The sequence below is a fragment of the Agelaius tricolor genome, unplaced genomic scaffold (assembly GCF_023055355.1).
Source record: "Agelaius tricolor isolate 1412-34295 unplaced genomic scaffold, bAgeTri1.0.p SCAF_18, whole genome shotgun sequence".
Lineage (NCBI taxonomy): Eukaryota > Metazoa > Chordata > Aves > Passeriformes > Icteridae > Agelaius > Agelaius tricolor.
In genome coordinates, this window is record NW_027269278.1 from 13,346,648 (window position 1) to 13,399,945 (window position 53,298).

Here is a 53,298-nt window from a genome sequence, read left to right on the forward strand (position 1 = left end):
GGCAGGGCAGGCAGGGTTGATCACCAGCCCAGCTTCCCCCATCCTGCCCATGGTGGGCACAGATCCCTCCAGTACAGGCTGGAACACTCACCTTTCCTCAACAGCCAAAGTCCACAGCTAAGCTGGAGAGGTTGGAGGCTATTTTGTATTTTTCCTCACACAAGCATGATAAAACCTTCCCATTTTTGTCTACTTTGAGCTTAGCTTAGTTTGCAGTTGGGGGATTTTCAGAATTATGAGTGCTTATGAAGAGAGGTGAGGGCCCAGCTGGATGTAAGGTTTGTGCCCAAGGTTCCAAGGTTTTTAGCCAGAGTTTAGCAAAACTTCTGCTGTTTCCCAGGCTTATTTTCATTGATCCCAGATGATGTTCCATGCCTGTACTGATTTCTGTGCATCCTGGTTTTAATCTGTTTACCTATATATTGCCCACCAAGTTTTCTATCCAGAGAAATTCCTGTGAAGAAAAAGTAGATAGATTAGTGGATCTGAACTCAAACTCCTGAGGCAAACACTCCTGCTTTGCTGAATATTTTGGCATGTCATGGCATCCCACGAGGTGCTGGACATTGAATCCATGGCCCCAGGTGCATTGCCAGACAGTGGGACAGCCCAGGCAGTATCCTGCACTGGGCAGCAATGTCCCTGCTGCTCTTGTCCCCACTGTGAACACGCAGCAGCCACAACTTCACATGGACCCAGGGATTTTCCATCCACACTCACCTCCAGCACTGCACATAGGTAGAAACCATCCACCAATTCCTGAGCTTTTCTGAGTCCCCTCTGCTTGCCACAGCAGCAGAGACACTATAATAGGCACTTCCCTAAAAGAACCTGATTTTGAAAACAAGCACAGGATGGACTTTTTGCAGCCTATGAAATGGGCTTGCAAGGGAGGCCTTGTGTTGTTGAAATGTAATGACAAGGTAGACTCTAAATTTTGTGGCAGATGGATATGATCCCTGAGGCTTTTGCAAGGCATTGGGAGAAAGGAAGGTTTTTCCTAGACCAGGATGGAAAGCTGCTTTCAGGGACACCCAGGCGTGTCATGCAATTAAAAGACCTTTATCAAAGACACACATTTCCCAACCCTCTCCTCAGTGCAAGAATTTCAGTTTTGTTAAAATAAAAACAAAACAAAACAAAACAAAAAACAAAAACCAAACAAACAAACAAAACAAAAACAAAAACACAAAAAAAACCACCCCAAAAATGGAACAAATTCTGCTAGTGCCTTGCCCTGGCTTGCAGGAAATTGGCAGATTTTCAAATCAAAGGTGTTTTATGCTGAGCAGCCCCATCCCCAGCCATCCATGTGCTCCTGCACATCCCTGGCAGCACTCTGAGGCAATGGCCAGTGCTGTCCTTCATTGCTGAGCTTCAGGCCTCACCCCACCAAAGTCTGCCCAGCTTTTGGGGTAAAAGCTCAGCTTCTGGAGCTGCCTCCTTCTCTAAGGACAATTCATCTTTTGGAGACTGCAACAACTCAAGGTGCCATCACCCTGTGCTGCCAATGGGCTCTGCTCACACTGGGTGACAGAAGGGACCAGCCCTGCTGGGAAACAGCAAATTTGGCCTGATGCCTTTCAGCCAAGGAGGATTAAATAATGAGAAAGGGGGTGATGGACACAGTGCCACATTTGAGAGTAACAGACAGGAAGGTGCCTGGTTGCTGCAGCAACAAGGCTGGGAAGATGGGTTTTTCTTTGGGGAAGATGGGTTTTTCCTTCTCTTTTCACCTGCCAATCTTCCCCCCACGTCAGGGCTCTGCTGCTGCGGGAGACGAGCAGTGACATTTACACTCCCACTAACAAGCTGGTTCAGTGATGGGCAGCTCTGCAGGAGAGCATCTGGAGTCACAGAGCCTGAGCAGAGAGGAGGGGAGTGTCCTCTCAAGCACATAGAATAATTTGGGGCTTTTTGTTATTATGAGCATTACTGGGACAGGATCATGCATGGAAACAGCAAGCAGAGCCTCAGTGGGGCACTCAGGGCCTTTGACCCTTCATGTGGGTCAGGTCCTGCAGCTGATGGGAGCAAGGAGATGTCACTGCTGCCCAAAGAACATCCTGCATGTCCTGCTGGGAGAGGGAAGGAAGAAAAAGGATATTAAAAGGAGGATTTGCAAGAAGTCAAGCATCACCACAGGAGCAGTTTCACTTCTCAGCCTGTTCATAGCAGCAGGCTGTGCCATCAGCCATGCTCCTGCAGTTCAGCATTCCTCAGTGCCCCAGGAATCTGCCTTTGGCTCCTTGGGAGAAACCTTACTAAGGAAGCAGGAGTGAAACTCAGGCTGCTTTTTCTTTCCCTGTATCTTTGCCCACCACTGTGTCTCTCAATGCTTTTCTTTGCCTTCTGGATAAGATAATGTTCAGTTCACCCAGAGTGTCAGAGTAATAATAGGAACAGCAGTAATAAGAGTAATAACAATAACAATAATAATGCTACTGCAAAGTAAATGTAAGAAAAACATAACAGCTCCAAAATTAATTGTAGTAGTGGTGCAGGAAACTGCTTTGGGTCATCTCCTCTCTCTTACTGGTTGTTTTGCTGCTGGCATGAGGAGGAGAGTGGGAATTAAGAACCAGCAGCCTTTCCTGGCTGCCAGACTGCTCTGCCACTGCAGCCAGCTGAGGAGGTGCCTCATTGGACCATGAACCCCAAACTGGGGGAGGAAATAAATATCATGGCAAATAAACCCTGGAATTTGTGTATTCCCATGCCCAACAGAGCCAAGGAAGGCAGATTTCCTAAGGATCTTTGGCTGCAAGTCAAAGATTATAGTATGGATTGCACTGATCCATTTATTAGAAGGAGAGCATCAATGGGTTTTCTCTTGTCTAGAGTATCATCCTTTTGCACAAAGCTTGGACATTCCTGATATTGTGGAGATTTCCACCCTACTGTTAAATCAAGATTAGGCTGACAATCATTAGTAATACACAGATAAACAGGCTGCTCCACCTGCATCCCTGTCCCCATTCTTCCCTCTGAGCAGAGAGCATGTGCTAATCAGCCACATTTCATTAAGAAGCCAGGCTAAAAGATTAGGATGCTGAGAAGGGGAGCCCCCATTTAGTCTCTTTACCCCTCCCTGAAGCTGGGGCAGCTCCTTCAGACTGAATTTTAAAGGGCAAAGTACCTGATATGTTGTAACACAGTTTCCTCTGAGTAATTGCTCTGCTTTTCTACATCTCCACTAAAAAACTCCCAGCATTTCCCAATTGGTGCTTAAAAGTACACCCAACAATCTGCAGAGAAGAGATGACTGAACAAATATACAGCCAAGCCTGGGGGAAAAACTGCATGGAGGCAGATTAGAAAATGACCAGAGAAATAATCTTTCAAATATTGAAACTGCAGAAATTAAGAGGATATTTGCAGAGATCTCTCATTACAGAGAGCACACAGGAAGCATCAAGCTCAAAACCTGACCAGTGCATGAAGGTTCTACAAGAGAGAAACCCAATCTTTCCACCAGCACATGGTGACCCAACGAGTCCCTTGTCAAAGTGATCAATCAGCAAAGCACAGAAAATGAGGCCACTCGTGGAGTTTTTTCCAGCAACTGAAACTCAGCAGGGATGGCCCCATAACAACCTTTGCATCTTTCAGCAGAGGGTTCAGGATGGAAAGTTGCTCCCCATGATACCAGAGCCCACAGTGGGAGCTCCAGCTGGGAAGAAGCTTGGCAGCTTGCATGGGCAGTGGGTCCATGTAATGACCCACTTGAAGATGTGTAGATGAAGGAGAAATAGAAGAGAAAGTATCTTTTTACCATTCTTGACTGGAACCCACTTTTCTTGTAATTAAAAAAGAAAAAAATAATATTCTCTTCTGTTACAGGAGGGTTTTTTAATTGTGAAAATGGACATGTTTTCATGCCTTGAGGGTTGACTTTTTTGCTATCAAACCCTAATACAGAAAAAGATACAGTCCTTTGCAAAAACATACTTGCCTGAAAGAGTATCCCAGTGTCAGGCAGACTGCCCTGCAGTGAAACCTTCCATGCTCATGTTGAAGTTCCAGTTTGGACCCTTTCGACATCACTCCAATATCCTTTTCTGATTCCTGAATCCCCTCCCTTCCCCAAAACTGTGGGTTGCTTCTTGTAAAACCTGCCAAGAATCAACTGTCCTACAAGGGCAAGGAACAGGCTGTGCCACCCACGTGTCCACGTGTCCATGGAGCAGGAGAGAGGAGCACCAAGAGCTGTGCAGAGGCTTCCTTGCCAGCTGCAGACACTTCCACAGGCACCAGCGCCCTCCTTTAAATGTGCAGCTACATCTCAAACGAGCCCCGTGCAATTTCCCTCCCACGTCCACAGAGCAGGGCTGTCAATGCTGCTCAGACTCTGGTGGCCCCAGCAGATCTGCACTGAGCTGTTGGGCTGGCCCTGGGGGATCTGTGCTGTCAAATAGGTATGGAGTGAAAACTGCAGAGCAGCAGCAAGCATGGAGCAGGGGACTCTGTCTGGTTCGCTGCAGAGAAAGCCTGTCCTAGAAACAGGAGCTGAGCCAAGTTTGGGATCCTGTTGCTGCCCAGATTATCCTCACACCCCAACTCGACCTGGTCATCGTGGAGGAGAAGGTTTTGAAAGCTGCAGGGGGTGACATCAGGGTTAGATGTGGGAACTTGGTTTCCCTCGCAGTGAAATGAGTCTTTCTGATCTCTGTCTCTTCCCCAGAGAGCCGTGACGATTCATTAGGCAATTGTAAAATCAGAATGTGGCTGCTGACTAAAAGTTGTGGCTCATTAATAGCCCTATTTATTGCCAACCAAATAATTAGCTTAGACATGCATCAACAGGCCTTGATTGCATATGAAATAACTGCCTTATTACATAGAAATCAAATGAGTTTCTGAGGACAGCTCAGGTGTCACCTCAACCCCAGAATCGAAAAGGAAGAGAAAAAAAAAGGAAAAAAAGCCCATCCACTTCAATGTGTTGCTCAGCAACAGAATTTGCGGGGGAAACAATCTAGGAATGAAGGAATGAGCATTTCCAAGAGAACAGGTTATTTCAGGCAAGACATCAGGGACGAGCAAATGTCACAGAGGAGGAAAACTTCAATTTTTTTTTCCTCCTTTAATCAATAATTCAAACTAGACATTTTGGATAAAACAAGCATTTAAGTTAGCTGATTGAAAAACAGAGATCCCAAACCTTTACCGAGAGTCACATTGCTGAGGAAATGTTTATTTGTTTGTGTGAGGGAAACCTTAGATTTACTAGACACCGAATTAAAAATTGAAAAAACGCTCTTAGAAATGTCACTTGTTCTTTTAAAGAGGAAGATGATGTAATGCCAGTACTGCTATGTTGTGCAGCATCCTTCCCAGAGCAATCCCATATTAATTTCGCTGTTCTCCTTTCCCGTGTGCCCCCCTTTCCCTCCCTTCTCCTGTTTCTTCCAGGACAAGACAAGCGCGCTGAGCCTCAGCAATGTGGCGGGGGTTTTCTATATCCTCATCGGTGGGCTCGGACTCGCCATGCTGGTTGCCTTAATCGAGTTTTGTTACAAGTCCAGAAGTGAATCAAAGCGGATGAAGGTGGCACCCCATTCCACGGCCTTTCACACCTCCTCTCTGATCCTCCCCGGGCTCCAAAGCTGCCTTCAGAGACGGATGCAGACCATGGGTGGAAAGCCAAGACATAGGGATAATGAAGTGACTGTGTCACTCAGCTTGCTAGAAAGGAATAGGACCATCTGAGGAAGCTGAGAGAGGGTCAAATGGGCTGTCATGGGGAGCTGATGCAAGATCAGACATGTGGCAGAATGCTAATTCAAAATCCAGACACAGAGCAAAACCACAGCACAAGCAGCAATAGAAACACACTGAAATTCCTTTAAATTGATGAAGGCAGGCTATGGCAATGTGTGTGCAGCATGGATGAAGTGTGCTGGGGCTGGTGTGATACAGCCAGTGCTGCAATATGGAAAAATCCCCAAACCCAGGCTCCTAACAGCAAGATAAAACTGGGAGAGTGCAGTAATGATTCACATCCTGTTGTTCCCTTTGCTGGCACCCTGCTGGCACCATTTCCAGGCTGACAACACCAATACATGCTCAGAGCATTGTTGCCCTGGAATGGATGATGTGGGCCTCCAAATCCCAGAATTATGGATCCTCTTTGAGAGAAATTAGCCTCCAATGTCTCCCGTAATGGTTTTTTAAACTCCACCCTGTCATGGTCTTGCAGAAGCATATTTCCTACAGCCCAGGAGATCTGTTTCAGCCCTAAATTCTGGTGTGCCTGAATTTCTGAGTGTTGTGTCAGGAGTGGATTAGATTTGAGAGCCTTGGAGATAGACATTTAAGGTAGCACCTGTGGAGCAAGTATATCTGGGCAATCCCTTACACAGATACCGTGGTGTTAGGGGAGGCAGAGGGATGTGTGATACATCCCTTGTGTTCTTGACGTCTCCCATGAGCATGGAATTTTTTATGGAACTATGAAGCACACAGTGAGTTTTAAAAAATCCAAATAGGTTTTTATTTCACTGAAACTCACCCAGAATCAAAAGGAAAATAAGCAACTGCTTCTTTGGGTTTTATGTTGCCATTTCACAGCACACTCAGTGTTTTGTCAGCAATAATAACATTTCTAATGCACTGAAAATGTGCTACAGCTCTTTTCCCATTGAGGTCCAGGAAATTCCACAGGCAATTAGACCTACCTTGAGCACAGGGGTAAAATAATATGAACAAATAGTGTCCATGGAACTACAAACATTAGATTATAATTTGTGCCCACTGTAAAGCTAGGTATGGTACAAATGCACTGCAAGAGAAGTGTCAGAATGCAATAGCTCAATAGCTATTCCAGATTTATCTGTTAGGGATATTTCTTCACCTGAATATCACAGTCCAGAAAGAACGGTGGTGCCCTTGGAGATAGCTTGAATGCAAATAAACCAAATTTGCTTTATCTTTTAGTTAAATTGTTCTAAGCAGGTTGTTTCCTTAGATCTCTGAAAGCAAATGTTTTGGATGTATCTGGAACAGGAAGATGAAATTTGGTTTCCTGAATTAGGCTTGCATTTCCTAGTTACCTCAGTCATCACTGTAGACAAAAACACAGGCACATGCTGAAGTTGTCACATGAGGAAAGTTAAACATATGTTTGCAGTGAATCAGAGTCCACCGTGCATAACAGTCCTGGAGTAGCAATAGCATCTCTATGGGGGAAGTGTGTAAAATACCTCTGCTCAGATCCAGGATGACTGTTCTTATGTTGTAGAGTTTGAAGAGGTTTTTGGCATATGGCACTGATGCTTTATACCCCAAAATACTGCTGAAACATTTAATTTTGCATGTAGAAGAGGTGTGAATGAACAGAGCAGATGCAGTGGGGACATGCAGAAAGTGAGAGTCTGAATGGAGACAAGGAAGGGGAGAACAGTTACAGAAAGACAACACTGGTTAATATTGTAATTTCTTCAACATTGCAAAGGACAGGGGGAGACCCCCCCGTCTTTCCTAAAAAGGGTTTTTGTTTAATCCCACAGCAATCAATCAACGAAGCCATACGGACATCAACCCTTCCCAGGCCGGCTGCAGCAGGAGGCAGTGGAGAAAATGGACGTGTGGTCAGCCACGATTTCCCCAAATCCATGCAGACAATCCCATGCATGAGCCACAGCACTGGCATGTCCCTGGGAGCTACGGGATTATAATTGGCCTTTTGACCCATTTCCTGGGTGGGAGCAGGGGCAGCCCAACTCCACCTCTCCAGAGCCAAAAAACATACCCAACACCAACAAGACAAAAGATGATGACAGAAGGGACAATTGGAAGGATCTTCTCAAGGAAATCGAATAAATTTCCCTTTTTATTTGCAAACAGATCCACTGGCAGGAGAACAGAAACAGGTCTGTACTGCAATAAGGAGAGTGTAATGGGATTTTACAGACTCGTGAACCATCCCTGATCAAAGAACCACTGGAACACTAATGAGGACTATGCCATTTTGTTTTAACTTGGTTGTTAATAAGTCTTAGTGTGTGCAATATATATATTTTTTCTTACTAATTCCTGTGGTGTCAGGGTAACATCAGCCCTTTCCCCCTTCCCTGCTCAGTCCTTCAATCTGGCTTAGTTTGGGATGCAAACCACAACGTCTGAGCTGCTAAAGGCAAAAAAGGAAAGACCAATCTGTGGCAAGCTGAACTCAATGCAGGCCGTCAGCATTGACCTCTTTTGTCCATTGTGGTTCTGCCTTTGTTGTTCTGTGGTGAACTTGGGCTGTGGAGTTATCTCAGCAAGGCAGACAGAGCTGCCCCCAGCTCTCCCTGCAGCACGAAGGACTCGATGCAGGAAGAAACCTGAACACAAACACGAGGCTGTTTTACAGGGGGAGAAGTGATGGGTGAGTTTGGAAAGCCCAGGTAGCGTGAGGACAAAACAGTAATTCTTCCAGAGATGATGAGTGGTGATTCAAGAGGAAAATCACATGCCTGGAGTGGAGAGTGGCAGACTGGAGCAGAGGGTTGGTCTAAGATCACGGTCGGCTGCTGAAGAGGGAAAGTAAATGTGGTATTTATTCCCCTCACATGTGACTCTCCTGCCCGGGTTATTGGGGGCTAATAAGCAATTGTGAACCATTTCTTCATTGCTTAGCTTCTGTGTGTGCTCCCTTTCTGGTGGTCACATAAGGGAACCACCTTGGGCCAGGAACAGGCCATCTCCAGTTCTAGACAGCTGCCAATCAACCAGCGCAACGTGCTACAAGTCATGGGCTGCAACAGGGACCACCCTGCCCTCCTGCTCTGAAATCCCTTTATGGCCATTCTTTCCTAACTCAGAGGGACATTTCGTAGGTAGCTGGCCAGAATGGATTCCTGGAAGGAGCTGCTGAAGCAAACCAAGGAGGAGATCATACAAGAGCTTAATTCAAGCAACCGTGACATTCAGCAGCATCAGTGCTGGTCACACTCAATCTCCCCACCAAGCTGGGGCCTGTCTGGGTACAAAGCCAACCGTAGCAGATTCCCACTCTGCTCAGAGAGGGGGAAGCATCCACAAGTCAGGAAAGAAAGCTGCTGACCCCAAACTTGGTGTTGCACAAACCCACTGTGCCAGGGGGTCCAGCCACAGGCCTGGAGGTCAAGGGAGCAAGGATGGTTTTCCAGAACCACACAAAAGGTTCATTCTGTGAATCTCTGGCATGGACAGACAAATGCTTCCCACCCTGGTGGGCCTGAGAGACCTCAGGGGTGTGACATTCTCAAGTGAAGGATTCCCAGGAGAACATCTGGTGAGGGAGAGGATCTGTGGGGCAGGGGCTACAGTGAGCCCACTTGGCCTGGTCCCATCTCACTTATGGCAAATAAAGTTCAAAGGTTCTCACAGAATCCAACAAATATCTGTCCTGGGACTGAGCTGCTGCTGGAGCATTCTGAGCTGCTTTTTCTCATTTTCTTTACTCTTTTCTGTTTTTTGCAACATAGCAAGAAAGGAGCCAGGAAAGAAGGGAAGGTGAAGAGAAAATGATGCAATGATGCAGGCAAATAACTGGCATGGGTCTATGAGAAGAATCTGGAAACTGTGTGAATTCCAGTTCCCATTAGTGTATGACTGTGCAGAGCAATACATTTACCACTTCTAACACCAGCCTGGTCTGAAGCATCAGCTCCACTTATCCACTTGTCATGCAACAACTTGGAGACCAGCAAGTCAGAGTCAAGGTCCTAAGCATGGCACAGCATGTCTTGTGCCAATGTTTTCCTCTGTCCAAAACTGGGAACATTGTGATCTTCATCTCTCATCACTGAACATGAACTCTGTTAACAGCCACTCCAAGCACCACTTCAGGGCGCTTTCTGTTGTTTATCATTCTTTTTAACCTGCTTTTCTTAATTTTAATGTCAGTTCTGTGCAACGCTAGCACAAGTGGAGGCATCCTTATCAGCACAAGCTCTTTTTTCCATGTCCAGAGCCCTCAGATGAGTCTCCTGTCCCAGCTCTTGTCGTGTTCTGGGCCAGTGTGGTGGGAACAGGCTACTGGCACCCACCAGAGCCCCATCCTCCTCCAGGAGCAGGGCCCATGGCAGCAGGTCACAGCAGTCTCGTGAGCAGCAGCTCTGCTAGAACTGGCCACCTGTGACATGAAGATGTGAGATGCAGCTGTGAAAGGCTTTTGATCAGTGGAGGGGTTACAAAAGGAAAAAAAAAAAAAAAAAAAGAAAAAAAAAGGTGAATAGGACAAAAGCGTGGAAAATGTAAACTTGTAATATGTATTTTTACTACACTTTTCTTAAAAATAGAGTAATGGTAAAACTCTTGAAGACATTGACATTTTTTCTCAACAGGATTCCATATTTAACAGTTTTGGCTTTCATTAAATTTTGCTCTTTGGTACCTGGATCTTTTATTTAACAGCTATATTTGTTTTAACTCTCTTTTGGTTTCTCTTTCTTTCTTTTATTTTCTTTTCTTTTGGCAGTACTGCAAAGGATTTTGCTTTATCAAATGCAATGGTGTTTTTCTTTTCACATTCTCTTTTTTTGAAGCAACATTTTTATTGGTAATTATTATTTACACAAAAAATAAGCAAACTATCAGCTGGAATTTTAGAACCAAGGATCCATGATCCATTTCTCATACCTGTCCATGCCGTTTTGTGCCAGTGCTGGATGTGTGGAAATGAAAATGATGTTACCCCTCAGGCAATATTACCCAACCTGAATCAAAAGAGATTTCTTTGATTTTTGCTGTGTCTGACTTGTGAACAGCAGCCGAATAAACTGCTTCAGGTTGAAATTGGGAATCTATCTAATATTTACCCAAGAGTCAGGAAACTAAATAATCATTGGGTTCAAAATTAATGATTTTGCTTTGTTTGGAGTCTTGTGGGGTTATTTTTTGAGGAGGGCTATTAGAGGATTTTAGCTTGTTTTTATAGAGAGGGAAGACATGGCCAGCTCAGAGAAAAATCAGAACCAGCACTGGTCCAAAAATCCCTGCCAGGATCAGCTTTCCTAGGAGCTCCCATGCTGTTTCAGAGGCTTGGACATTTAAGATGCTTCTCACTCAGTTTTCACACAACTGACCTGCTAAGTTCCTCATCCAAAAGCCTGTTGACAGGGGAAAAGAGAAAGATTTAAAGGGTGTTGGACATTTATGCAAATACTGACAGCTCCTGAGGTAAACTGCACTCATTAATGTCATGGTGTTGTGGAGCACTTGGTGTCACAGGTGTGGAAGGAATTCTCTTCCCATCTCCTCCCTCCCAGTTATCATCTGGGAAAGCTGAGACACACAAGTGCCTTGGGACCAGGCATCCCACAGGCCAAGGTTAGAGAACCAGGATCTCCAGCACCCACAGGTGGTGTCTTCCCCACTGGTAAGTTTCAAATACAGAATCAGCAAGGGACAGAATTAATAAATTTTGGAAGGGCCAGTGAACCCTGAGGCTTCAAAGAGCAAGGGATTCCCAAGCACTGGGGCCTGAAAGAGAGGTTTCCCAAGGGCAGGCTATCCTGGATCAGCCCAGTTTGTTCTTCCACAATTCCCAAGGGATCCAGTGCTGTGGGCTTGGATTCTGCCACAAAATGCCCTTCTTGCTCAGTGGTTCAGTCTTGGTTCCCAGTGAGATCGGAAAAATGCACAAGAAACATTCCTTTATATCTCAGCATGAACAGGACAAAATTTCCTCCTAGTGGCAAACTCAAATATTCCTTCTAAAGTCTCCAGCAAGAATCCTTCTTCAGCAGTTGTTGAAGCAAAAAAAAGAAACCTCTCTGAACCCTGTAGTGCATCAGGAGAGCATCAGATGCATCACCCAATCCATTGCTTTGCTGTGAGGTCAGGACCCAGAGCTGGGATGCACCAAAAAGATTTGGCTGGGTTTGTTTGTCCCACCTGCCACCAAGTGCAAGGAGAACTTAAATCATCTAAATTCAGGGAAGGGACAGGGGGTGCATCAGAGTGTTCTGCAAACCACTGGGTACCCCTGGCTCCACTGTTCAGCTCCAGCAACTCAGTGCTGTGTGCCCATCAAAAGTTTTGGGAGACTTGGGGAAGTTTTCACTGTGAACACGGGCTCCTGCTCAGTTTCCAATGACATGGTCAGACACCCAGGTCTCACATGTGGCTCTGGGTCCCTGGGGAACATTTCTGTGCACGTTTCTAAGCCATGTCAGAGCTTAGGCACCACCTTGAGGATGGGAACACACAGGTTCCTACCAGCAAAGGTACCAGCTAAACCCCAAATCCCTTTTGGGGACCTGTGTGGCCTGTTCTCTGATGGCTTTTGTGGCTGCTGGCCCCTCCTAAACACAGATACCCCAGTTACCTTCATGTTAGCTGTGAGCATAAATCAGTTTGTCATCCACCAATGCTGGTTTTGTGGCTTGGTACCCCACTGCTGGCTGAAGTCCCCGTGCTGTCATCTCTGAAACTCAGTTCATTAATTAAATAGCAGAGATATCAGGATATCACAGTGCCATGCACTGCTGCCCAGCAGCCTGCAGGAGGGCAGGGCTTTTGGGGCAAAACCCCCCCATGCAAGCCCCAAATCACTGTTGCTCCATCTTCATACAAAGATGACACCCTCCCCACCTTCCTTCTTACAGAGCTGCTTTCTTTTTCCCACACACTTGGTGCTGATGGTTTGAGTCCACAAGAGGAATGAGTTTAGTGTGCAAGAACCTAGAACAGGCTCTCCTAGGAGCAGAGGGGTAGCTTGGGACTGATCACTCCATCAAAATCCTGACAATTTCCACCCTGGGATTCTACACTCAGCATCAGTTTCCATTTCCCTTCTGTCCATCCCCATGTCTCCTCCATTTGTACATCAATATTACCCTCAAAACTGCCAGCTTTAGGAAGCAAATTAACTTTGGGATGGGGCAGAGGTGTGAATCCAGCTCCACCCTGGGCTGGATGATCCCATAACCTCTCCCTCTGTCCTTGGGCAGCAAGGAGCCCTTCTGTGGAGCCACAACCCTGCAAAGTGCTGGGTTATGGCTGCTCCCAGAGCACCTGGGCTAATCTCCCTTTTTCTGGAATGCACTTCTCCCAGAGAGGCATTTCTGTCTGGCTGCCAGGAGAAAATCTGGGAATCTGGGAATCCCCTCCGTGGAGTGAACTCACCTGCTGAGCTGTGCCAAGGGAGAGCTGTCTCTAGAGCAGTGAAACTGCAGCCCTCAGCCCCAGAAGGGTGATCACCCCCTTCCTCATGCACTAACATGCATACACAGATATTGAGATAGCCCAAATTACCTGTCAAAGTACCTTCCTCCTCCTAAGGATCAATGGGGTCTAAAGTAACAGCCTCAAAGTGTGTTCATTACTCTCCAGGGCTGGTTTAACATGCTCTCTGGATCCCTTCAGCAGTAATTCCTTCCCTGTTCGAGCTGGCATCAAAATTAATGGCATGTTGTGTTCTATAAGTCCTGACTTTTCAGATGAAAGGTACAGGGTGTTGTTCCCATCAGTGTTACAGTGTAATAAATCAATGTTCTCCCATTGGAAGGATTTCAGAGGATTTCACAGCTCGGTCTCAGGAGCTCTAAACACAACCTGTCTGCCAGGCCATTGCCCCATAGAAAAAAAAAAAAAAGTTTATATAAAAACAGGAAAAAGAGGGGAAAGCCCAACATTCCATTGTTGCCTGCTCCATGAAGGATGCTGGGGCCAGGGCAGCAATGGCAAGGTTTCCCCAGGCCCCTTCTCCAGAGGGGGGCACGGCCAGGGAGAGCACATTCCCTGTGCCAAGGAAGCCATGGACAAGGCCAGCAGAGGCTGGGAGGGTCTCACGGGATCACACAGGATCAGAGACAAAGTCAGTTTGCCTTCTTACTGCCACACCCTAGAACAAACTGCTCCCAATTTCCAGAAAAGCAGCAGGAAAAGGGAAGAGGAGCAAGGACAGCACAGAGCACCCAGCAAGCCCCCAAAAGGTGCCCACACAGTTCCAGCTTCTCTGAAAGCTGCTGCCCATACTTAACAACATCTTTACCAAGTAAAACTTAAATTCCTCTGCTCCCAGGAGCACATGTGAAAGACAGGAAGAGGCTGAACTTGAAAGGGAAGCCGGTTTATTGCCTCAGATTAGCTCAAACTGCGTGACCAGCTTTCCTCACTTCAAAACCAATGATGGTAACCTTGAAATCTGCATTATTAATATTTCAACATGAGTCCCATCAGGAGCTGCTGCAAGAGCTCTCCTGGACTCGTGACAGCTCGTCTTGTTTGATTCTAATCATATATGAATGCATGAGTTAAGAAGACATCATTAAAAGTACATTAAGTTTAATTATGCTAGCAGCCACAGACAGTGGGAGCATGGGCTTAATGCAGAATGCATAATTAGATCAGACCTAATCCATTAGATCCATATTTGTTAAAGAAAATGCTCCTTGTCTATAAGTGTCACTGCAAAGTGATCCACAGGGTTTGGAGGGGCAGCACCATTTTCTGGGGGTTATTCCCCCCACCCTCTGCCCTCCTCCCTGCCCAACATCCCTGTGCACGCAGCTGAGCCCTCACTCAGCTCCTTGCCTGTTCACTTTAACAAAAGCACACAAAAAACAAAGAAAGAGATCCCCAGCCCTGGCACCTGGAGGGGTGCTGCAGGGGTTTAAGGTGTTATGGCCCAGATCTCCTTTGAAAGGACCTGGCCCCACAGAGGGTCTGTAGATGCAGGAATGCACCAGTCCCAGGCGGGTGTGTGGCCTCACAACCCAGCTGGATCAGGGATGGAAGGGGATGATGCCTTTACACCAACTCCAGGAGTATTGGCTGCAGAGTGGCTCAGGACAAACACCCAAAGAGAACCAAAAAAGACAAAAATAAACCAAAATATGAGTGCAGAAGTGTTTCAGCTCCTCCTAGGGTTGATCCATCTCTCTCCACACACACCAGGAGGGTGCTGGCACGGGCCTGCAGCTGTGGCAGCAGGGAAGGTGACACATCCCCTTTCCCAGCAGCACAGCCCTAAATCCACCCACTGCACCACTCTGCAAAGCCACAGAATTCACAGGAAACCACCATCACCAGTGGGAGCTCTAGGTTTTCTCCCCAGTCTTCATCCCACTGCAGGGATAACTGGTACCAGTAACCCCACACACCCCCAGTCAGCCTCCCCATGGCAGGGACATCAAATCTGCCCCTGCCCGAGCCCACAGGTGCTCAGGTTGCTGTGATTTGGTGATCCTCAGCTGGAGGATGGTGGATCCTGCAGCCAAGTGCTTGTCCCATGGAGTGATTGCAGCAGCACCTCTGATGCCTTGAGGAGGCTGACCTAGAACAGAGACTAGATGGAGTTAAAGAATAAAGTAGGGATTTATTAGGAGGCCCCAAGAGATCCACCTTGAGCAGCACAAGAGCCCAGCCAGGGCTACATCCAAGATGAGCCCAAAATGGTAACAAAATGGTCACAAAATGGACAACAGGTCACGAGGTCTCACACTTTTCCCATTTGTGTGCTGAAGTCCTGGCTCAGCTGAATGAGAAGATACAAGGTGAAGGCTTGGGAAAACTTTCTTTCTCTAAGGAAGCAGTTGAATTATAGTGAGTTGTGTATACTCCTAGCTGCTGAGGGACTTTTTGAGTGGGGGACATTAGGGGGAATATTGGAAGCAATCTAACCTCACAAAGTCTTTTAGAAAAAGGATTGATCTCTCCAAATGGGCAGCAATTGATATGTTCAAAGAGAGCATTATGTGCATTCCTTGCTTGCACTGTGTGCATCCATGTGCCATTTAAAAGTGCAGAAGAAACCTGGCAAAAAATAATCAAATATGAGCACAAAGATCAGGTCTTTGCAGAAATGAACCAGAGGACCTTTATGTCCTCATCAATGCCCTTTGGTGTGATAATCCATATGGCAAGATAAAAGGATAACCCTTGGTGCTGTTAATTGTCCTTTCCAAAGGAAAGCAATTAAACTACTGCATTCACTGAGCAATCAAAGGGAAATCTAAGTTAACCCCTCTGTGGCCAGCTTGCCCCAGCCAGAGCTCTGCCATTCCTGATGGGTTATAGCTGCAGTCACAAGCCACACACTTGCAGAGACTCGTAAGCAAATTTTAGGCTGTAACAGCCCCCTCTGAGATCCCACCAGACATCTGGCAGAATTCAGCAAGATGTCACATATCTCCATCTCTGCTGCAATATATTTTGACAGGATCCTGACACAGCCACATGACCATAGTGTGATCAGCTTTTAGGTTTCATATGAAGAAGTGTTTTCATTCTGGAGTAAGAGAAATCTCCCCACCCCTCACAGACCATATGCCACACTTTTAGTACATTTGCTGATTAACCAGAAAGCAGGAAGGGAGCTTGAACACTGCTCCAGTAATTCCTGGATCCTCTTTTAGAACAATTGGCACAGAAGGGGTTGCATCTCCTGTACATTTTTTTTTTTTAAATGCAAACAGAAAGATTCCCATGGGGTCAGTGGTGCTCCTTGAGAAGTCCAGGTGGAAGGACAGGTCACTTCCCAGGGTCCTGGCTCCCAGAGGGCTCCCCTCTTCTACAGTCAGCACATCACCCCACACCCCTCTGTGTTTCTTTATCCAAGAAGATAATTCAGGAAGGCATTTTCCAGCTTAGGAAATGCAAAGCCCAGAGGTGTGGTTTTGCAGCAAAATGCTCTGAGTCCAGCCTGCTAGGTCCTGTAATTGGCTGGGACTTCAGGACAGCAGCCCTGCCTCCCTCCACAGGGCCCAGGGATGGTTTCCAAGGCAGGGCTCTCATCCCTGCTGTTCCCAGAGTTGCCTGATGCCACACACAGGCCCACAGGTGCAAGGTCTGTGTCTGGAGCTTGGTGGAGAGAGGATGAACACCCCACCATGAGCTGCAGAGCTGGGCTGGACTGGGAGGAACTGGGAGACTGCAAAGAGCAATGAGAGAGCAGTGAAAGTTCGGGAGGGTTTTGGTGGAGAGCTGGGGCAGGAGGCATGGCCGGGCTGGGATTTTGGAATCTGTCCCTGCCTGCATCCCATCACTGCCTGCAGCCCCTCCTGCAGCTGTGGGGAGGGTGGGGACAAGGACACTCCCTTGCTTTTGATACCACGGGTGGGAGGGGAAACTCTCAGTGCCTTCCTCCTTCTGGTTCTGAGCTGTACCCCAGGCAGGGGTGTAGGAAGGAAAAGCTTCCTCATCCCAGCCCGTGGGGCTGGTGCTTCATCCCCTCAAGAGCACAGAGCAGCTCTTCAGCTGCTGACAGAGACAGGAGCTGCTGGGCAGGCATAATGGGAGGGAGATTAAAAGGGGTCAGAAGAGAGGCTGAAAACTGCTGAATTATGTGTCTGGGGCTTCATAAGAGATTGGTGAAAAGGGGAGGGGTTTGACATTAAGAGGAATTAGGACATTGCAAAGGAGACTTTCTGTCAAAACTCCAAAATGCATGCCCTGAAATGAGCAAAGCCAATTACTTTGCAGGCCAGGAAATACTTTTTGCTAACTGTAGTGCATCAGGTAGTGTTGTGTGGCAGGAAGAAAATATAGAGCCTAATTCCAGGCCAGGAAGAAACAACCAAACCTGTGCAAGTAGGCTGCAAACCAGAGAAAAAACCCTGTGTGCTTCCCCAAAGATAGATCCTGACAGACTGCTGAGATTTGTTTTGTTGGACTGTTTTTCTTCTGAAGCTCCCTGTGTTTCTAAGGGAGGGAGGTGTGGTAGGTTTAATGTAAATGAGCTTCATAAAAACATTTGATTTTTGTGGGGGAGCTCATTAGCTAAAATGAAGACTATAAAAGAAAAGTTGTCAAAGTGAGACATCTAAAGAGAAGATAATGAGTTGTACTGCAAAGCATAACTGAGTGGAAGGAATGTACATGTAGAGCTTCTCTGAAAGATTTATCTTGCAACCACTGTTAAATCACATGAAGAATTGAAAGACTTTAAATTTGGGGAATAGACAGGATGAAAGGCTGTGGTTTGACATCATGATTGAGGGACTGACTGCAAGACTCCCTACTGCTGGAAAGAGCAGATGAAGATCTGGGTGTGCTTGCTGATCACAATGAGGATATTTGCCCCTAATGGGACAATAGGGGCTGTGCAGTCATTAAAAAAGGAAAGTTTAGAAAAACCCAAGCATATTCAAGGGTCACAGCAAGAATTCCACACAGAAAAAAAAACCTCTGATGCCAAAAATATTATGCACAATCCTGGCCAGCCATCATGGGGAAAGCTGACCTGAAACTGGAACAACTGGGAATGCAATATTGCAGGAAATACTTTTCAGCCTCACTTCTGTGTATTTTGTATCAGGGACGGTCAGTTAGGTGCCTGGCTCCCTCCAGAGCTCCCAGCTCTGGAACTGGGACGTGGCTCCAGCAGCTCCTGAAGGTGAGAGGAGATCATGGGAGCCCCAGGTGTGCTTGGAAATCCTCTCAGGCTGACACAGGGGGCTCCTCCCACGCCTGGCAGGGAGGGAAAGCCTGAAAGCATCATTTGTCCAGGAATAAGAAAGCTCCATCTTTGTGCCAGTTGGCCTGGAGGCAGCAAGGTGCAGCAAGGAAAATGTGATGTGGGTTTGTCAGCTCTCCAGGGGAGGCTGGCCTGTAATTGCTGCTTTGGAGTGGGGCGTGTTCTACAGTGCCCTGGTATGTAAATTGTGGAGCAGTGAGTTGTCTCTGAAAAGCTGTGGGGTGTGACAGGCCAGGGATGCCCCCGTGGGGTGAGGGGATGTCTCCTCACTGCTCAGATCCATGCCCAGGTGCTGCACACTCCCACTGCACCCCTCAGGACAGCCATGCAGCTCTGAGCATCCTTTGAAGGAGAGATGTCCAAAGTGCAAGTTACCCTGGAAGTATTTGGAGACCTGGGGGCTCCTCCATGGCTTATATCAATGCTTGGTCAGTTCCTGAAGTTTTTCATTTTAAGAAAGAAAACATTCCAAGGTTTTTTTCCCTGTATTCTGGTCCCTAGACACTCTAAGGCAGCTGAGAGGTGTCCCTCAGGGGATGGGAGGGAACAAGCCCAGCTCCTGAGGCACCTGGTGGTACAGAGGCCACAATGGCTCCCTCAGCAGGACCAAAAGCATTTGGGCATCAAAAGTCATGGAAGATCTTTCTTAGGATGGAATATTTCTTTCATTGGCTGATTGCTTTGCCCTCCTTCCCTCTGCTGTTTGCCATGTGTAAACACAGTTCAGGGAACAGTGAGGTCCCAAGGTCTCAGCTCCCACCACGTGCCCTTAAGTGATTGTGCTGGTAAATGCTAAAAAGGGCAGGGAATCCTTTCAGCTGGTGGATATTACACAGGATCCATTTTCACACACAGCACAAGCCCTCCCTAAGGAGGAGAGGAGTGAGCAGGAAGATCTCATCGTGTCTGACTGATGTTTAGAGAGCAACTTTGCATCCCACCAGCACCACAGTCCCAGGACACATCCTCTTGCTCCAATTTCCAGTCAGAGCCATGGAGAACTTTCTCCTGCAAGCTGGAAGTGGGCTAAAAGCAGCTGAGGGAGGAACTTCAGGAGACAGGAGGGCAAACATGAGCTCCTCCTGCTCCCAGAGCTCAGCCCAGCCCAGCTGCCTGCGTGGCAGGGGCCAAACGAGGGATAATTGCTCTCCCTGCAATACTCTGTGTACATTTAGATTTCAATTAATTTGCTGGGTCTAAACGAACTGCCTCCTATTGCTTTCAGCAATCAAGTCTTGTTAATTGAAAATAGCGTTTATCTTATCTCTAGGAGAAGGCTGGACAAAAGTAGGGCAGCAGAATCCCGTGTGAAGGTAGCAGAAAGTGAAAGGAGGAGGGGGAAAATGAGAAGAGGGAGGGGAGCAGCCAGAGTGGCCACAGCAAATAATTCAGCTCTTCAGTGTTGTTTTTTTTTTTTGCTTTATTCTCAAAGGCTTCAATTTTTTTAGTGTGTCCCAGTTTGGAAGAGGTTTTCCTTTTACCCAGATTCATGTGGCCCCACTTACAGCTGGTTTGGGCTGTCAGTGGAGTTATGTGTTCTGCTGGGGCACTGGCTCATGCTGCAAGGGCTCATGAACACAGGGTTTGGGCTTACAAACACAGGGTTTGGGCCAGTGAAAACAGGGTTTGGACCAGTGAAAACAGGGTTTGGGCTCATGAACACAGGGTTTGGGCTTACAAACACAGGGTTTGGGCTCATGAACACAGGGTTTGGGCTGGTGAACACAGGGTTTGGGCTCACAAACACAGGGTTTGGGCTGGTGAACACAGGGTTTCAGCCCATGAACACAAGGTTTGGGCTCACAAACACAGGATTTGGGCTGGTGAACACAGGGTCTGGGGCTCACAAACACAGGGTTTGGGCTGGTGAACACAGGGTCTGGGGCTCACAAACACAGGGTTTGGGTTTGTGAACACAGGGTTTGGGCTCACAAACACAGGGTTTGGGCTCATGAACACAGGGTTTAGCTCCCTGCTGCCTCTGACACTTCAGTGCTGCCCAGGGCTGCTGGAGCACAGGATAAGTCTCTCACACCTCAGTGACACTGAGCACAAGGAATTGTATTTAAAGCATTTCCTCAGGCGCTGGGTGAGCCCCAAGTCGTTGATCACCCCATCTTTGTTTCCACAGGAGAATCAGTGACTGAAAAGTCAAAAGTGTCTCAAAAATCAAATAATACCCAAAGCCCAACCCCTGCTCCCTTTCCCAAGGAAAGCCCTTTACAAAAGAAGACTGCCAGCCTTGCTGTACTGTTTGAAGAATGATCCCAGTTTTGTACCTTTAAATTAAGTTGCAGAATAAGTCCTTAAGACATGAGATCTAGCACAGGTTTGGGCTTTATTTTTTCTTTTTCCTGGTCTGATTACTTAAACCCTCTCTGAGTTTGCCACCATTTGAACCTAATGTTATCTCATACACACAGTCGTCATCTCATTAAAGGGAAATCAGAGGAACTGACTTTAATAAATTTTAACACCCTGCGTGAAAAATCTGGCAATTAAAGCTTCCTGCCCCTGGACCTTTGAAAGTGGCATGTGGCAAATCCCCTTCAGTCTTTAATAAGAGAGGATCATCAAAGGATGGTGGCACATGGGCGTAGGAGAGGAGGCAGAAGAAGGGGAAAAACATCAAAACTGAAAGGGACTGCTAGACAAAAGCTCACCCTCCTGCCAGAAACTGAGAAAAAGCATAATTAGAGGAGGCTGATAAGCCCAGCTTTTTCTGGAGCAAGGAAGGCAGGATGAAGATGGGCCCAACCAGGAATGCATCATTTCACAGAGACCCCCCCAGTACAGTCCTGACAGGGCTTTTGTGCTTGATGCTGATCTCACAAGGCAAAACGTTCTGGAGAGCAGCAAGCAGGGCCATGGAGCAGGCTGGCAGCTCTTCTGGAGAGCTTCTGGGAAAACATCCTCGAGATAAATGCATCATCAGGGTAAATTCACCCTCTCTGCCAGCTTTTGATAACAACTGTCCAGGGATAATCACTTCTAATACTGTTTTTCTGGAGAAAAGGTTTGGGGGTTTTATTTATGGATGGGGATAAGCAGGTGGATTTTACCACTGTTGAAACTTCACCAGTGAGAAGGAGATGTACTAACCAGGTGTTCAACTTCCCTGTAATCAGATGGAACCTCTCAAGATTTCTTGGTCCTTCCAGTTCCCTCTGAAACCTTGAACCTGTTTTCTGAGCTATCTATCACCTGATATTTGAGCAAATTGAAATTATGATCTTCATTCCCATTCCCTTATGACTCATCTCAAAAGCACATAAAATAGTAGAAGTGTCTTGGAAAAAAAGTACAAAGTGTATATTGCACAGGTTTTTATGACCTAGACTCTGACATCTCTTAATCTGGGGCTAAAATCTTTCTTTTTGCTTTTTCTCTACTTCTTTATTATCTAGTTCTTCCAGGATGGCAAGAGATGAAAGAGATCTTACGACAGAAATCACTGATTTTGTGCCCAGGCAGGTGAAACTCAAGCAGTGAGGAACTGATGATGGACTGGAACTCATTAGCATGAAAATCCTCAGGTGCCTTATAAAGCTTCTCCTCTGAGTCTGCTGAAGTGATAACTTCACTGGAAGAGAGTTTTCTGAATAGCAATGGCCAGCCAGGGACTATTGGTTTGATTGGATTGCAGTGAAGCTTCACATCACACCTGAAACACAATCTGTGGAGCCAAAATAAAGTTTGTTAGGAGACCAAGACAGGAGGTTGTGGTGCAGCTTGGCGTTTGCCTGGCATGAGAGGCAGGTGAAGGGAGCCACAAGCTGAAAATGGGCAGTGCAGCAGCTAGGAGGGAGAGGGAGACTTGATTTGGGCAGGCTGGGGAACCCCAAATGATGCAGAGCAACTGAAAAAAAGGAAAGCTCCAGGTCTTGGATAACTAACTGGGATAGCATTGCCTCTTCCCCCTCAGAGGGAAGGAAAGCTGGTAGAGCTCCATCCACAAAGCTTGGGAGCCATGTGAAGAGGGGTTACTGCCTTTGTTTGCCTCCATGGACACAGAAATGCTACAGGAAGGCTTTTATATTGAGGGCTGTTGATCCATTCTTGGACCCCCCAGACTTCACCTCCTCCTGTCATTATATAATTCCTGTGACCATTTCTTCCCTCCTCATCTCTCCTGTTACACATTTTCCTGTCTGGTTTCGCTGGGATAGGTGTCCTTTTTGGCAAAGGGAGGTGTCTCCTGACCATTTTCTGGTGCAATGGGCACACAGCCAGTTGGCAGCTCGTCCCATCTCCCCTTGGTGTTTCCTTCCAGACCTCTAGTTCCCTCCTTGACATCCAATATCCACTCAGGCTCAGGATTCTGCTAAGATTGAAGCACTGTTTGTGCCTCTTGGTCTTTAGGGAAGATCTATCTCTGTTATTCAGTCGGCCCTTGCTGACACTGAGGTCAGAGCACAGACAGTTTTTGGTGACACTGTGCAGAAGCACAGGGCTGTGCATGTGTGAAGGAGGTGAGAGGCCCCATTTCTTTAGCAGGATCCTTGAGACCTTGTAAAAGCAGAGGACAACACATCTGCCCTGCGCCCAGACTCACCCAAAACTTGCATAAAACCAGCTCTGGACTGGGGACAAAGCCCAGGGAGGGGCCCAGGCAGGGCAGCACAAGGCACTCCCCTCTCTCACCTAACCCCAGCTCCAAGTGCCCCACTTGTGACCCCAAATCCCAGCACTCCCCAAAAGATGCTGTTCTGCAGCAGCTGCTCACACAAGGAGTGTGACAGTGTTCACAGGGGTCTCAGGATGAGGGAAGAGAAGAGGATCTGACTCCAGGTTTCAGAAGGCTTGATTTATTATTTTATGATATATATTATATTAAAACTATACTAAAAGAATAGAAGAAAGGATTTCATCAGAAGGCTGGCTAAGAATAGAGAAAGAAAGAATGATAACAAAGGCTTGTGGCTCAGACTCTCTGTCCGAGCCAGCTGGGCTGTGATTGGCCATTAATTAGAAACAACCACATGAGACCAATCCCAGATGCACCTGTTGCATTCCACAGCAGCAGATAACCATTGGTTACATTTTGTTCCTGAGGCCTCTCAGCTTCTCAGGAGGAACAATCCTAAGGAAAGGATTTTCCATGAAAGATGCCTGTGACACAAGGAGGACTGAGCCAGGAGGGTCCCTGCCTGCTGGGTGGCCCAGACCCCTCCTGTGCCATTTTACAGAAGGCTTTTGTTCTGGCTTTGCTATTCCAGGAATTGTCAGACCACATGAACAGGCATGAGGGGACTCAGCACTGCTCACACCCTGGCAGCACCCTGAGTGCCTTTGGCTTCACACCCAAGCACCTCCACCCTCCTGTCCTCCAGACTTTTCTTGGCACAAGCCTTCCCTTTCCAGGGAAAAATAGTCCATGGGCTTTTTATCACACGGACAGGCCTTGCTCCAGCCCCCATGGCTCTGGTTCTTCTGTGACTGCAGCAGCATTTAATCTCCAAGGCAATTTAGTTTTAGGCAAAAAGCAATCTCAGCACCCCTGCCTGCTGCCACTTGCCTGCAGCATCCCCCATCACTACTGGAGGGAAAACGCAGCTGGGACCCCTGGGGAAGGCACACGGGCCAGGAACTGCAGGCAGTCGAGGTGTTTGATGTTTGCTTTATTTATTTATGCAGCAGCCCCCGGCTCCTGGAGCCTCCGTGTCTGCCGAGGAGCGATAAGCTGCTCCCGGCTCCTGCCTGCCCTCCCCTGCTGGCTCCATCCTCTGCCAGGCTCCACCTCGTTAGCACGCACCAAAAAACCCTCCCTGCTCAGATCCCTGCCGGGCTGCCCTCCCTGCCCTGCCGGCATGCCATGGAAACCCGAGCTGCAGGGCTGGGCACAGGGAGAGGGGTGAGGGATGGGGGATGAGGGATGGGGGATGAGGGATGGCTCCAGAGATGCCCTGGGTAGCCACAAGGCAGAGATGCAGCCTCAGAATTAAATTCCCCACCGTCCTTCTCACAGCTGAGCTGAGTACGGTGCGGTGTACAAAGCAATTTAAATATGTTTAATTAAATCAACTTGCTTGTATGGTGCTGGTTTGCAGCTGAAGGTCAGTGATTCACATCTGAGGCTGCAGGGCTGAGTCCAATAGGCCCCAGCCTTGGATCTCCTTCTTCTGCACCATGGCTGGGAGCAAACCCTTGCTGGGCTCTGCCCTGTCCTTGTGTGCGCAGCTCATCCCCAGGTGTGCCCAGCCCACTGCAGCTCACAGCGCCCTTGGTGCCTCCATGGCTCCAATCCACACTAAAGCCTCTCACTCTGCCAGGCTCTGGAGTCACCAGTGCTGTGCAGACCTCTGCCAGGTGCTGCTCCTGCATCCCACATCTCCCTGTGCTCCACACTGCTGTGTGTCCATCCAGGCAGAGCTCTGCTCCTGCATCCCACATCTCCCTGTGCTCCACACTGCTGTGTTCCATCCAGGCAGAGCTCTGCTCCTGCATCCCACATCTCCCTGTGCTCCACACTGCTGTGTTCCATCCAGGCAGAGCTCTGCTCCTGCATCCCACATCTCCCTGTGCTCCACACTGCTGTGTGTCCATCCAGGCAGAGCTCTGCTCCTGCATCCCACATCTCCCTTTGCTCCACACTGCTGTGTGTCTATCTAGGCAGAGCTCTGCTCCTGCATCCCACATCTCCCTGTGCTCCACACTGCTGTGTCTATCCAGGCAGAGCTCTGCTCCTGCATCCCACCCCTGTGGTCACTGCCCTGGCCCTGCTGCTCCTGTCCCTCTCCCAGCAGGCTGCAGCTGAGCAGCCAGGGGAGAGGGGCTCAGTGCTGAGGTGGAGAATTTCTGGAAGGGGTTTGGGAGAGCTTCCCATCACAGCAGCAGGCTCAGTGTGAGCTGAAGAGCAGGGAGAGCAGTTTCTCCAGCAGTACCTAGCAGGCAGGAGGATGCCATCACCCAGGCAACAGCTTTGTGTGCCTCCAAATACCAAGCAGGCAAGTCATGGCAGAGCCTTTCCCATGGGCCAGGCCAGCACCAAGGGGGTGTTTGTTGTCATGCACAGACTGGTCTCTGGAGGGGATGCTGGATCTCCAGAAACACCTCTCTGGTGACTGAATTAACAGCAGCCCTCTTGTGCAAGCAGGAGCTGCTGGCTGCAGACACAAGCCCTGCTCAGGCAGCAGCTGGGCTTCCACCCCAGCCTGACCCTGGCAAGCAGCCCCAGTTTCACAGTGCCTGGGAGCAGTGTTGGACAGGGCTGGAGAGGCCACAGCTCCTCCACAGGGAGCTGTAATTAATATCTGGGAGCTGCTGGCTGCTCTGGCAATGCCAAGCTCCCCACGTTGTGCCTGTGCCATTCACATCCCTCCTGCTTTGTGAAGCATGTTTATTATTATCTTTATTAATTACATACTGCAGTGCAGTTAAAAAGGGAGGAGGGGAAGGAATGGCCAGTACTCTCCCCCACCATGGGAAAGCAAAATGCTACATTTTGTACTTGTTGAAAGTAAAAAAATCTTTCATTTCATGGGGTGTGAGATGCATTACTAATTGCACAATTATTTTGTTCCGTGGCACTCGCAAAACAGAACTTGGAGTGCTTTCAGCAAATTCTGGTGTTGAGGAAATAATGACTTGGGTTTTTCAAAAATGTACTAAATTTACATGCTCTTCCTTTATGACAGTTATTTCTTGGGTTTCTAGGATATTTCTGCCCTAACCCTTCTAAAGATGTCAGAAGCAAAGCTTTGCTGCATTAGCAGTGTGCCAGAGTCAGTGTGGTGCTGAGCTAAGGAAGGGGCTGAGCAGGGACTGCCCCCTGCCCACCTCCCACCACCCCAGGCAGCAGCTGAGCCCCTCTCTGATGGGGGTCAGGCTGCAGGGGTCACTTGCTTCCCCTTGAAGGATGGTCCCACCAAGGCTGGATGATGCCTTACCTGCAAAATCCATCCTGTGCCCTACAGAGGTGCCAACAAACGTCAGGAATGCAAAGAGCTGGAGCAGCTCCTGCTCCCTGGGGGCAGAGAGGGTGATGCAGGTGCTCCAGCTGTCCATACAAAGCTTGAGAAGGACAATGTGTGCTTGCACTCAGTGAGAGGGACAGGGCAGAGCTGGAATAGGGCAGATGAGTTCCCTTTCACAAGGTGTGCACAGACTGCAAGTGATCCCAGAGAGCTGGATTGTGCAGATCTTTAAATTTAGAGGCCCTAAAAGTTCTCCTGAGGTGAGAGGTGTGCTAGCCCCACCTCTGCAATGCTGGGCTGTCCTTCCTTCCATGGCTGCTCTGCCTGCACGATCTCCCACCACATCTTGTCGAGAAAAACTCAATTTAATAAACTGTAAAACTAATGACATTGAAAATAGTTCTATGGACTTCTTTCCTCTGTGTGTTCCTCCCTCACCATTCTCCCACCACACACCTAAAAATCCACCTGCTGGCCAGCCTCAGGTCTCTCTTGCAGCCCTGCCCTGGGTGAGGATGTGCCTTTGAGCATGCAAGAGCAGCGCAGAGGAGAGAGAGCAATCTCACTCAGCTCAGCAGGTTAGCACAGATGTTTGGAAAACGAACCTCTTCAAGATGAGAAGAAAAATAAGTCTATTTCAGTGAGATTGATCTGCTGGCACCAACAGAGCAATCAGCTGGACTTCTAGGAGAGCAGCAACAAACAGCAAATTAGAAGGTGCCAGCCCGCTGAGAGTTCAGGCAAATTAGAGAGCAGAATGTGCATCTCAGCAGTGCCTGGCTGGGCTGAGGCAGCTCCTTGTGGCCCTGCAAGCCAGCCCCAGCCCCTGCCCCTGCTCTGCTGTGTGGCCAGTGGTCCTGAGCCAAGGGGAGGGAGCCAGTGGCCCTGGTGCTCTCTGTGGGGACATTGCACCCACAGCAGCCACCAGGTCCCTTCAGGCCAAGCTGTTCCTCCAGCCAGCCAGAGCTGTGACCTGCTGCCAATTAGGTTTATTCTTGAGCAATTTCTGCTTCCCTTAGAAAACTTGAAAGTACAGCCATAACTGCAAACACCAAAATGACATTGGTGTTTGCAACCCCTGGTGTCCAGCAGGAGCCCTGGGCAGGCTCTGCAGGGCACAAGCAGTGGATCACCCTCCTGCTAGAGCTGCAGCCTGTATATCTGCACTTTCATAAACGCCCTCCAATTCCTCCTGAATGTGCTGTTTGTGACAGGGAGCAGCTCCTCTCTGGGCAGCTGAGGAGGAGTGAGCTGTGCTCAGAGTCAATCATTCCCCAGGGCCAGGGAGGTCAATCAGCTCAGGCTGCCTTCACAGACCATGAGGCTCTGATGACAGATGCTTGCACCGAGGCACAATGCTTCAGGAACTGTTGTTTGGCTGCACTAAGGAGGATCTGAGCACCCCACAGAAACTCTGGCTTTATCCCTAAATGCTGACCTAATGTGTATTTTAAATTCCCATCCCATGGGAATGATGGTGCTGATGTTTTCCTCCACCAAACCTGAAATGGCTCCAAATGAGATGGATCATTAAACATCTCTGCTAAAGGCTTCAGAGTAAAAATTCTCAGATTATAACAGTACAGAAGCACATCACCAAGGAGTACAGATTGACAGTCAAATTCTGCTCAGGTAAAGGCAAATACAGCTGTGGTTTTGTCTTCCTCTGAAGTCACAGAAATTTTAAGAAATGTTTGTCCTTAGTTCTAAGGAGAAAAAACTTCACCTGACATTTTTTAATTAAGTTTAATGAAGTTTTCTTTCATTCCTTCCCCCATTCCTGTTAAATAAAGGCAAATACTTTCCATTTTCTCATGCCACTTTGACCACAGAAATTAATGCTCCTTTTTGGCTGAAATGCCTGGAATGAGTTAAGCTATCCCAGAAAATTACTGCAATGCTGGGTGTGCAAGACAGGCAAAGTGAAGAGTCTGCTAACAAAGTGGAGGAGGGAGAATGCTTTCAAGTGCTTTATAATTGCTAAGATTTTTTTTTAATCCTGTTTACATTTAACTTTGCACATTAAGTTCATAACCGTGGTGTGTAACCAGGTGCAGTAGCAATATACAAAATCTTATTAAGAGGAGCAAATGAAGAAGATGGAAGGATCTGGGATGGGAGAGGAGGGGCATTGAGATGGAATTAGCACCTGCTGATTCTCATCCCTCCTAACAATATATTGCTTGACAAGAAATTTGAAGGGGACCAACTTCTGTCAGTTAACAGTGCACTTGAGAGAAATAATTGGAATGGAAAATGCAATGGCTGCCAGCAATCTCCAGAATCTCCTGGCTCCTTGGCTTTCCACCCATGAGCACTGCCTTGCTGCAGCTTGGCATCATTCAAGGTCCCTCCTGCTGTTCTCCTCCCCTTGTTTTGCTAATTGCAGTGGTTTTTTTTTTTACAAACCTTAAATACAAAAGGGTCTTGAGCAGTTCTAGCTGGATTGAACTATTGTGTCAGCCCTGCCAGGAATGCTCAAAATAAAAGATTTATGTTTTAACCAGGTTGCTATTAGAATGGAAACAAGGATCAACTGATTTCTGGTCTCCCTTTAGGGAGTCTCTCACACTGGTGCTCAATATTATCAACCCCTTCATATTATTGGATGTAGAAATGAAAGTTAAGTGTAATCATCCTTAAACAGAGACACAAGTCCTGGACGCAGTGAGAAGTGACTTGTTAAAATAGCTCAGAAAGAAAAATAAGCGCAAAATCAGAAATTTAATCTTCACCCTGGAATTATTAAAATTCTTATTGCTGCCAGAGGAATAGAAGGGCCTGTACAGTGAAAAAACAATGGAGATGTGGGCATACTTCAGGGTTTCTATTTCTGTGACTTTTCTGTGGTTAACAGGTATCTGCTCCCATGGGCTGGGCTGCATCCTGCACCCTCCCTTGAGGAGTGGGTGATGAGAGCCCTCCCTGCACCCCAGCACCTTTGAAAAGGGAGGCCAGGTGCCAAATCAAGGGCTGAATCTGGGCTAAAATCTCCTGTCAGGCATGCAGTGAAACCCCAGCCTCAGGCAGCTGGAGGCAGCAGCGTTGGGCAGGTGAGTTACCCCCAGTCAGCTGAAGGATCCCACAATCCTGAGCGTCCCTGGGGCAGCCTGGATGCATCATCCTGCTCCCAGCAAAACCCTGCAGCCCCTCAGACTGGGAAAAGACACTGGGAAATCAGCTGGACCCCATTCCCCTGCAAACCCAGCCCTGCAGGCCCAGACCTGAGGCAGCCCAGGCTCCCCATGAGCACCTGTAAAATCAAAATTCAGTTCAGCACAAGCCCAGCAGCCCAGCCAGCCTGAGCCTGCTCAGCAGTGGGATCTTTTCCTTAACATAAGAAAACATCTTCTGCAGGAAACAGGGGAATGAGAGCTTTTTTTCCTGAGATATGTCACCTCCCTCTGCCATCTTTAGCTCAGTGGAACTGCCAGGGGGACTCTGACCTTTGTGGGAAATGTAAAAATCATTGAGGCTTTCATATTGTTTAATATTGCTCATTGATTAGTTTCCATCTCCCTGAAGGCAAGAGATTTGACTTAGAGCCAGAGCTCAGCAGTACCCAGTGCTGTGGGTGGTACTGAGCTTTCAGCAGAGAGAGAAAGCTGACAAAATAAAACACAGAGAATGACTTTCAAAAATAAGGACAAGAAAATTAATAACTTTCAGAGTGGATGTCTCTTTTCCTGACCTGGACTAAAATCTCACTACCGTTTGCATAAAGCTTTAACTCCCAGAGACAGTCAAACATTGACAGCTTATTTCAGCTCCAAACCATGGAACTCATTTGTTGCAGCTACAGAAACATTATGTGGGCCTGGTTTTAAATTTTTTATGCCAGAAATTGGCTCTATTTGCTTTGCCCACCCCAGAGCAGGCTGGTGGGTGCACCAGCCCTGTGTCCTTGATGATGATCTGGGATGCTGGTGGCACAAATCTCCCACCCCAGCCCCTCCTGGCAGGACTTTCAAATCCAGCTCAAGGAGGGGGAAGAGCTGCCTGTTCAGGTGGCCCAGGCAGAGCAGCTGCCAGGGAAAAGCCCAGGAGAAGCAGGGCACAGAGCTTGGGCTGGGGCAGTTTGCACTGACTGGGGGCCAGTGCAGCCCCACGAGGATTTCCTGCTCCTGCAGAGCCAGAGCATCCAACCTCACATAAATCCCTGCCCGTGCCAGACAGGCTGAATGAGGCAGAGCTGCTGAGTAAGGAAGGAACCCGCTGAAAAGCCTGTTTAATTGCCTTGAAACTTGTTTTGAGGAACCATAGGCACTAATCTCCCTTCTAATAAAACAGCCAAGAATAGCCATGTCTGGGCAGCTCTTGCCTCTTGATTAATCTCATCTCAGCTCTGGCTTCTTTCTCCCAAAGCTTCTTCCACAAAGCCCTGACTTGCCTCATCCCACTGAGTCATCCAGAGCACAGATCCCTCTGCTCCCAGGCTGCCTCTTCAGGCTCATTGTATTTTTAAAGCCTGGGCTGGTTTTCTCCCTCCCTCTGTGTCCAGCCCAGGAAAGGCTGGGATCTGCTGTGTGAGTCCAGGTTTCACACAGCCTGCCAGGAGTCCCAGTAAGATCCTGCAGCAGGGACTGGTGCTGTGCACATCCCATGCCCTGCTGGCCCTGCCACAGCTTTGGCACCAGCAGAGGAGCAGTCAGTGGGGGGAACACACTGCTCTCTCCTGCCCAGTCATCCCCTCCCTGGTCCCAAGCTTTTGGGATCTCTGGCATTTCCAAATGCTCCTTACAATTCTCCCCTGTTTGCTTTAAGGGGTCTGTGCTATCCTGTATCAGCTTGGGTGAGGTCACTGTAACAAGAGCAGTAGATAATGAAGAAATAATGAGCATTAAGAACTACCTTCAAATTAATCACAGCTTTATTTATCCATTTCCAGGTACAACAGGGCACCTCCAGGCTCCCTTATCTTTTTGGGTGCAGCTGGAACTGTGAAAGCTTTAAACTTGCAAATCCAAAGCTTTAACAGGGTAAATAGTTTTGCTTCAAACACTCCAGGATGGCAATTAAAAAAAAATGAAGAAGAAAAATCATGTTCTATATTTGGATTTGTTGGGTGTGCAGGAGAGGAAGATTTGGGGGAGCTTATAGGTTTGTACAGGAGCTGAAAAGCTTCTGCCTCCTTAGCATCCTTCACTGCACTGTGTGCAGGAAGGAGGGAGCTGCTCCTGTTCCTGCCAGTGGGAGCCCCAGCTGAATGGTTCTGAATGGTTCTCCTGGACAATGGGCATGGATTTCCCCCAGTTCTACTCAATGCCTTTAAAAATTGCCTTTTAAGCATCCCTTTTGCCATCTGAGGATAAAACTTGCCTTCCTCCTACTGCAGTTAGTTGAGGGAGCTTTATAAATTGTCCAGGAAGGAGAATAATTTTCCCCCATCACTCCTGGACCCTTCAAAATTCTTTAAAAAAATAGATTTAATCACCTTCCTAGAAAAACAATAGTGATGTCATTGTGTCTGAGTTACAATGGGCTGATGTAACCCCTCTGACTGAGCTGGGACCAGGAACCAAGAATGGGATTTTCACAGCATTTGGGATATGCCACACCTGACTCCTGAAGGTTTAACTTTTGACCAGGGTCTTGCAGGCTCTTCCAAGCTTGTAAAAAGGATTTGTGCTACACAGTCCATCCTTTAGCTACTTGCAGCAAATCTGGGCATTGCACATGAGAAAAAGAAAAACCACAATTCACTGTGAAGAAAAGCAGCAATTCACTGACCCATGAATAAAATTTAATGAGGAGATGCCTCCATTCAGTCCTGACCACTTTTTCCATGTCCACCACACTCCCCAAAGTAGCTGGTGGCTGAGTGTGAGCAGTGAGTAAATCTGTGCAGAGGACAGAACTCAGGTGAACATACATTTAATGTGAGGGGTTAAACCCTCTGGTTTGCAATATCTTCTGGAATTCAGAGCAGGTAAATGTACCAGTGAAGTCAGATCCATTTCCCATCTCTTTTTTGGCGGGGGGGGGAAGAAAAGACAAAGCATCCATGTGCTTTCTGCAGCCTCAAAAAGCCAGGAGCCAGGGAGAAGTTCCAATCTGGTCATATTTATCCTCTTTCCAGCCTTGGCTTTCACAGCACTCCCCAGTTTGAGCTCATTTTTCAGTGTTTGGGGCTGGCTGGCAGGTTTTCAGTTTCCATCAGAGGAGTAAAGGAGGATGATAACCCCCAAGTGCCCAGGAGTGCTCAGAAGAGCCAGGGGAAGCCTGGAGGAGGCGGTGAGACAGCAGCAGAGACAATGAGCAGGGACAGCTGTGCCACAATCCAGCCCTACCTGCTGCTTTTCAGTAATCACCCAACTGGGCTGCTTTTCCCCCCCCTCTCCTTTCTTGCTATTGAGATTTATGGGCAGGAAGGTGCCCAGCTGTGTCTGAGCACAATAAACCTCTCGTGGCTGCTACAAACCGACGAGAAGCTCTCCCCGCTTGTTAGCGGTAAGGAAGATGGAAGGAAGTGGGAGGAATCCAGAGGGTGAGGTTTTCTAATGCCTCACTCTTCACTGCCGAAGCCAGAGCTATTTATGGTGCAATTATTACCACAGACAGACTCCTTTATCATCCAGCCAATATTCTGGGTGGAAATCCTATTGCAGCCCAGCCACTCCATACATCATCAGGGCTCAGGAGATGGCCAGGTGAAGAGGTTTGCTTGCAGCAAACATATCTGCCAGACACTGCTGGGCCCTGGCATCCCTGCTCACCCTCTATTTATGGCCAGGCTTTGTCCTCCTGCCCTCCCAGCAGAGCCCAGAGCAGTGGGAGCAGGGGGGAACAGTGTAGGGTTGTTCAGCACAGCGATGCCAATGGGAATTCTCATGGGAATCTGCTCCTGTTGGGGCTGGAATCCCTCATGAAGTTTGGCTGCCTTTCTCCATGGGGCTGGAGGGTCTTGGAGCAAGCTCACACTCAGCCTGCTCCCGTGGCTGCTCTGGGACAAGACCAGATAAGATTGGGTCATGGATGAGACCAGTGAAGCAGGGTTTCCTCTTTAACACTCATCCTGAAAAAAAACTGTGCTGTAAATTCTCTGCTGGCTGAGCATCCCCTTCCCCTCCCCATTAGGAAGATGCAATTTTTTATCCATTTAATTTCTCATTTCCACAGACCTTGCCAGGACCTGGGTATATCTGGAAGCCTCTTCCCCTGTGTCAGACGTGGGTGGTACTGGGCAGCTGCTGGTGGGAACGAGCAGGAACACACGCAAGGCTGCTGAGTCACAGAGCCTGATTTTCCTGGAGAATTGGACTAAACTCCCACCCACATCACTGTTCCACTGCCAGGGCAGAGCTGGGATGAGCCCTGGTCTCTGCTCCACCATCTCCCCTTCATCTTTCATAGCACAAGAGCTGGTGATCTGTTTATTACAGAATGAGCCTCAATTCTTTCAAAGAGTGAAATTCTTGAGGCACAGGAGCTAAAATAACCATCACTCACACTGCCTGTTTACCCTTTAATTGTCACTGACTTCTGCCTTTTCACGTTCATGGTGCTTGAAAAGGGAAGAATAGATCTGGGCAATGTAATTTAATACACCAAACATACCAGCTTAATTGCAATCCCCATAAGCCAGACACACAAAACTCTAAACAAATTCGATTAATTTATTTCAATTTGCACAAGTCTTCCTCTCAGACTGTAATTAATGGAGGGAAACAATTAAGGTAAACACAGCCCAGCTGAGAGAGCTGTCCTTGCTAAAAGTCACATTTTATCTCAATAATGCCGTATTTATATAAGTTCCACACTTTTAACAAGTTTCCCCATTTCCTTGATATTTAATCAGTCCTGTAAATATTTTGCCTGGGCTCAAAGGGGTATGTGAAATCAGGAATCAGCAAGGAGAGCCCAAATCACCAGTGGGATGTGGCTGTGGGCAGAGACTCAGGGTCAATCCCTCCTCCAGGTGCTCCCAGGGGCTGAGAGGTGGCCCTGAATCAGGGGGTGTGGGAGGGCTGGGAGGCAGCCCCTTGTTACTGTCCCAAATCCAGAGCTTCTCAGTTGCAGGTTGGTAGCACTGCTGGTGTGAGGGAGCTAAATGGGTCTGGAAAAGCCTTTGGAAAAAGGCTGTCACTGTAAATCAGTTTATTAATGGAGAGAATTACCAGCCGTCATGCTAAGGCAGCTCCACCTGATGCATCATCCCAGATCAGGGCTTGGCTCTGCACAGTTCCCACGTGCAGCACAGCCAGGAAATGCCAGTGCAGCACCTCCAAAGTGCCACTGCACAGGAGACAAAGGCATTTGTCCAGCTGCCATTGATCTCTGCCCTGGGGCACCTTCAGTGGGATCACCATGCTCTGCTTTGTACAGGACAGGGGTGAATTCCACCCCCTCGTGCAGCCTGGCCAGAGGAAGGGACAGCACCATCGTGAGATCCCAACCATTGTCATGGTGTGATTTCTGGGGCTGTGCAGGGCCAGGAGTTTGACTCGATGTCCTAGTGGGTCCCTTCTAACTAAGGATATTCAATGTTTCTCCAGGTGAAAAGGCAGGGTGAGCACTTCAACTTCTTCAGCAGTGACTTTGAGTCACTTTTTTTTCATCACTTGTCATTTTCCAGCTTTGAATACATCCTGTGGGTGAGTTTCTTGAAAGAGACGGCACATCTGTCTTCAGTGCTTTCCTCTGCTTTTTTTTTTTTCCTTCTGAAAAAGCAGGAACAATACAACCCCTCTTTCATTGCACCAACTGGTATTGCTACAGGGTGGAAAAAAATTAGGTGCTGTTTTTTTCCTTTTTCTTCCCACCTTCATTAACTTTAACATGTACTTCCATTGCTAGAGAAGAGAATCTTAGCTTGAACAATCTTGTGTTGATTTTCCGTTCTCTCAAGTACCGGCTGGTCTAATTAGCTTGGAAATGCACCATTTGTTAAAGAAAGATGAGGCACAGTCTGACACCTGCTGTATTAATTATTTACCTCTTTATCTAATTGCCTGCCTACACTGTTAGGTGAGGGAAGTTGTCACCCATGTCTAGATTTGAAGGTGTGGAACAGGAAGGGAGGACATGGTGCTCTTGGGGAGGCCTCATTTTGGGGTGATGGAAGTGGGGACCTCAACTAAACCCTGGCACCCAGTGCCACATGCAGTCTCTTTTTAAACACACCCAGGCATGGTGACTCCACCACCAGGCCATTCCAGAACTTTATCACTCTTTCCATAAAAAACTTTTTCCTAATATCCAACCTGTATTTCCCTTGGTGCAGCTTGAGGCTGTGTCCTCTGGTTCTGTCAGTGCTGCCTGGAGAAAGAGCCCAGCCCCAGCTGAGCACAGGCCCCTTTCAGGAGCTGTGAGAGTGATGAGGGCAGCCCTGAGTCTCCTTTTCTCCAGGCTGAGCACCCCCAGCTCCCTCAGGGCTTCCTCACAGGGTTTGTGTTCCCAGCCCCTCCTCTGGATGTGCTCAGTGTCCCAAGGTCCTTCCCAAGCTGAGGGCCCAGAGCTGGGCACAGCACTCAGGGTGTGCCCTCAGCAGTGCCAGGTACAGGGGCAGAATGAGCTCCCTGCTCCTGCTGGCCACACCATTGCTGACCCCGGCCAGGAGCCCTTGTCCTTCCAGGCCACCAGGGCACTCTGCTGGCTCATGGCCAGGGGGCTGGCACCAGTGCCCCCAGGTCCCTTTCTGCCCGGGCACTGATGATGGGGACACCCCAAATGCCTCAGTGCCGAGAGAACAAACTGGCAGGAGTGGGGAGAGGAGCCTGCAGCACAGACCTTGCGTGCCTGGGGAGCTGGAGACGGACTCCCGGTGACCTGCACCTGATGGAGGGCTCAGGGCAGCCCAGCTGGGCCAGGGCTGGGAGAGAAAAGCCAAGGCTGTGGCGGGAGGCGATGCTGCACATCCCCTGCGCTGTGCCTCGCTGCTGGCCCGCACTCAGCCTCCTCCTGACATCTAGTGGGAGCAGGGACACACGGCACAGGGTCCCTGTCAGCTCCAGCTCCGGGCACACAGCGGCCACAGGCCTGGGCTGCCACAGCCACCGCTGGGCTTCAGCAGGGCACAGCTGCTTCTTGGAGCGTTCCTGGCGGGAATTCAAGGTGTAATTCCTCACGGAGGCAGTTATTAATGGCATAGCAGGGACACTGCTCTGAGGGGTGGGACCTGTTTAGGATTATTATCTGCCATCTCAGCCCACCTGAGCCCTCTCCCCCTCTGCTGCAGCTATTCCCAGGGAAGGAGCACAGCACAGCTGGGCAGTTCCCTTCTTGTCCTTGCTCTGGATGGCACCTTGGGAAGCAGAGGGAAGGGGCAAGATGGGAGCAGGAGACAGGTGAGAGCTGTCCCAGCAGGACCTCACCTCCCATCCAGGACCACCCTCTCATTTCAGACCCCATGCACATCTCCCTGGATCACCTCTCATCCCTAATGCCAGCTGCCAGGAGCTAACCTGCTCCCAGCCCTCTGCCCATGGCTGCAGGGCAGGACAGGGACAGATGCTGGCCACAGCATTTGGGGACACTGCCTCCAGGCTCATCCCACGCTGGCCAGCACCTGCACTGGGCTCATCTCCCATCCCATCCTTCCCCAGAGCCCTCAGCTGCAGTGACAGGCAGGAGCTCATTCCTCATGTCTTGTTTCACACACATTCTGTGAGCAAAACCATTTTCCTTCCCCTTGTTGCCACCTGCCCTTGCTGGACCGTGGTAACTGGGCCTACCTTGCTGTCTGAAGGCCAAGGTGTGACCCCTCCATCTGTCCCCAAATCTCCCTGGGGATCCCCAAGCACTTTTATTAATGAGCAGCCAAAAGTTAAACACCAGCAACAAAACAACAATAACAACAACAAAGGTCTTTATTTCAACGACCTGAAAGAAAATGTAACTCCAAGAGCAAAGACAGTAATAAAAACCACAAAGGTGCTCCAAGCAAACTGGAGCAATTTGCACAGATCCCTTCCCAAAGCAGAGGTGGCTCTGGGCCCTGGCTCCTCCCCAGTGTGACAGGGCATCTCCTGCATCCCCCCATGCCAACCCCTTGCTGGAGGGACCCACAGGGACCTCCCAGCCCTGGGGAAAGAGCAGCTCACGGGGCAGGTGAGTGGCTTGGGGTGGGGATGTCACAAGGGTGAGCTCACATTGACCCTGGGGGTAAGAAAGGCACTTCCTGAACTTCAGTGTCATCCTGCCACCTGCCCTGGCAGAGCAAAGCATCCCTTCATCCCCTGCCAGGCTGACATCCCAGGGAAATGGCTCCTTGGCAGTCATGGTGCTCCTGGGCCAGCACCGTGGCTCAAAGGTGAGGAGCCAATCCAGCTCTGAGCTGTCCTCAGGTGCCCTGTGCTCACAGAGGCTCTGGGGAGCCAGCCCTGTTCCTGACTGTCACTCCAGGGAGGCACTTGGATGGACAGGAGGGACAGGGACTGCCCACTCCTGGAGACAGGGCAGGGGAAGGTGGTGGCCCTGAGCAGGGACCTCTCTGGAGCCCGTGTCCCACCCAGGCTCAGCCCAGAAACACCTGCAGTAAGGATCAGTGCCCTGATCTTCTCTCCCACACACATCCAACAGCTCTCTGAGGGGCTGTGGTGCCTTTGAGAAATGCAGGGATAAAATTCCAGAAGCAGTGTTAATCCAACAACTAGGTGGATGTCACTCCTACAACTGACCCCAAAGCCACTGAAATTATGGATGAAAGACAAAAATCCCAAATCTTCAGGATTTCCATGGAGGCCTGGTCGGGCCAGAGAGTCTTTGGCCTGTGTCTAGAGACAAGCAGCAGCCAAGCACTCACTCTCCTGCCATGTGGCTCCTGCCCTGGGTCACTGATCCTGCCCCTTCCCTCCAACCCAGAGATTTGGATCCCTTTGACCTCTCTGTGCTCTTTTGGGGGATCCTGAACTATTCTGGGTCCCAAGTGCAAGGGTCCAGCCTCGGCTGAGATCCTGATTTTCTCCTGAGGAAGCAGAAAGTTCACAACAAACACAGAACAGGGGGAAATTGCATTAGTCAAGGAACAGAAAGTCTCACAACAAAACTTCCAGACTTAACTCCCTTGTGCTATCAGCTCCTCCCAGCCCCCAGGTCCAGCCCTGTAACCTGAACCCAGCCCGGGTGGGGAACAGCAGCCTTTGGGTAGGGGAAAAGCACCAAAGCTGACAGAATTCCCCTTCCCACGGCATTTCACAGCACTGGAGCTGGCAGGGAGGGGAGTGGCTGGCAGTGTCCCGGGAAGGGTCTGGCCAGCAAACAGCACAGCACCGAGCAGAGCAGTGGGAAGGGGGGGTCTGGACCTGAGAGCATCCAAAGAGGACCATCTCCTCACCATGTGGCCATGGAGGTGGTTGGGAGCAAGACCACGAGTTTGAGATTGTTTAATTTAACCTTTCTTCTTGTTGAAACACAAAGCTGTAAGCAGCGGCAGAGCCGTCAGCGTCCTCCAAAGGAAGCCTTTGGAACTTCTCTGCTTCCCCAGTGCCACCTCTCCCCAGCCTCCAAATTTCCTGTGTGAATCAGGATCATCTACCAGATGATCCTAAGTTGTCCTTCAAAGTGGAAGAACCCAAACTGAGGCAATCCCAGCACTCAGTCCTCCCCCTAAGGAGAATCCTCCTCAGTGCAGAAGCCACTCAGCAATTGATTTTGGCTTTGGAGACCAACCCAGCATCCCCTGGGGTGGCACAGCAAGCAGCAGTGGCACCAAGCAGCTCCAGAGGTGGCACGGACGGCACAGTGTCGCTGCCAGCCGGGCAGAGCACCCAGCTCATCGCTGAGGTCACTTTTTGGGGGATGGAAGAGGGGGCTCAAACCACGCTCAAACCACACAGAGAGAAAGCCGAGGGCGGAGGTGAGTCCGGGGAGGGCAGGGCGGCTCAGAGGCGGCGGCGGGGGCTGCGCTCGGGCAGGAGGTGGCGGGGCGGGGGCTGCTGCAGCAGCGCCGTCAGGATGCGCTGCAGCTGCGACAGCCGGGCCCGCAGCGACGTGCAGGAGAACAGGCTCAGCTGGTAGGACGGGTCCAGGGGCAGGATGGAGATCAGCCACCAGCACCACGTCGGGCCGTCTGCTGAAGCCTGGGGAGGAGAGAGGGAGAGACCCCCGCGTCAGAGCTGCGAGGGGGTGCAGCATCGCTGCATCCATCGCTGGTGGCAAAGAGTTGCTCTTGTCAGGATAGCCACGCCAGCTTTGGCCAGGTATTCATCTGAACAGCCCTTCTGTTGTCCAAGCTCAAAACTGCTGGACAAACAAATTCAATTTCCAGACAAGCATTCCCCAGGGAGCCTCCTGGCTCATCTGCATCTGCATCTCATCTGTAACTGGGAGAAAGTCTATCCTAAAGAGACAATGAAATATCTTGTGCATTTCCTTGTTGCAGCCAGTGCTTTTTGCAAACACAGGCCAAATCCTGCATGGCCAGTGTTTTTGGGACATTGGCTCTCACTTGAAGAGGTGAGGCGCAGGCCAGGCAGGCAGAGCTGTTGGGCACTGCTTTCTTTTCTACAACCTGAGCCAAACTAAGAGGGAAAAGCTCAATGTAGCTGAAGGAGGGTGAGTTGTTTTGTAATTCCTGAGCACATCATTAATGTGACTCCTGGCCAGGACAGCCTTAGCTGGGACAAGCCAGCAAGAGTATATTTGTAACGATCCAGAGAGGAAACGCTTTCTTAAAGGAGTGAAAATTAAATTTTGGGATTTCTTTTCTCCTACAGAATCTGAATTTGTCAGAACAGTATAATAAGCAAATTGGATCCTGTCCTCTTAGCTCTTTACCACTGGCCAGCTATGGCTGTCTCAAAGGACCACTGTGAGAAAGGAGACTGCAGACTCAACAAGCTGCAGAGTTCGCCTCTTTGCCAATTTGTTTGGTTTCTTTTTCCCAAGAAGTTTTCAAACACACAGAGTTCAGTTTCTCAGGTCTCATTTAAGAAAAGACTCTGGGAAAGATTTTAGAACTCAGTGCTCAGTTTCCAAGAGCAGTTTAAAACCATAAAGAAACATCAAGCAGTTTTACAAAACAAGCCCCCACCAACTGTCTGGATAAGAGATGCTGTAACAGGGGCGAAAAACTGGATTTTTTTTGTTCATCCTGGGGGGAAGCCGAGTAGGGAAGCAGGATGGTTAGTGCAGGAACAGCACTGCTTCAGAGGCTCTCTTGGTGCTCTGTTTGGTGCATCCCTTCCCTCTGGGGATTACCTGGATGTCCTCCTCCTTCTCTGGCAGTGGTCCATGCTGCATCAGGATGTGCCTGGAGGTGAGGTCCCCGTGCTCACAGAACCGCTGGGCCAGGCGATAGGTGCTCTCGTGCAGGCACTGCAGGTCCTGCAGCTCCTCCCCGGACACCTGGACAGAGCCAAGAGGGACACGGGTGTCCGTGGGGAGGATCTGTCCTGCTGCAGCCCAGGGTTTTGCCCAGCCCTGCCCTCACCTTCCTGTCCTCCAGGAACTCGATGTCAGCGGTGTGGTAGCCGTCCCTGTGGCCGCGGCTCAGCACGCGGAACCGCTGCCGGCCGATGGTGTCCACCAAGGACCTCCCGTCGGCCAGCAGCTCCACCTGACGGATCTCCAGCATGCAGCCATAGTCAGCAAAGCTGCAGGGACACAGGGACAGAAAACAGGGGCTGAGCTGGGGTAATAGGAGGCAAGGGAGCTGCTTCTCCTAAAGACATCGTCTCCAAAAGGATCAAGAACAAGATGGCAGGGCAGGGGCAAATTCAGAGATTCAATCAAGTCTCCTCCCAGTGCTCACTAAGAGGAGCTGGAGGTCACAGCCAGAGAACCATGGAGCTCAGAGACATCCTGAGTCAGAAGCTGTTCCAAGAATTGTATTGAATTGTATTTGACAGCTACCACTGGCTCTGTCCAGCTCCAGTGCTGGCCTCATTCCTTGATCCCATTTCACTCTGCACTGTGGGGAACACTCCCCCTTCCCTGCCAATTTTATCTGTGAGATGGCACTGATAGGGGAAACCTTTCAGAACTACTCAGTATTTTAGACATTTGGGGCTGGAGCAGAGAGAGGCAAACCAGCTGGGGCAGGGGGCAGCTTGCCCAGGAGCTCACCTTTTCCCATTCTCATATATGCACATGCCAAACCTCCTGGTGCCGCTCTCCTGGCACCGCCGGATCATCAGGCGGTACCGAGGCTCGAAGACGTGCAGAGGGCAGGGGATGCCAGGGAAGGACATCGTGCACACAAAGATGGGGATGTTCTTGGTCAGGCTGAGGGACAGAAGGAGAAACCACAGAAGTGAGACCTCCCTAAGCAAAGCCCGTCCCTGCATCAGCTGCTCCCCCAAACCAGGTGTGTCCTTATGCACAAGAAGTGATGCTCCAGCACAGAGCAGCACTAAAGCTTCCACTTGGCTCGCCAAGAGACCAAGGACAGATTCTGCCCACAAAACAGCTCCTTGCAAAGATGGTCCCTCACCCCCAGGTGCCTCATGGGGCATGTCCACATCCACACAGCAATGCTGCAATGTGGTCCTGGAGGTGGTACAGTCATCACTTGAACAGAACCAAGCCACAGCAGTGGTATGGGGTGTGGACATCCCTCTCAGAGCCCCTTCCAGTCCCCTCACACACACACACACACACAGACACACACAGGAGCAGTCCCTGCTTACTTGGAGAGCTCTGCCATCTCTGCCTGGTGCAGCTCCCGGCGCTCAGCCAGCTGTGTGGGGAAGGTGGCCAGCATGATGTCCTGCAGCAGCACTGTGGGGCTGTACCTCCCAGCCTTCAGGTACTGAAAGGAATTAGACCCAAAAATAGGTTGGAGAAGAGCAGGGAGGAAGCCCTGAGGCCCTGCTGAACTCTGAATCACGCTCACTTTTATTGGAACTGAAGGTAATTTTAGACCAGAGAAAGTCAAGGATAAAACCTCATGGGGGATGTTGAGCCATTGAGCAGGATGGGATGTCAGCTCCACCGAGAGCTCCAGACACAGCTCAGAGCCAGGGCCCGTCCAGCACAGCGTCCTGTCTCTGACAGTGATGCAGTCCTTGTATGACAACCTAATTTCCCTGATGGTCTCATCCAAATCCCTTTTCATTAAAGATTAAATCAAATCTCCAGGCTAGCAGGTTTTCCATCCATTTCCATTTTTTAAAGTCATTAGCATTTTCTTCTGTCTCTCTCTCTCTCCCCTCTCCTGTTTACAATCTCACTAAATCACTGTGGCATCTTGTGGAAATGAATCTCTTGGTCTTAATTATCAACTGTCTGGTCATTCCCATGTGAGTGGAGCTGACACTGCCATGCCTGGGAGCTGCTAATGGAAGAGCACTGCACCTTCCCAGCCCAGCCCTGGGCAGGCAGCCAGCAGCTGGAGCTGGCTCCCAGCTCTCCCCTGGGCTCCATCCCATGGCACTCGTGCCCTCACCTCTCTCAGGCTCTGTTTGCAGAGGGGGCAGTTGGGCCTGTGGTCCAGGCAGCGTTCCAGGCACTCCTTGCAGAAGGTGTGACCACAGGGCGTCGTCACTGGCTCGAAGAACATCCTGCAAAAGGTGATCAGAGTCAATGGATTGCAGGGAGCAACGAAGGGAAAGGAGCACAGATAAGTCTGGCAGAGAGAGACCTTAATTAGCACTTTAATTGGAAAGTCTGGGCTCAGACTGCTGGGCTTGCACAATGATGTAAGATGAGAACTGTTCCAGGCCTGAGCTCTGCTCCCCCTCTCTGCAGGGTCTCCATGGAGTCCCAGCAAATCCCACCAGTACACACATGACACCCCTTGGTCCTGCCAGGTCTGTGCTTCCCCAGACACCCACAGTGGTGTGTAATCCAAAGGGCAGTGACAGGAAAGTTCCTCCTTCTCCCCTGCTCCAGGAGCAGAGCCAGCAGCAAGTGCTCAAGTTGCTCACAGGTAGCTCCATGGTCAGAAATTAAATTAAAGTCTCAGGAAAGCCCTGACTCCTCCTAAACACTGTTTTCTTCTTTCAGAAGAGACCCAAATTCACATAATTCAGGCCAGATGCAGTCTCAGTCTCTCTCCCCCATGCACAGACCTGGAAAAAGCTGCCAGAAGGACCTTGACCAACTTGCACATCTGGCAGTGCAACACCCACCCAGCTCTCTGCCAGCAGCCCTTGCACAACTGCTCTATCCTGGGACACACCAGGAATAACAGCCTGGTTTCAGCGTGCCCTGTGGCAGTGCAACACCAGCTCTGAGCCAGCAGACAAACACAGGCTCTATCCCATTCCCTGTTCCACCTGTACCAGGCAAAGAGCTCCGAAATGCTCCCCTCTAGGTCTGCAATATCCCCATCATGGAGGGAATTTCCCTGGGCAACACCTTCCTGTCCCAGCCTGCAGGTACAAAGGGCAACCACTGCTTTTGGTCTTTGACCCCACTGAACATCCCCAGCTCCACATCTCTGTCCCAGGGGATACAGCCCCAGTGATGCTGCACCCTGAGACAGGGTGATCTGAGCTCCTGCAGCCTGGCAGGGTGTCCCATAGCCCTGCCTTCCCCTCTTATCTCTATCAGCAGTTCTCAGGACTGAGCTTGCTATTAACATGTGAAGAAAGATGCACATCAGTAAAGGAAACCCAGCAGGTGCCAATTCTTCATCCTAAAAGCTCTCCTGGAGGGGAACTCACCGTATGCAGAGGGAGCACTCCAAGTCAGATATGCTCAGTGACTCCCCAAGGCATGGCTGGGTACACTTTGCTGCTGCTGTCTCCTCCTTGTTATCTAGTGGTAAAAGAGAAGAAAATCCCCCATTTCAATATAGGAAATTAATATTTGCTTTCTATTTGCTTTCTGACCTCGTTCTGAGGCATAACTGCCCCACAAAGTGCTTTGAAAGTGTCACTAGGAAATTCAACATAAACCCCTCTATTAACCCATCTGTGTTCAAACATAGCTGGTGTGTCAGTATGTCTCGTGGTACTTGGTAGGGGTAGGTGGTTTCTCCTCCTTTTGCAGGCAGGGAAACTGAGGCACTGGGCAGCAAAGGGGCCCAAAAAGCTCCAGCATGGAAGTCTCTGGAGACCTGCCATGAGCCATCACTGCTATATGTCCACCTGGCTGGACACTGATGGCAAGTCAATGCTGATGGAGGTGCTGCTTGCCCAGCTCAAGGCATGTCCTGTCCCCCACAGGGGAATTTAATCTAAACCAAAACCCATCCAAACACATGGGAACCACAGAAAGCCTCCCCCTGACTCCACACAGGGAACAAGTGATGCCTGGCTTTAGCAAGAACTTGTCACCAAGCTGGAGCAAAGGTCAGGTGTAAGTTCACACAGGAAGATCAGGTGGATCCTCCCCAGGTGCATGAGGAGCAGTGAATGTCCCGGCCAGAGTTGCCCCATCACGTGCCCCTGGCATATTTGTTGAGCTGGACACAGTGCAAACAGCACATTTTCAGTGCCATTTCAAACAAGTATTTTGCATGACACAACATTGTGGTACCTGTGATGACACTCACCCAACAGGCCCTGACTCCCTGCCGCCGTCTCCGGTTCTGGCTGGGGAAGGGCGGATCTGTCCTGGCTGTGCTCACACCCAGCACCCCCTGGGCCATCTGCCAGCTCTCCCTCCTGATCCTAGGCACAGCAAGTTGGAATTGAGCCCAAACCCTCTTCTCCCTCTGTCCCACCAAGCACTGGGAGGTGTTCTGGTGTGTCACTGTGTCACTGTACATTAACAGCTTCCATCTGCAGGACAGCAGGAGAGTGGCCTTCAGACATTGCTGCCCACCTCATGGTTAAAACATGGTTCACTCTGTCCAGTGCACCAACTGCTATTTGGGTGTACCTGAGCCCATCTTCTGAATTCCCTCCTCTCTCCAAGCCTGCTAAATTTGTTTATAGAAGGCAAAGAGGAAAATAAAAGCTTCCTTAACAGCTGCAAAAGGTCTGAACTATTCTCAAGTGTCTTTTAGATTAAAAAACTTGAAACTCACTTTTAGTTTTCCTCTTTTTTTGCCCCGTACATAGTGAGATGAATAGAGAGATAAAGTCTCCTCTGTTTCCTGAGTCCCCACAGCATCAGCCCTGATGACACCTGCTCTCCCACCTCCACCAGCTGCAGATCCCAGCACACAGGCAGGTAAGCATGGCTACATGTCCTGCACAACCTCCCCTTATCACACCTCCTTTCCCATCACTGGGCAACTGGGATGTCCCAGAGGGACACAAAGTCTCCTTGCAGACTCAGATATTGCAGGCTCTTACCTGAGTTTGTGTGGAAGATGGGAGCTCTGGGCTCCCTCCATCAACCTGGGAACCAGCTGAGCTCAGGTGAGCATCACCCAGGTGTGCAGCCGTGCATGGCTGAGGAGCATCGGCTTCCGTGATGATCTGCAAGGACAAAGCAAGGGCTGGGGGATGCTAGGAGGAAAAAGCAAGGAGGTGGGAGGGCTGCCAGGCTCCCTTTTTTCCCCAGAGCACCCTTCTGGTGTCTGTGCTGGCTGAGCCCTCTGTGGAGTCCTTCAGAGAACAAGGACATCTCCCTGTATGATGTGAGAGCAGAGGGACACGGCAGAGCCCACCCACCTTCTCCATCTCTCTCCGAGCCAGCTGGAAATGGGGACTCAGTGTCAGGCAGTGTTCCCATGCCTGCAGGGCTTCAGCTCTCTGCCCCATCTCCAGGAGCACCTTCCCTTTCCTGAAGAAGGCCTGCAGAGCAGAAAGAACATGTGGTGACTATGAGACAGTGACCAGCAGAGCATGGTCAGCATGGTCAGACCCCTTCAGCTCCCATGCCAGCCCCAAGGGAATGTCCCTTTGCCTCCTCCCTGCTTCCATCCCAAAGCACCTGGACATGTCCCAATCCCCTGATTAGATCTGCCTAAAAATCCCAGGACTCTCCAAAGTGCAGCAGCTGCAAAAGCCAAGCCTAGGGAGAGTTGGAGTGAAGGATGGACACGGTGCCAGAGCTCTCCTGGGAGAGCAACACAGCACCTGCCACCTTGGTTAGCAACCCAGTGGCTCTGCAAAGGGCATTTCTGAGCAGGATGAGCCCAATGGAGAATGGAGCAGAGGGGGAAGCTGCTCCTGTGCAGTCCATGTGGCCTCCACTCACCTCGTGGTGTCCAGGCTCAGCCCTGCACACAGCATCCAGGTCCTCCAGTGCCTGTGGGAACTGCCCCAGGGCCAGCAGGGCCTCTGCCCGGCACAGCCGCAGGCAGCTGCACTCCAGGGCTGCAAGAGAACGTGTGACATGAGCCTGGGGACAGCCTGGGGACAGGCCACCACCACAGGGGGACAGTCCCTGTGCCACTGCCTCACATCTGTGCTCTCCATCAGGAGACACTGCCTTTGTAAGCCTCTGCAAGGAAGTTATTCCCCCTAAATACCCAGTTTTAAATTGTTTGAGGCTCTTCCCTTTGTTTTTTTCCCCCCACCTTCCCTAAAACACCCTCAGCCAAGAGGCCCCACCACTGCCTCAGGGCTCAGCCACGCTGGGATCTGGGCTTTCATCCATCTTTTTGGGATGTAGCAAAAAAAGCTCCACCATACACATACAGGGCTGTGGCCACAGCAGGCTCTGTGATGTGACTCACCCAGCAGAGTCACAATAACATGTTACCAAACAGGACTGCAGGGCTGGATACCTGAATTCCCAGACCCACCTGGCTGTCACTGCCCTCCTGGGGCAGGTGAGAAGCCAAAGGGGTGTAAGGATCTGCCTGCACCACATCACCTGGGGTTTCCAAGTATGAGAAAAGGCTGAGATTTCCCAAAAAAAGAGGAAAAGAACTGAGAATCCAGTTCCTTGTCAGCAAAATGTAACTGATGGGACATCAGGGTGCTGGGGGGGCACAGCTCCCACAGACATTGCTAGGCATGACACCAAGCATTAAATATTCCTGCCTTTTCCTAAAAAAACTGGCAGTGAGATCCTCTTATTTCCTGCCTCAGAAAACCACATAAAGACCTTCCTTCCTATCTGCACTTCCTTCCTTCCTTCCTATCAGCACAGCCAGTGGCAGAATTGGGCTGGGAGATGTTGGGGAGAGCACCCCAAAGCCCACACTCATGGAGTACCCAGGTATGGTAATGTTTGTGGGTTCTGAAATGCAGAGATGCCCAGACCCACCCCATTACATCACAGCTCATGGAGGTGCCCTACATCCAGAGCAGGGCTGGTGCTCCAGCTCAGGTAACAACAGGTCTGTGCATCCAGCCCTGCATCCCCCAGCTCTGAGCATCAGCCCAAAGCTGCTGGAGGCTGGGGCTGGGGACTCGCTGCTTCCTGCTGCATCTGGGGAGGCCTCCAGTGTCATGGATGTCCATGTCCATGTCCTCCAATGTCACTGGAGGCTCCCAGCTCCCTGTGGGATGATGGCAGGTCCAGCACTTGTGGTGACCCTGCAGGATGCTGGCACTGAGGCCAGCCTTGTATCATAGATCAGGCACCATTTGCAGGCACGGCTGCTGCATTGCAATGTGGTGTGGGTAACATCCCCTTGCTGAAGGGCCAGGATCTCTCCCAGGGGCAATCTGGGTCCCTGGGCCTGGCTGGCAGCTGATCAGCAATCACCAGGAATCATCCCTGTGGGTGGTGTCTCTCCTGCACTTCCAAAGCCAGCAGCATTTCCTCCTGGCCCGGTTCAACCACGGTGCTGATGCAGCTCTGCCAGCAAACTGCAGGTCAGGACTGGCAGCTCCATGAGAGCTGGGTGCAGGAAGCACCTGCCCTTCCCTGCCTGCCTCTGCTGTCACCCTGCCCAGGCACCCACCACTTCTTATCACAGAGAAGCAAACTCTGCCATGGCTATTGCCTCCTTGCCCCCGTGCCCAGCACAGAGGGACTTTGCTCCCTGCCTGGTGTCACCCTAAGCCAGAGAGCAGCAGAGCCAGGCACAGCCCCTCCTGCAGCAAAAGCTGCACTGGCCATGCTGGGCTGTGCAGCACAGCATGATGGTCCCTGGGAGCTTGTTTTCCTTTATAATACTAGCCAAGACCTTAGGGACTGAGTGAGGAAACATGGGAACTTGCTGCTCAGTACCCCATCCCACAAGCACCCATCCAGAGATGAAATATCCCAGCCCCTAACAAGGTAGGGATGAACAAATAGGTACAAAGTCTAGAGGCTTATTTTCCATGTGGGCAAACCCATTCAAACATTTGCACAGCCCAGCAAATAAAGCAAAAAAAGCAACTGATTTGGCCAAAAAAAAAAAAACCAAAAGCACCCCAGATGTGTAAAACAGAGCAATGAATTCTGCATTTCTCTGCTGCTGCAGCTATTTTTGATCTATGATATCATTACACAGCAGGGCCATCAGCCAACTGGCAGCCTCAGAGACTCACCAGCCTCCACGCTCCAGGCATGTCAGAGGGCCTCCTGTGCTACACATTACACTGCATTTTTCTGATGTTCACTCAGAAAGAATGAAGATAAAAAGTTGACAGTTTATTTCCACCCAAGCAAAGCGAGCAGCTCGACAGGCTGGGCTGAGCAGGGCACTGCAAACTGACCCATCACACCACACTGAGCCACAAATAAAACATCCCCATGGGTCAAACACTTATCAGTGGTTCTGTTCCAAAGTGAAAGGCAGCTTGTAAAAAAACAAAAGTGTGCAGCTGAAAGCTGGCTGCAGGAGCTGGAAAACACATCCTGAAAGCACCACCCACTGAGCCTGGCAGCCCCAGCAAGCAAAGGTTCACTGGAGCCTGTGACTGCAATTTCCTTGTTGCCCTCAGCCAGACTTTCCTGTCTTTCGGGGAACAGAACGTGCAGGGAAGAGTGAGGACAGAGTTTGCAATGTTTCCTCTTTATGCTAGCAAAGGATTTTTAAAGAAAAGTCTAATTGTACACCTCAACCAGGCAAAAGCCTGGCAAATGAGTACCGGAGGAGCGTGCATGAGCCTTTACTGTGAAGGAGGGTGTGCAGGGAGAGACGGATGCCTCTGGAGGTTGCATAAAAGGACCTGTTTTCTGCTGCCAACACCAGGATCGACCGGTCCGCTCAGCCCTTCGCTTCCAGGCTTAGCCTGAACCTCTGGCACTTGTCTCGCAGCAGGCGATGAATAAGAGCGGGAGGAGAGCTCAGCGCTGTCATAGAAACGCCGCGGAGAAAGGAAATTCTGCCTCCGTCGCCCCAACCCCCTGCTCCAGACGCATTGTATAACCCCTTTTATTTACTTTCCAAGAAATCCACTTACAGCCACACATTAAAGCAGATCAAACCCCACCTCCCCCCCGCCCCCGGGCCCGATCCTGGCCCTGCAGGGCAATGTCTGGCCAGGGCCGGCTGCAGAAGGGGCCGGGCCGGGCTGACCTGCACGATGGGGCTGGCACAGGAGGTCTGCCAGGGCTGTGTCCTCGCCAGGCTCTGGGGGAGAGGACGTGTCCATCCCCGACTGGACGAGTCCCAGCCGCTTTACATAATGGTCACCCCCTGGGCAGAGCTGTCTCTCTGACCCTGAAATCCGGCACGATGTGAGTGAGTATCGCTGCTCGTCCCTCCCCAGGAGCACGTGGCCGATGGGACACCGGCCCGGGCAGGGGACGAGCAGCGCGGTTTGTCGGGCAGCCCACCGCCCCCAGCACCTCGGGACATCCACGGACATGGAAGAAACGCCCAGCAATCCCCCCTTCCCATCCCCATCCCCACCAGCCCTGCCTTACAACACTTCCAGCTTCCCGCTCTGGACCGTGCAGGCTTGGAGCGCACGGAGCCGCAGGGACACGGTGACCTACATTGTCACCCACACTGGTACTCGCCTGCTGCAACAGCCCAGCCCGTGCATCCCCGTCTGTCGGGCTGCTGGGCTGGCCCCTGGCACCCCTCAGCCCACCATCCGCACTCCCAGCCGCCGAGCCCAGTGGTCCTTACCCAGCTCGACCCCTCTCTGCGCCATCCTCAGCGCCTCCCGCGCGTCCCCGCGGGCGAGGCGGTGGCGGACGCGCTCCGCCAGCCCGGCCAGGCGCCGCTCCCGCGGCACGCATCGCTCCAGGATCCCGCACAGCACCACGCTGCACCTCGCCGCCCCGATGCCCGGCAGCTCCAGCCGCTCCTGGCACAGCGGGCAGCGGGACGGCCCGGCCCCGCCGAGGCACGGCTTGCAGAAGGAGTGACCGCAGGACGCGGTCACCGGCTCCCAGAGGAGCAGGCGGCAGCAGGGGCAGCTCAGCAGGTCCAGCCCGAGGGGCTGCGCGGAGGGGCTCTCCCCGGCCGGAGGGGAGCTCGGGCCGCTCATGGCGGCGCTCGGGGGAGCTGTCCTCCCTAAAGCCGGCGGTGCCCGCACGGCCCGGCCGCCGCCGCGCCCCCGCGCATCGCCCCGCTCCGCCCCGCGCCGCTCCCGCCCCGGCTGAGGCTGCGGCTGCCGCCCGGCCCGGCCCGGCCCGCCGGAGGGACCCGGGGCAGGCGCCGGTGGCGGGGCTGCCCGGGCCACCATTGGCCGCCGCCGGCCGCGCCGCCCCGCCCCGGCCGCGTTTCGTAACGGAGCCCGCGGAACCGGGGGCGAGGGGCGCGGGGAGGGGAGCCGGGCCCGGCGGGGTCGGTGTGCCGGTGGGTGCCAAACCCCCCGAGCCGCGGGGCTGGGGGGCTCCGCTGCCCGTTCCCGGCAGGCGGGGATGCTGGGGAGCCCCGGAGCGGGCGGGTGCGGGACGAGCCGAAGCAGGACCAAGGTGCAGAGTACCGGGGGTGTTTCGGGATGCCACAGGCTGGGGCCAGGGCACTTTGGAGCCGCTCACGGTGCGGGCTGTCTGGGGTATCCGCGGGGCTGTGGAGCAGGGCTGGGGCACAAGTCCTGGGGACACAGGGTGCTCTGTGATGGGGACAGGAGGGTGGGATGCTCCGGAGTCCTGGCACAGGATACCTGGGCTCCCTCAGCTGTCTGAGGCTCTCCAGAGTGGGAGTGGGGTGCTGGCTGTTGTGGTGCTCCAGAGCAGGGCAGGCTGGTGAGGCTGGTTTGCACCCCATGCCTCTTTGCATCACCTTCCATGGAAACTCATCACGTTTGGGGGCATAGGGGCACTCCTCCAACGTACACGAGAAACCACATCTCTCTCAGATGCTCTACTTACCCAGAACCTAATGATTTCAGACCCTCTATGTGGACAATGCCCTTCCCACTCACAGACCCCCAGAATGGACCCGGTATCAGAAGGGAGATGCATCCCCTGAGCACACAGTCATACAGCAAAAAGCCAGCAGCTCTTGCACAGCAGGTGCCGAGAAAAACAGCTGAAATCTGGAGCTTAGTAGATCAGGATGAAGCACATTCCCCAAGGGCTCATTTGTGTGTCCCCAAAAACAACCCAGCCCCATGCACACACTGGCAGGGCTGCTCAGGGAGGGAGATCACGAGTGGGACATCAGTGCTGGTGAAACCCGTGCCCCACTGAGAGAGTGGCTGGGGGAGGTTTGGGCTGTGGAGCAGGTTTTGTTTCCAAATCTATTGCAATAACATTAAACAGCTCATAAGTAGTTTTAAAAACTCAACAGCTAAGCATTTTATGTGGGCTTGATAGGCTTCATTGCTTTCTCCGTTATCTTTTTAAGTGATCCCTCCAGACTGGAGAAATCTCAGGTGACATTTGGTAACACTGCCCTGAAAAGCTGAGCATGGCATTAGGGACAGTGGGAGCATTGGAGTTTGTCTGGCACTCTGCCCAGCAGGGGAACATTTTCCATGTCCCCATCTGCAGGGTCAGTCTTTAGCTCCCCCTTCCCACCCCTGCCTCAGAGGACCTTGCTCATCCCTTCCCCCAGCAGTTCTCCCATGGGCATTCCTCAGGTGGACAAAGATCATTCACACCAGACACTCTCCTTTCATGGTTTAGTTCTCACCATGGCTTGTTTTCCCACCAAAACCTGGCTACTGACTAAAAGAACAAAGATTGCCACCAGGGAGGCTTCACCAGCTTTGTCTCCAGTTTACCCCTCAGGAAGGGCACGTTCCTGGCTCGTGAGCCATGAAATGAGGGTGACTTTAGCCACCACAGCCAACATTGCAGCAAAGTGCACAGCAGCCTGTTTGTGTGGCTCAGCCTGGGAGCAGCAGCCCTTTGCCAGGTGAGCAGCACAGCATCTTTCATCACCCCAGCCAGTTCCTGTGGGAGACACAGGGCTGTTCTCCTGGGACCTGCCTCATTCTTTCCCTCACCTCCTGATTCACTCCACAACCATGTGTGGGCTCTCCAAGCAGAGCAGGCGTGATGCTGCTTTGCATAATGCAGTTTAAAATCAATCAACCACGACACACGAGGCCATGGCAAACCAGGCTTCATTAGCACCAGTGTGCAAGAACATTTTGTTTTCTTCAGTCTGTCCTGAGCTGGTTCAGAACTCCGAATGCTTTCTCTTGTCACTGCCCTGTTTGTGCTGACTCAGTACATAACTGAAAAAGAAAAAAAGAAAAGGCTTTAAATGCTTAATGCTAACCATTCTGCTGGCCAGATGAGAACTTCACGTGTTGCATAACCCAAGACAGATCACACTGTGTGTAGGAACTATTTGCAAAGCACAACAGGATTTTTAATTTTTTTTTTTTTTTCAGTTCAGAGGTGGGAAATATCCCAGGGTCAGTGCAGGGTGAGGAGTTCCAGGTGTTGCTGCAGTTCCTCCTCTGGCTCCCAGCCACACGTCCACTTGTGCTTCAGCTCCAGCACAGCCTCATTAATGTGGTCCAGACTGCTGACAGCCCAGCATGGGGATCAGGGATTGCACACCAGCTGTGTTTGCTCATTTTTAGTGCATAAATATTTGTTGCAAGCATTGACACTTGTTTTTGACACATTAGGGTTTAAGGAGTGGCTCTGAGGTGGCAGCACCTTCCCAGTGTTGCCTTTTTTTGTTCAGAGCTTTGTTTGCCTGTGTGCTCCTGAGGGTGTCTTCAAAGGCGCCACAGGCACACGTAAACAGGAACATGCACCCTGAATGTCATGACCCCTTTTCCACACTGCTATCCCTGCTCTACCCACCAGCTTCCTCCAGCACCATCAGACCTGAAAGTCTCGTTGCACAGGGGTGAAACAAGTTCTGCCATTTCTAAACCCACACAGGGAGGAAAGCGTCAGAATCCAGCCAAGGAGGGGGAGTGTTGCTACCAACAAGGGCCACGCTGGGCTCACAGT

At 50.5% G+C, this 53,298-nt stretch overlaps 2 protein-coding genes across 4 annotated transcripts in view; one reads left to right on the top strand and one right to left on the bottom strand.

Moving 5' to 3' along the window:
- GRIA1 (glutamate ionotropic receptor AMPA type subunit 1) overlaps window positions 1-10,368 on the top strand; it is a 121,517-nt gene extending 111,149 nt beyond the window's left edge. For 2 of the 3 annotated variants that reach the window (XM_071443406.1, XM_071443405.1), the window contains exons 15-16: window positions 5,416-5,550; window positions 7,491-10,368. In XM_071443406.1, coding sequence (XP_071299507.1) covers window positions 5,416-5,550; window positions 7,491-7,679 — 324 coding nt within the window. In that variant the 3' untranslated portion in view covers window positions 7,680-10,368. Of the gene's footprint in view, window positions 1-5,415; window positions 5,551-7,490 lie in introns of those variants that run through there. The other variant, XR_011681691.1, reaches the window with a different exon arrangement.
- A 26,729-nt stretch (window positions 10,369-37,097) lies between these two features.
- LOC139597753 (LON peptidase N-terminal domain and RING finger protein 1-like) lies at window positions 37,098-50,630 on the bottom strand. The gene is made up of 12 exons (XM_071443407.1): window positions 50,054-50,630; window positions 46,288-46,406; window positions 45,759-45,881; window positions 45,438-45,563; window positions 44,690-44,807; window positions 43,857-43,950; window positions 42,635-42,749; window positions 41,877-41,998; window positions 41,314-41,472; window positions 40,679-40,841; window positions 40,447-40,593; window positions 37,098-39,326 (listed from the first exon to the last, which is right to left on the bottom strand). The coding sequence occupies exons 1-12, from the start codon at window positions 50,613-50,615 to the stop codon at window positions 39,129-39,131; spliced, it is 2,046 nt and encodes a 681-aa protein (XP_071299508.1). The 5' UTR covers window positions 50,616-50,630; the 3' UTR covers window positions 37,098-39,128.
- Window positions 50,631-53,298: the final 2,668 nt, after the last annotated feature.

Excerpts from the sequence above, each read along its gene's own strand:
- LOC139597753 (XM_071443407.1), bottom strand. The coding sequence starts at position 50,615 with ATGGTGGCCCGGGCAGCCCCGCCACCGGCGCCTGCCCCGGGTCCCTCC. Across the intron at positions 46,407-50,053 it reads GCAGAGAGGGGTCGAGCTGG|CCCTGGAGTGCAGCTGCCTG; the intron begins GTAAGGACCACT and ends GTTCTCTTGCAG. Across the intron at positions 45,564-45,758 it reads CTCGGAGAGAGATGGAGAAG|ATCATCACGGAAGCCGATGC; the intron begins GTGGGTGGGCTC and ends TTGTCCTTGCAG.